The 72,089-nt window shown below is 43.0% G+C and overlaps 1 protein-coding gene and 1 long non-coding RNA gene across 2 annotated transcripts; one reads left to right on the forward strand and one right to left on the reverse strand.

Annotated features, from left to right (window-relative positions):
* Positions 1–18,800: 18,800 nt before the first annotated feature.
* On the forward strand, positions 18,801–50,120 carry SDAD1 (SDA1 domain containing 1). Its single transcript, XM_063458683.1, has 22 exons — positions 18,801–19,051; positions 21,519–21,623; positions 25,719–25,817; positions 27,621–27,731; positions 28,978–29,049; positions 29,140–29,240; positions 34,067–34,124; positions 37,449–37,523; positions 37,830–37,934; positions 38,083–38,152; positions 38,949–39,052; positions 39,805–39,862; positions 40,886–40,944; positions 41,062–41,138; positions 41,354–41,451; positions 41,971–42,047; positions 42,172–42,304; positions 42,396–42,487; positions 43,513–43,706; positions 44,621–44,705; positions 48,798–48,959; positions 49,649–50,120. Exons 1-22 carry the CDS (start codon positions 18,962–18,964, stop codon positions 49,697–49,699), a joined length of 2,076 nt encoding a protein of 691 aa, XP_063314753.1. The 5' UTR covers positions 18,801–18,961; the 3' UTR covers positions 49,700–50,120.
* Positions 43,589–45,377, reverse strand: LOC134614661 (uncharacterized). The gene is made up of 3 exons (XR_010091261.1): positions 44,880–45,377; positions 44,584–44,837; positions 43,589–43,657 (listed from the first exon to the last, which is right to left on the reverse strand). It is a non-coding gene; the product is annotated as an uncharacterized LOC134614661 (long non-coding RNA).
* Positions 50,121–72,089: the final 21,969 nt, after the last annotated feature.

The following is a 72,089-nucleotide window of genomic DNA, read 5'->3' on the forward strand; positions in this document are numbered from 1 at the left end:
TTTTTACCTTTACCTGGGAGGAGTGGACAGTACTGATCCCTGGTGGTTCGATAGGGAAGCCCTGGCGGTTCTAGTGGTGAAAGTGAACTCTGGCCTGCAGCTCAGATTTGGAGCATTGGCATGGTAACCGCGGCAACGCTCCGTGCTCGTGAGAGGAGAACCAGGTGGAGTTGCAGGTTAGAGCTCCCCCGGGTTCTCTCTCCCTCCCTCCCCTGCCGGCTGCAGCATTACAGTGCAAGCGGGCCGGTGACGGAGATCTCTGATCTCCCCTCTGGTCCTGCAGTCATATGATCATAACACCGGGAAAATATCTTGTGGCGCCCGTGTGTGCCCGGCACACAGTTTGGGAACAGCTGGACTATACAATGACTGATTTCACAAGTGAAGGATACCATGTAGGCTTTGTCTGTCTACTTTGGTCCTTCTCTCATTGCATCGCAAGCAAGTTGTGTCATTTTGATAACCAAACTATAAAAGTTCAGCTTAATTTATTAGTATCCCACGTCTGCTCTTTTGACCTAAATTATTCAGTAATGTTCTTAACGTGCCACAAATTATAATAAAAAAAAAAAAAAATTTAAAATTAATTTTACATTGTTAATACAAACATTAATAACAAACACACGGACACCCGTGAACAAATGTGAAAATATGTAAAATATATAAATACACAAAAAACTTAACTTATAGGCACACGACTTCCCAAGGTTATCTCCCAGCTGATAACCATATAACAAGGTATGTATGATAGATAGGATATTTTGGGATTCTGTAAGTGTACCTATAATAGAGGACAAAACATAGTGCAAATATTGCTTTAAAATTAAAATGAAGCTTCCAATGATTAGAATGCACTCACATATTCCAGGACAAATAAAGCGTGTTATAGGTGCCTCCCCTTGGTGGAAGAAAAAGGGGGGTATGTTCCTTTAAAAGCTCCCTCCTCGAGTGATAGCCAATGGGGTATCCGGGTCAGCTAGGAGATTCACAGACAGCAGATGATGACCTTGCTGATGCAGCTGGACATCTAACGATCTACTGGAGCACTTTTGACCGTGTGCAGCGCTGCGGGTATAAATGTACTGACTGCACTGGAGCAAGGGTTGTTTACTGCACTGGCTGCACAGCTCCTGCGCATGCACTGTACTGGTCCCAAGAGCTGTCTAGCTTGCAGCACGCGCACAGAGTGATCCCAGAGGTCCACCACTCCAACTTTTCTCCTGATGATCTGGACAGGGAGCCCTGTTCCTCTCTCCTGGGTAGATTAGAGTAAGCAGCCCTAGATCCCACTCTACCAGTTAGACAGACTAGCAGGGTTTGGGTGTGGATAACATGAATGTGTAACAAACATTCATGTTATCCACACCCAAACCCTGCTAGTCTGTCTAACTGGTAGAGTGGGATCTAGGGCTGCTTACTCTAATCTACCCAGGAGAGAGGAACAGGGCTCCCTGTCCAGATCATCAGGAGAAAAGTTGGAGTGGTGGACCTCTGGGATCACTCTGTGCGCGTGCTGCAAGCTAGACAGCTCTTGGGACCAGTACAGTGCATGCGCAGGAGCTGTGCAGCCAGTGCAGTAAACAACCCTTGCTCCAGTGCAGTCAGTACATTTATACCCGCAGCGCTGCACACGGTCAAAAGTGCTCCAGTAGATCGTTAGATGTCCAGCTGCATCAGCAAGGTCATCATCTGCTGTCTGTGAATCTCCTAGCTGACCCGGATACCCCATTGGCTATCACTCGAGGAGGGAGCTTTTAAAGGAACATACCCCCCTTTTTCTTCCACCAAGGGGAGGCACCTATAACACGCTTTATTTGTCCTGGAATATGTGAGTGCATTCTAATCATTGGAAGCTTCATTTTAATTTTAAAGCAATATTTGCACTATGTTTTGTCCTCTATTATAGGTACACTTACAGAATCCCAAAATATCATATCTATCATTAATACAAACATTGTATGTAAATCCCATGGGTATACACACAGATAAGTCTTTTATATAGAAATTTATTTGGTGACAGGTTGCAATCTAAATTGTGGCTTGTTTGGAGCCAGAATTGCAAAATCCAGATATCGTTAAATACTCTAAACATTGTCTGCATTTAGCAGTCCAAATGGTCCTGTAAGAAACTGGATTGTTTTGCCATTTGAGTTAGGGGTCCTTTGGACTTTTGTAAAATCCCTGTGTTTATGATCAGTGGTCAATTTGCTAAATAATTGAGTAAACTCCAGTTTAAGTCACCTAAAAGCTCAACAATATTCACTAGCTTAGCCATGTGGCAAATAGTTAAAAAGCCCTCATCTTCCACACACTCTATCCCCCACTTGAGGTGGTAGTACTAGTAAAATAAGGGGGTATTGTCCACTCTCTTGTATTGTGCGCCCCCACCCCATGAGGTCCCCTTCACATTGTGGCAACTAGGCATTTGTAGGATATTTATTTGGTTAGTGTGACTTCAGAAATAGTAGTGTGATAATTTAAAGGTATACTCCAAACAAAATTGTATACTTTTTATATTTTAATTTCCTAACTAATTGATGCATTTTTTCTTTATTTCATTTACCACACAAAAAAAATTAAATACATGTCACAATACATAATTTTATCTATAAGAGACTTCTGTCAGAGCAATTTACACCTGTGAAAAACACAGTTGTAATGATACCGGAGAAACTGACGGAAGCCAAGCACAGAGAGATGGACACAGGTTTCTTCAGGAAGGAAGAGATTCTTTATTGGATCACCGATCGGGACTCAGAGGGACTAGCGTCACCAAAATACAGCAAAGTCTGAGTCCTGAATACATAGAGTACATTCCTTATATAGCACTGTAGCTCCTCCCACAATTAACTACACCCACACATACCCTTAACCTATTTAATGAATAGAGTCTAAACTCATCCATCCGGTCTAACCACGTGGCTCATCTGATACAAAGGAGAGGGACGCGTAATTCCAGTTCTTACATTCCTGCACCTGGTCAGTACAGTGATGACAGTATCTTAGCTACGTGTTATTAACTAACTGATACTACAAACACATATACATACATATGCCTTGTGGCAATCTTAGCCTGCTAAACTTGTATTTTACTGGAATTACATCACATTCCCCCCTTTGATGCCTCTGATATTTCACAATTACTTGAGGCATCACTTAACCTTGGTTTGCATATACCTCAGGTTACCATGAACCAGACCAGACTTATCTTATGATGTGAATCTTCAACATTCATCTTCTTGCATTGGTTCTCCCTGATCTAGAGCCTTATACTTATATATCGCCATTATCTGTGCAGCAGCCTTCCTCTCTGCTATACTTCCTATCAGGCTTTGCACAGACCTAACTACTAAGGGTATAAGACACGGTAGGAGTAGACACAACAGTAAAATCAGTAGGACTCCACCTACCACTGCCTTAAGCCCTCCAAACCACTCATACCAGCTACCAAACCAACTACTTGGATTGTACCCTTTCCATACCTGAGTAGGCACATGCGCTAGTTTAACCATATGGCTAGTAAGCTCAGCTATTGCTTGCCCTTCGTCATCTATTTGAAGACAGCAATTACTTAGGTTAAACTTCCCACATACACCTCCCTCTACTGCCAAAAGGTAATCCAAGGCTAATCTATTTTGGTAGACTGCTGTCCTCATCCTGGTGTTATGCTTCGCTAGAAGATTGAGCGCTTGTGATGTCTCATTTGTGATAATCTCAACCACCGCCTGTAATCTTATAATACGGTTGAGCATATAAATAGGGGTTCTATAACCAAAGGTACCATCCTCAGCCCACGTGGCTGGCCCATAGTAATCTATAATACGCTGGGGAGGCCATTCATCATCTTCCCAGGCGCCTATCTCTATGGGTCCCCTTTTCTTCCTATGATTCACATCATACACTTTAACACCTAAAGTCTCACCTGTTTCAATCGGTAACAAGAAGAAGGATGGTTTGAGCATACCCAACACACATGCCCCTTCCCAGTCCTGTGGCAGCTCCGAATAGGCTTTCTTACCACAGATCCAGTACAAATTTGCTGGGGCTCTCCAAGTAGATGTGATGGATAGATCAAACCACACATCCTTTAAATTGGCATATCTAGCAAACGGGTTAGATGGTTCTGAGACATTTGAAGCCGACCACCAAGTTGTATTCTTTGTATCATCATCATAAGCTTTTTGCCCTAGACAAGTTAATTCTCCTACAGAAGTATTATACATTATTCCTTTCCTTGCTATGCAAACATAACCTATGATGGAGGTCTTTAATCTCCACTCAGATTTACCTCTAACACTCATATGATAATCGGCTTGTGTAGATATTAATTGGTCAACTGCCTCAGAACCGGACATTACCTCCTTTGCTTCCCAAGGCCATTGGTCTCCCATGTTAGTACCTCCACACACATAGCAGTTGGTAACATTAAGACTACCGGCAATACTTTCAGCTAAATCGATGAACAGGTTTTTAGCATTATGGGGGATCTTATTATCTATACTCATCTCTTCGTAAAAGGAATGGTATACTTGATGAGTCTGGGAGGATACCGTATCAGTCTCTATTCCTATAAACAATAATGTCCCAGGATCTAAACCCGTCCCGTATATTTGAAACCCAAATAAATTTCCATACTTATCTAAGAACTTGTCGGGGTTATTAATGAGTATATGGACTGGGTTGCATTCCATAGACTTACAATAAGGGCTAGTCGGCAACTTAGTCACTATCATGTCTTTGTCTACTGTCTGTCCCCAAGTTGCCCACCCCACACAAGACCAATATGGGCAAAAGTTATAATCTCTATTTGGGCATCTAGGACTTACATATTTATTTTTGCTACTGGGACAAATATATTTATCGTTAGACCCATACGTCCTCTCCCATTTAAGATCCCCACATACATTCCACGGCTTTCTACCACTCGATATCGCTTTACACGCATCAAATAGCAGAACACCCGAAGAATGTACGGATTCTAACACCGTTTTATTAATTAGGGTCCCCTGAGGATCTCCATTCCTGAGAGTCAACCAAATTGTACGAGGCTGATACTCCGGACTGAAGCACTTAGGTTCTCCTACTCCTAAATGGCACACACTATAATCTATATTTAAGTATCTACATCTCGATACATCTCCTTTACATTCGTATTGTGAATGCCAAATTAGGGTTTGGGAAATATGGTTACCTGTTCTCGTAGTCTTAATGCATACCTCACAGCTAGGAGTGTCGGTACCTCTACCTTCCTGAATATAAAAACACATATAAATAAACACAATCAAAAGCACATCTTTCGCCGTCATCCTCAGTCTTCGTCCGTGCGATGGAACCTCAGCTTCCAGGATGTGAGGGCTGCAGGGAATGGAGTTCTGCTCGTCTTCACAGGTGTCCCTTCGAGACTTTCCTGGCTTATACACTATGTGATGGTAAGCGGACAGGCTTTATTATGGCCTTCTCACTCACACCTGTAACAATAAGATTTGTAATCCACAATAATTCCTCGTTACTCCGACTGAGTAGTGCGTTTTAACCGGATCTTGCAGGGATTCTCTGGATCTGCTGTAACTTGCCAAGAATCGACTGCTGCTGGTTTAACCCTGGAGTGATGTATCCACGGAGTCACTTCTGCTACTTTTATTGCTGTAGGGGTAGACAAAAGAACAACATAAGGACCTCTCCACTTGGGCCCTAACGGTACATTATTCCACTCTTTAATCCACACTTGATCTCCTGGATGATAACTATGAACAGGGGGATAAATATTCACAGGTAATCTATCTTGTACCCATTTCTGTACCTCCTCCATAGTCTTACCCAACTCTACAACCTGCTGCCGAGTAATTCCTTCTCCCAACTGACTCAAGTCCCCCCTTAAGTTACCAAGTACGGGAGGTGGTCGCCCATACATGATTTCAAAAGGAGAGAGGCCCATCCTTCTGGTAGGGGTACTGCGGATTCGCAATAAGGCTATAGGTAAGAGAACGTTCCACTTAAGTTGGGTTTCCTGACACATTTTAGCCAACTGGTTCTTTATAGTTCTATTCATTCTCTCTACCTTACCAGAACTCTGGGGTCTATATGCAGTATGAAGCCTCCACTTTATACCAAGCATATGAGTCAGTTGTTGTAGGCACTGATGAACAAAAGCTGGACCATTGTCCGATCCTATAGAACAGGGTAGTCCATATCGGGGTATTATTTCTCGTAGCAGGAATCTCACAACTTCTCCTGCTTTCTCTGTACGAGTAGGACATGCTTCTACCCAGCCTGAATAGGTGCACACAATTACCAGCAGGTAACGATGTCCACCCGACTTAGGCATCACTGTAAAGTCTATTTGTAGATCGGACATGGGGAGTCCCCCCATAAACTGAACTCCTGGTGGCTTTACTGGTCCTTGTCTTGCATTATTCTTAGCACACGTTACACATCTGCGTACAATGGCCTGAGTCAAGTTGGACAATCTTGGTATGTAGAAATGTTTTCTAAGAGATTCTTCAGTACTGTCTCTCCCAGAATGTGTCCCGTTGTGATAATTTTGGACAATTTCTACCGCTAGCGATGCTGGTATAACTATTCTTCCATCTTCTAGCTGATACCACTTGTTCTCCAGATACTTTCCCGGTTCAGTCTTTAACCACTCCTCTTCTTGAGCTGTATAAACTGGAGTCCATTGGGACAGTGGAGTTGGTATAAGAGCAGCTATATGCCCTACATACTCCTGTCTTCCTGATTCAGCAGCACGCTTAGCTGCACTATCTGCCATCCGATTTCCCTTGGTTACATCACCATCTCCTCTCAGATGCGCTCGACAATGTATGATACCGACTTCTTTCGGCTCCCACACTGCTTCCAATAGTTGTAGGATTTCAGCTGCGTACTTGATTTCTTTGCCTTCTGAATTCAGTAGTCCTCTTTCTTTATACAAAGCTCCGTGGGCATGAGTGGTTAAAAACGCATACTTAGAGTCCGTATAGATATTTACTCTTAAACCTTCAGCCAATTGTAACGCTCGTGTTAGTGCTATTAATTCTGCCTTTTGTGCTGATGTTCCTTTCGCCAGTGGCCGAGCTTCTATCACCTTGTCTATTGTTGTCACTGCATATCCTGCATAGCGGATCCCTTCTTTCACATAACTACTGCCGTCGGTGTAATATTGAACATCGGGGTTCTGGATGGGAAAATCACGAAGATCTGGTCTACTTGAGAATACTTCATCCATTACTTCCAAACAATCATGTTGACTTTCAGTAGGTTGTGGCAAAAGGGTAGCTGGATTTAAGGTGTTTACAGTCTCTAAATGCACTCTTGGGTTTTCACACAACATTGCTTGATACTTGGTCATACGGCTATTACTAAACCAATGATTTCCTTTGTAATCCAACAACGTCTGTACTGCATGTGGGACTCGTACATAAAGTTCTTGACCCAGAGTGAGTTTATCGGCTTCAGCTACTAGCAGGGCGGCTGCAGCTACGGCTCTTAGACAAGGTGGAAGTCCGCTGGCCACTGCATCCAGTTGCTTAGACATGTAGGCAACAGGTCTTTGCCATGATCCCAAGTACTGTGTCAATACTCCCACAGCCATTCTTCTTTGCTCGTGTACATATAAGTAGAATGGTCGTGTGTGATCAGGTAGACCTAATGCTGGGGCACTCATCAAAGCCTTCTTCACATCTTCAAATGCCGTTTGCTGTTCTTGGGTCCATAAGAAGGGGTCGTGCTCTGTACCTTTGATAGCTGCGTACAGAGGTTTTGCTAGTATCGCATAACTGGGAATCCATATCCTACAGAAGCCTGCTGCCCCCAAGAATTCTCGCACTTGTCTTCTATTCTTGGGTATTGGTATTTGGCAGACAGCTTCTTTTCTCTCTGGCCCCATAATTCTTTGACCTTCAGAGATATGGAATCCTAGATACTTGACAGTTGGCAAACACAACTGAGCCTTCTTTCTAGACACCTTGTATCCTGCCTTCCAGAGAATGTGTAGTAGATCGTGCGTTGCTTGCTGACAGATTTCTTTTGTAACTGCTGCTATCAACAAGTCATCTACATATTGTAACAATACACACTCTCCTGGGATGGACTCGAAATCCAATAGATCTTGACTTAGGGCTGAACCAAATAGGGTAGGTGAATTTTTAAACCCTTGGGGCAGTCTTGTCCAAGTCATTTGGCGTTTTGAGCCCGTTACAGCGTTCTCCCATTGGAAAGCGAAAATACATTGACTTTCTGCGGCAATTCGGAGGCAAAAGAAGGCATCTTTGAGATCTAAGACTGTGAAGTAAGTAGCCCCGCCCGGAATTAAAGCAAGCAGGTTATATGGATTGGGTACAACTGGATGTATACTAACAACCGCATCATTGACTGCTCTTAAGTCCTGCACAGGTCGATACTCATCTGTGCCGGGCTTTTGAACAGGCAGCAATGGGGTGTTCCAGGGGGAAGTACAGAATTTTAGGATACCATACCGTATGAACTTATCCAGATAGGATTGGATGTTCTTCTTAGCCTTCTGCGGAATGTGATATTGTCTTAGGCTCACTGGATAAACCCCATGTTTCAGTTCAATTTTTATTGGTGGAATATTGCGGGCCAGTCCTGGTGGGTTGTTCTCTGCCCAAACTCCTGGTATGTTAAACAATGTCTCATCACTCCTAGGGTTTTGGCTAGTCAACACTGTATAAAGTCGCCACTCTTCTTCCTTTGGTACGGATAAAGTCATAATACCTGAAGGTCCATTAAACTTTAAAGATGTTGTTCCATCTGGTAGGAACGTAATCTGCGCTTGTAATTTGGATAGCATATCACGTCCCAGCAATTGGACTGGACATTCAGGCATATAAAGGAATTGGTGTTTTACTACGTGGCCTCCCAATGTACAGAGTCGACTTTTAAGAACCGGTCTTTCAGCACTTCTTCCAGTTGCTCCTATCACAGTAATAGTCCTTCCAGATGGAGGAGCAACTAGATTAGTCACCACTGAATGTTCAGCACCAGTGTCGATCATGAACGCACTCCTTTTCCCCCCTATTGATACATCGACCATAGGCTCCGCTCGACCAAGGGGGATGGAGCCCGGTCGGTATCAATAGTCCTCCATGACCGTGTCAGCCAATCCTACGAAGTCCCTACCTTCTCTATCGCGGGACCTTTGCGCTGCTGGAATATACCTATCTTCCCTCACACTTCCTCTGTTCCCATTACTCCCTCTATAACCATTACTCCCTCCGGGACCTCCTCTACCTCTCGCTCTGCCTCTAAAGTTTCCGTAGCCTGCCCTGGGTTGGTCTCTCTCGTACTGCTCTCTTTGCGGACATTCGTTCCTCCAATGCCCTTCTTCCTTGCAATACGCACACTGATCCCTACTCAAAGGCTCCCTACTCCATCTATTATTGCCTCTATCTGGGCCCCGTTTATCTACGCCTGCGATCGCTACCGCTAGCATATCAGCCTTTTTACGCATCTTGCGCTCCTCCTCTTTCTTGCTTTCTGTTTCCCTATTCATATAGACCTTATTAGCTACCTCCATTAGTTGGGAGATTGACATACCTGCAAACCCTTCTAACTTTTGTAGCTTGCGCTTAATATCTCCGTAAGCTTGGCTGACAAAGGCGGAGTTAACCATTCGGGAATTGTCTGCGTCTTCCGGATTAAAGGGGGTGTACAAGCGGTACGCCTCCAATAATCGGTCATAAAAGACACTGGGCGCTTCATCGCTTTTCTGGATCACCTCAACTGTCTGCGACATGTTAATGGCTTTCTTTCCTCCGGCTTTCATGCCAGCAATTATAGCGTCTCTATAGGCTCTGAGTTGAACCATATCAGCACCATTTACGTTCCAATCGGGATCAGTGTTGGGATAATGTGTTGCGGCCCATGCTGCTGGATTAGCTTGGTTCAAAGCACGGGCTCTATCCTCTAATGCTTTAATGGCTGCTTGATTTATTCTTGTCCTTTCCTCATTGTTAAATAAAGTCATTAATAACTGCTGGCAATCAGCCCATGTCGGATTATGCGTCTGTACTATTGAGGTGAACAGATCAGTCATGGCTTGTGGTTTCTCAGTATACGAGGAATTGTGGGTCTTCCAGTTTAAAAGGTCGGTAGTGGTGAAAGGGACATATACGAAGACAGGGTCAGCTTGTGCCATTTGACCTGCGGCATTAATATAGGCTGACCCGGGATTCAGACGAAGAGGCATCTGATAGTGTCTCAATTGTTGGGCACCGGTCAACTGTCGGGTCTGTATGGGGCTACGTGGAGGGGCGTCAGTCATGGGTTCCGGTCGGGGAGAGATAGGGTATGGGGATGTGGGAGGTTGGTTTTGGGAAAAGGTGGTAAATAGAACACTTCGGGCCGAGCTAGATGAAGCTTGACCGGAAGTCTGAAGTGGCGCCAAATCAGGATATTCGTTTCTAATGGGGGTGGGTTCTGGTTCCGGAAGGGGAGATTTAGTACGAGGGGGGGTGGATCCTGTACTGGAGGAGGAAGCGGAAGTGGATGAGGGTAATGAGGGAAGGGTTACAGGACTTCCTGTATTTGCGTCACTTCCTCTTACCGGAAAGTAAGGGGGCGGCAAAGGGATCTCGGACTCAGGGGGCGTGTCCAAAATGGGCCTAACACCAGCCCTAGTGGACGAACAAGTCCTAGCTACCATGAGGCGACACTGTTCCTCGTGGCATGTCCGGAGCCATTTTGGCGAGTCATTTACGGCCTGTCTCCAACAATCAATATAAGGAAACTGGCCGTAAAGTTCAGGCCTACCTGATACAGCCACGTGTAAGCGCTGTACCAGAGTTGGATCCAAACTGCCACGTGGCGGCCATGCCGCAACCAAAGTAGGCCACTCCCTAGTGCACAAAGTGACCAAACGTACAGGGGACATCTTAACCCCAAAATCACAAACTTTGAATCCCTTTTTAAAATTCTTAACCATACATCCTAAGGGATCCGGAATCGTTGACTGCGACGCACCCATATTTAACAGTGGAACGTCGTCGACAACGATTACTATACACGCGTACTATTCAACAGTCACACCCGTTTCCTCTGGCAACAGCACCACGTGGTACGGTTACCAAGTGAAACGTACACAATAACAATAAACACTCAGGGAATTCCCGTACACACACAGCTGCTACACCAGTCACTATATAATCAATATTATGCCCTTTGGCGTAACTACACAGTCACCCACGCTATAATTCTCTATATACGAATTACCCGTCTATAACACACCCCAGTAACATCGTCTTTTACAAATAGCGGTTACAGTACGGTTAGCATAGGTCAAAGCACAAGTTAAGGTCACAATACAATTATTAGTGGTTATGGTGTTAAACATGCAATGGACGACAATGATTAGTACTTATTATATAATGTCAGTAAATATACAGGGTTATGGTACCGTGCACTATAATACAGCAACACACTATTAACACTCTCGCTAGACGGCTGAGCTCGCGCTATCTAACAAGATATACACTTTACTAAAACAATCGTTTAACACATTTACAATTCCCAACTAAACTATTGGCCAGTACCTTGAATGGACTACCTAAAACTATATACACCCGTTTTGGTTAGCCACACTGCCCAATCACCACATATATAGCGAGCTAGAGAACCGAATTTACACAGGCGCCTCTTAGTCGCACTATACAACGAGCTAGAGAACCGAATTTACACAGGCGCCTCTTAGTCGTACTATCAAAAGTCTAGTGGGTTCCAAATTTACACGCCTTCCCACTTAGCCCAGATAGGATGAGAACTAGCGAACCGAATTTACACAGGCGCCGCTTAGTCTCCCGGTCCCTCCGACCTAGCGAACGTAATATACACCCTAGAACGCTAGTCTAGACAAGACACCGGTGTCCGGCTAGGGCTATCTTACACCTGGACCCCGCCTGACTAACCAAATCAAACGGTCTGACTAAAGAGCGTTCGATCGAGCGGTGCGCCTTCGCTCCTTCCCTCCGACAGAGGGGGCAGATACAGATTCAAAAACCCCTTTGGGCCTACCGCACAATCGGTATACCCCTAGCGGGTCCTGCCGTCTAAAACAGCAGTTGTCTTACCTCCTCGTTCCTGAACCTGAGTTCACACTCATCGACGGGGACACCCCAGCACTTCTCACGTAGAGGCCGATGATCTCCTGGACAACAGACCAGTGGCGCCGAGACGAAGGGAGGTCCACGCAGAAGTTCAGGGGTGCAGCCGTAGAGAACGTGGGCAAAGATAGACCGTCTCACGCCTCTGCCTCTCAGCTACCGTTGAACGATGAGCTTCCCGGCCAACGCACCAAATGATACCGGAGAAACTGACGGAAGCCAAGCACAGAGAGATGGACACAGGTTTCTTCAGGAAGGAAGAGATTCTTTATTGGATCACCGATCGGGACTCAGAGGGACTAGCGTCACCAAAATACAGCAAAGTCTGAGTCCTGAATACATAGAGTACATTCCTTATATAGCACTGTAGCTCCTCCCACAATTAACTACACCCACACATACCCTTAACCTATTTAATGAATAGAGTCTAAACTCATCCATCCGGTCTAACCACGTGGCTCATCTGATACAAAGGAGAGGGACGCGTAATTCCAGTTCTTACATTCCTGCACCTGGTCAGTACAGTGATGACAGTATCTTAGCTACGTGTTATTAACTAACTGATACTACAAACACATATACATACATATGCCTTGTGGCAATCTTAGCCTGCTAAACTTGTATTTTACTGGAATTACATCACAGTAAATATCATCTAGAAGTTCAGCAAAGGTTTCTGAGAACTGTTGTTTAGCTAATATTTCCATAAGTAGAAACATGATAACTCGACTACAAATCCATTATTAAAACCACGAGCAGAACGGAGACACACAAAGCTTTAAAATGTGCTACTCAGTCCTTTCCCTCACATAGACAATGACAATTTCCTGATAGGCCAAACTACTTCCTGGTGGAGTAATATGAACTGCTGCACCAAAATAAAAATAAAAATGGATATAGTGTATATTGAAAAGGTTAAAGAGAAGGAAAAAAAAAGGTTATACTGCTAGGTTAGAGAAACAAGGGTGACATCTATTGGTTGCAAATGAGAATTAACATTCTATTTCTTTAAACTATTTTACCTTCTGTCCATTGAACTCAATACAATATCTTAAAGGGACACTCTGGATTCCTAAAGCACTGCAGCTTGTTCAAAAGCATTATGTGTGAAGAGTGTGTCCTATTTTTTTCATTTTGCAGAAAGTGAAGATTTCAATAGAATTTTACATTTTGATAAATTAATCTTGTTACACCCCCTTTGGCTTTCAATCAGACAGCAGGTCTTCCTGGTTTGAATAGCTCAGTGGAGCTAAACTCAAGCAGTAGCAATTGCTCAGAGTACCTGCTTTGCAAAGACTTTTCATTGAGCTGTATTGAAACGTCTGTGATTGGATAGTCACAGGAAGTCTGGGTGGGGTTAGAAGAGGAGGGCAGCAGACCTGCAGAGAACTGCACCTTCTGCAAGTTCTTTTTAGATATACACTCAATGAAAAAAATGCATTATAAAATGCTTGTATGTTTTCATTTTGGGTATATCTACTAAAAGGTGGCTTTTATTTATTTTGTATTTGGGAAGTTGAGTGTCCATTTAACGTGACAATAAATGTTTGTTTTAAAGTTTTTCTATTTTTACAGAAACATATACTAAATATAATATATGCCAATGACAAAAATATTTTAAACAAGGCTCACAAGAAACAAACGTCTTTTCTAGGATGCTGATATAACCAGCCAACATCATTGCCACTGTGATTTTGGTAATTCCACATACAAAGCTGGCCTGCTAATGGACTTAGCACTTGCATTAGTGGCCAGTGAGAAAAATAGAGTAGATTCGCATGCACGGCAGGTAATTCTACCTAGTATTTTGTAACTTTGTGTCATGCTGGACAATAACAAACATAAATATAGAATTGAAATAATATATATTAATATTGATAACACAATAGTGAATGAAAACTGAAGAGTAGAAAAGATAATATTAAAGTGGCTTTGTCATCCACTCCCCCCCATGCCCTCCAAAATTAGTATTTCATAAAAATACAATTATGCAAAGACTCCAGATCCTGAAAGAGCCGCTTTAAATATTATATTTAAACAATAGTGACACGTGCTGGTTGCAAATTAGAATATTATGAATTGAATGCTTTCTTATAAGCACTATACAGTACACAAAGTGATATTAAATGTTTATTTAAAACGTTTGCTACTTTTACAGAAACATACATTAAATAATATATATATACCAGGGCTAAAAAATATCATAAACAATGCTGGTAGGAAACTACCTGGATATTTTAATTTGGGAAATTGTAATGGACCAGATTAACATAGGGGAAATTGAAACCAACAACTCCAGAACCATACTTTGCAATAGGCCCAAACAGCCAAAATATAAATGTTTGTTTTTGTAATTTTCATTTTTTTTTCATATACTTATTTTGAAATAGCCTGCTGCCATTACTGTGGTGCTCCACTCTTATTTAATGGGCTTCATCAGCGAGGTGTATCTGATACCCCTCGTGGCACAGTGAGAACGGGGTCAACATAGAGCCCAAGCAAATGCATTGCAACAAAAACATAGAATATGAGAACACTTTGCACTGTCAAAAGCGTAGATAAACTCAGTAGCTTTCCCTCCGGTTAGTCCCCACTCAGGTCTCAAAAAATAATTTAGCAACATCCTTGTTCTTTGCCCACGAGAAGCACCTGTTTTAGCATTGATAAATCCTCCCTATACTGTTTTACCCTTAGTGTTGGTCACTAATTTCTCATTGCTGATCAGGCTAAAGTCACACAGTGTTAGAATCAGCATTCTGTCCAACCAATCAGAGGTAGCTAGAGGTAGCATTTGACAAAATGTTTTTCTCACTGTAGTAGTATAGGTGGATTGCAATGTGTCAGTGATCTTTTCCAAAATGTATATATTTGTTGATTACTCAGTCACAATTTGTTACTTTCTTTTTTAATCTATCAAGCAATGTACAACTTAATTATTTTTTCAAATGATCCTAGTAGGACTCTAAATTTCAAGCCATAGACTACTAGCCAGTCTTTAAAAATTACTCGCCACTGCAAGCCTGGAGGGTCCATGTCTCACTCATCAGGGGTGAATAACAAATAGTTTGGGCTATATTTTGACTCGCCTATGGCTAATGGAGAGTGGAAATGTTTAACCCTGCTAAGAAGATGCCTTTCACACCAGTAGTCACTGAGAAATTAAAGGGATACTATAGGTATCAAAAAAGCTTTAGCTTAAAGGAACGCTAAAGGGTCAGGAATACAAACATATTTTCTTGACCCTATAGTGTTAAAAACACTATATAGGTCCCCCCCCCCTTTCCAACTTTAAATAGGTTAAAAACTCACCTTTATTCCAGTGCCATGTGGGTTCACTAGAGCTTGCTCCACCTCATTTGCTGAGATCATCAGAATTAATGATCTCAGCCAAACCAATGCTTTCCCATAGGAAAGCATTGACATGCTAATGCTAATCAACATCTCCTCATAGAGATGCATTGACTCAATCAGCGTGGAGACACTGAATGGCAGTGCTGCACATTGAGCAGCACTGACCCAGGAAGCACCTCTAGTTGCTGTCTTAGTGACTGTCACTGAAGGTGTTTCTAGGCAGCAATGCAAACACTGCATTTTCTCTGAAAATGTAGTGTTTACATTAACATGCCTGTAGGGACAGAATATAGACAACAGAACAACTACATTAAACTATAGTTGTTCTGGTGACTATAGTGTCCCTTTTTAATGAAGTAGTTTGGTTGTATAGGTCATGCCCCTCCAGTCTTAATTTTCTGCCATTTATGAGTTATATCACTTTTGTTTCTGTCCATGCAGCCCTAGTCACACCCACCCTAGGTATGACAGATACAGCCTGCACGACACAATGGTTTCATTTTCAGTCAGATGTTAGCTTGCTTTTTATCTCATGTTCTGTAATTGTAACTTTATTCACACACAGGACCCTCTTGCACTGTTCAGAAGGAGCAGGAGATAAGAAAATATAAATGAAACAATGCACAATTAAGGAAGTTTAAAGGAACACTATAGGGTCAGGAACATAAACATATATGCCTGACCCTATAGTGTTAAAACCACGATTTGTCCCCCCCTAACCCCAACTTACCCCTCTAAATATAGCAAAATCTTACCTTTAATCCAGTCTTCTTCTGGCTCTGTCCCTGGCTGACATCACCATAAGTGATTATCTCAGCCAATCACAATGCTGTCACATAGGAAAGCATTGGATTGGCTGAGACTGTCAAGGAGGCAGATCAGGGGCAGAGCCAGCACAAGCCAAACACAGCCCTGGCCAATCAGCATTTCCTCATAGAGATGGATTGCATCAGAGCAGATCTATGAGGAGAGTTCAGTGTCTACATGCAGAGGGTGGCGACATTGAATGGCAGTCCAGGAAGCACCTCTAGCAGCCATCTGAGGAGTGGCCAGTAGAGGTGTCCTTAGGCTCTAATGTAAACACTGCATTTTCTCTGAAAACACAGTGTTTACTGCAAACATATCATAAAGGGAATGATTATACTCTCCAGAACTAATACAATAAGCTGTAGTTGTTCTGGTGACTATAGTGTCCCTTTAAATATTAGATCTTTACAGGGAGTGTTTTGGAAGAAGGGAAGTGTGACTAGAGCTACATAAACAAATCAATTCTCTAAATGGCAGAAAACCGAGCAGCGGGACTGCAGGGGCATGATCTATACACTAAAGCTGTTTCATTGAGTTAGTTCTTTTGGTGCCTGCAGTGACTCTTTAAGAAACACATCATTTTTCATAATCCGAATCACCTATTTCACAATCTAAATTCATACCTTCCAACATTTCCAGTGGCACTTTAATTTTAGGGTTGTGAGTTGGGGTGTGATCAGGGGCAGAGTGTTCTGAGAAATTTGAGGTGACTTACTAATAACAATTTATGCAACTAAATGTAATTTAGAACAATGTTTCCTATTTGCACAGACTGATTTCCAAACACATGTATTGTAGTTCTAAGCCACATTACTTACCTACTTAATTTTATTGCTGTTACACACTCAAACATGCCAACAAGTTAAGAGGAACAAAGGGATGTCGGTTCAAAATAGGGACTGTCCCTTCTAAAAAGGGACAGTTGGGATATATGTTATTTGCATATATGTGAATATTTTACAGGCAGAATACTGAATGTTGACTCAGAAAACAGCCTTCTAAACAGTGCTCTGTATACAATGTGTACAAATTGTACAGGGTGCCAAAGAGCCTCAAAGTAGACCATTTAATTAGCTAATTAAGACATTATTATTATTTTTGTCATTTATATAGTGCCAACAGTTTCCGTAGTGCTTTACAATATTATGAGAGGGGGGATTTAAATATAAATAGGACAATTACAAGACAACTTACGGGAACGATTGATTGAAGAGGGCCCTGCTCAAACAAGCTTACATTCTATAGGAGGTGGGGTGTAAAACACAATAGGGCAGAAATTTGCAATCAAAAAAGGTGGGAGTGAGGCAGAACTGGAGGAGAGAGTAGAGTGCTGCCCTTTAGGAGAGAGCAAGAGACAGGTATGTAAGGTAGAGGTTACTCTGGGAGGCCATAAGCTTTCCTAAAGAGATGGGATTTAAGGCACTTCTTAAAAGATGCACGACTAGGGGAGAGTCTGATGGCGGTAGGCAGGCTATTCCATAGGAAGGGAGCCACCCGCGAGAAGTCCTGCAAACGCGAGTTGGCCGTACGGGTGTAAACAACAGACAGGAGAAGGTCACGGGCAGAGCGGAGAGACCGAGAAGGGACATACCTATGGAACTGTGATGAGATATAAGAGGGGCTAGAATTGTTCAGTGCTTTATAGGTGTGAATAAATACCTTGAATTGACTCCTAAGGAATACAGGAAGCCAATGTAATGACTGGCAGAGGGGAGAGGTGTGAGAGAACTAACTGGAGAGGAAAATCAGTCTGGCAGCAGCGTTCATTACCGACTGTAGCGGAGCAGTACGGTTTTTGGGAAGACCAATCAGGAGAGGGTTACAATAATCCATGCGGGAAATTACTAGAGCATGGACAAGCTCCTTGGTAGCATCTTGTGTAAGAAAGGGGCGGATGCGGGCTATGTTTTTAAGATGGAATCTACAGGATATGGCAGCATACTGGATGTGAGGCTCAAATGTGATGCCAGAATCAAGTATGACGAAAAGACAGCCCGCTTGCAAGGATGGACTTATGTGAATACCACTAACTTGAAGGGAGAGTGAAATAGGAGGATCAGTGTTAATAATAGGAAAGACAAGGAGCTCAGTTTCACAGAGATTGAGTTTCAGAAAGCGGGAGGACATCCAGTCAGAGATGGAAGAAAGGCAAGCAGTGACACGTTGCAGGACAGCAAAATAAGAAGTTACATTAAAATAACTTACATTGCTGAGTCACAACCCATGACAGAATACACTATTTTTTATTATTATTGTTTTAATTGTACTACAGAGCTTGAAATAAAAAATTTACCTTAAACCTTAAACAGAGCATGATATGCCATTATTGTGTCATGCATTAATTCCCTAAACTAAAAGACTGTGACATGACCCGTAGGTTCCATATCAGAATGGTTCATAGTGAAGATCATCATACACTATTCCCAGCCATCAAAGAGCTACTGCAGTACCACCTCCTGCCTGCAGGCGTCAAAATGTATTTGAATTTCCAAAGAAGTTTGTCCTCTGACCGGATACCGTAGTGACGTCACCAGCCGTACCAGATGATCCAATATGGTTGCACCCAGGAGTGTAAACACGTGTATGTTTTAGTGACACTGTTGTACTGAAGCTTGTACAGCAGTCCGACCATACCGGCGGGCATTGCCTGATTTTCGTATGTGAGGCGATTTGTTTTGCTAGCCGTCATGTCCGTCAGAAACAACAACAAGCTGCCCACCAATCTGCCGCAGCTGCAGAACCTCATCAAGAGAGACTCGGAGTCTTACACGGAGGAGGTGAGACCTAGCCCTCCATATATCACCTTTTACACTATATATTGGTATTCCAGGAGTCCTCACTGGAGCTGCCTGCTTCCCTGTGCTTTATAGACACGTGTAGTTTCTGCTAATGGACAGTAAATAAGAAATGCTGCCCCGTGGGTGTGTGACAGTTCCTATTTAATGATTATGGGTTTGTTTAAAAAGCAGAGACTGGTTCTATACATTCATACTTCTTAAGTCCAGTGGCATAGCTTAATGGAAATACATCTCAAACTTTTGGAGTACAAAGATCTGTTCCTAATGTTAGTGTTTTCTTATCTATTTCGATTTAAAGGGACACTATAATATAGACCAGGAATGGCCAAAAGGTAGATCCCCCAGATGTTGCAGAATTACAACTTCCATGATGCTTTGCATGTCTTTAGAATGACAAAGCATCATGGCGGTTGTAGTTTTAAAACCTCTGGAGGTCTACCTTTTGAGCAACCCTGGTATTGACAGTCCCTGCAGGCATTTTCACGCAAACACTTTTTTTCAGAGAAAAGGCAGTGTTTACATTAAAGACTTGGGACACCTCCAGTGGCCACATCTCAGATTGGCACTGGAGGTGCTTCCTGGGGCAGTGCTGTACAGTGTGCAACACTGCTGTTCAGTGTCTCCACACTCTGCATGGTGACACTGAACTTTCCTTGTAGCGATGCATTGATTCAATGCATTTCTATGAGGAGATGCTTAAAGGTCTGGCCAGTGTTTGGCCCTGCTCCCACTTTGCCTCCTTGTCAATCGTAGCCAATCCAATGCTTTCCCCATTGGGGGAAAAAAAACTATTTGTATTTTAACATCCATGGGAAAGCATTGGATTGGCTGACATCGTCAATTCTGATGTCCGCCAAAGAGGCGGATTGGGGGTAGGGTCAGCACTCGCTGCCCTGCGCGGTGCTGGAAAAAAGTGTGTTTTAACCCTTTCTAAGAGGGCTAAGGGGGGCAAACCACCTAAACGATGGTTTTAACACTATAGGGTAAGGTATACATGTTTGTGTTCCTGACCCTATAGTGTTCCTTTAAGAAGTTAAATATTTTAACTCACCTTTAGTCTCCCAGCAAGTCAGTCCCTTCACAGCCACCTCCCCTGGCTAAGATCATTACAGATGATTTTAGCCAATCCAATGCTTTCCCTTAGAGAAGCATTGGCTGGCTTTTGTGCATACATATCTATAGGGAGTATTCAGTGTCGTCATGCAGAGCGTGAAGATGCTGAACACTGGGATTACACCTAGAAGGTCTTCTAGTGGCTGTCTGTATGACAGTCACTAGAGGTCGTCATAAGAAAGCCATGTAAACACTGTTTTTTTTTTTTCTCAGAATAGGCAATGTTTACTTTGCTGAGGCTTCATGGATAGTCTCTTTACAGCAGAATCACTGTGCCATGCTGTTAAACTTGCAGAAAGAACATATTCAGGTTTATTCGTTTGGAATTGACATAGGTATTAAATTTTTTGGGACCAAAAAAGTTGAACTGACAAGATAGTGAATTTGACATTTTCAAGCTCAGTTGTTGTAGGTTTAAATTCTGAATAATTAAAGAGCAACTTACTTCCTGAGTGACGGTGTTAACCCATGACATCTTGGGTGCACTCTTGCAAGCTAGAGCATTTGCAGGGACATTATGTACGAGCACATGCTTATGACAATACTGTAAAAAAATGCTGAACATGTATTATGCATATAGAACTGCTTGGTTTAACTAATCTGCATGCTGTGTGTAGTGTTATACAAAAAATAATCTCTAATGAATAAAAAATTAGTTGGATATTTGGTTGCTCTAAGAATTTAAACGCTACAATCCTCGTAAAGGAATAAAAAATGTACTTAATTTGTCTCCCTCGCGGTACTCTCTCTGCGGCTGATCAAGCCACCTTGTCTGAGATGGTCAATTTTAATGATCTCAGCCAATCCAATGATGCTTTATTCAGATGGTTGGCAATTTCACCAGAGGCACCTCTAGTGGCTCTCAGTGTATAGCCTCTAGAGGCATTTTAACCCCACTTTTTTTTTTTTAAACCCATTCCTCCAGAAGTAGTCTAGGTGTGCATAGTGTTTTTTTTTTTTTAATGTACGATTTTGATATATTGGTGATCAATTCTCTGCTGTGTAGAAGTTAAACCACCTCGTTTATGCAGCTCTTACAACTCCTCTTATCGCTGTGATTCAGCAAGCAAGGTGCCTCTAATATAGGTGACTGCTCAGAAGGAAAGAAACACCAGTCCTGCCAATGGAAGCAGGTGCTAGAGCCCCCTTCCTTGGCCCGGGGCTCAGTCTGCCACTGGATTGCACCCTCTTAATGAGGGGGACCCGGGGAGGACCACCCCCCTCGCCCTCTCTTAGTACACCACTCCCTCCATTGTTTCACCTTTCTTTCATTTGCGATGTTGTACAATTATGTCATCAATTTAAATATGTTCTTATTGTTTCTGTTTTGTAGTTTTTACAACAGTATAATCACTACTTGTCCAATGTCGAGATCTTCAAGCTGCAGCCTGATAAATCCAACAAGGAGTTGTCTACATTGGTCATGTTCATGGCACAGGTGAGTTTCTGCAGAACACAAAAGTTTATATTTATCAAAGTGTTCTGAAAAGTGACTATTACATTCTACTATTATTTTGATGGTGTTTTTAAAAGTGATCTAAAAAGTGAGTGTTTCCTTTGTAAATTCACCCACTTCTTGGAGGAATTTCTATTTCAGAAGATTGCCATATTTAGTGTGGTGGACAAAAGAGAATAGAAACATAACTCTTTTTCTGGTGGAAAAAGTAGCAGAAAAAATAACAAATATAATTTTTTTCCTGGAAAAAAAAGCATATATTGGGGGGCGGGGCCTGACCGCCGACGGGATCAGACGTGTTTCGTCTAAGCTCCTGCAACAAGGCTAATCGGAGGTGCACCGCGGGCACCAAACTACATTGGGGGCTCCGATGACCCCCAGCCACTGGGGAACGCGGTGATACCGCTGAAGACCTCACCCGGCACCGATGGCACAACGACAAGGACCCGGAGCTAGCTGGAGCTTGAGCCGGGATGAGACGGCCGCTCTCCCGGGTCTCTGGCCAGCATCACGCTCCCCCCTCTGGACCGGAGGGGTTATCCCGGTAGCCAAGTCACACCAAGCTGGGCCTACAACAACCGCCCGGGAGTGAAATATTTACCAGGCAACGTTCCTAAGATGGCCGCCGCACACCAGCCATGTGCGCTCACTCAGCACCATCAGACCACCAAGGCCATGCAGGCGGACTACACTAGGCAAAGGTACAGTCCAAGGGCATCAAGCAGGGAGAAATGGGGTGAATACAGAGCGGGAACAAACCCTGTAAAGCAACCCCACAGGGGCCCACACAACCTAGAATTGCCTGCCCCGAGGAGAAAGGCCAGAGGGACTGAAACACCTAGTTACCCTGCCAGAAATAATCTTCCCTACCAGCCCAGACCTAAGCCACCGTAATCACCGTCACAAGCCAACGAAGCTGCACTGGAAGATGCCACTACATCACTGGGGCACAAGAGGCACTTACCAAGTACCGGAGTGGGCTGAAACCCCAGACAAGGAACTCAGAGACTGCACCTCATAATACCTGTGGCACCAGCCTTATTTTGGGATAACAACACACACCTGTCAAACATGCTTTATGACATGCTTAAATAAACTCCCTCGTTTACGCAACGCCTGTTCTTGGACTCCACGACAAGCGTTGGACTTGCAAACTCAGTGGACTACGCCCAAAATTATGCATGGACGGTTAAGTGCACCATACCCACTGCATTTTATCCCACTTTCTCATCTCACCCTCAACTAAAATGAATAATAGAAACTGTTTAGCGTATATTTGCAGGGGGAGTGTGAGGGGAATGTGTGCTAGCCATCTCAGTAACCTGGAACAAGTAGTGTCATAGCATACATAGAAGCCATCTTGTGATAAGGCCGCACTTAATGCCTGTGAAGCGGTGTCATTATCCAGTTGTTCCTCCTTACTTGTATAAGCGCCCTAGCTAAGCAACTGATTCTATATAAGCGATTGTACACGCGTTTTAGTTTTCCATAGAAAAGTCAGGAAATGTTTAGATACTAAAGCAATGTCACTCAATTTAAATATAACTCTTAAGCTACAGTTACTAATTGACAAAGCAACTTATTATGACAGTAGTAGTTACCTAGCCTGTATTACTAATTAAAAAAATGTGCGCTTAATCTAAATGCTGTACAACAGTGAACGACTGTGTGTTTTTAAAGGGACACTATAGCCACCTTAACAACTTTAGCTTAATGAAGCAGTTTTGGTGTATAGAACATGCCCCTGCAGCCTCACTGCTCAATCCTCTGCCATTTAGGAGTTAAATCCCTTTGTTTATGAACCCTAGTCACACCTCCCTGCATGTGACTTGCACAGCCTTCCATAAACACTTCCTGTAAAGAGAGCCCTATTTAGGCTTTCTTTATTGCAGGTTCTGTTTAATTAAGATTTTCTTATCCCCTGCTATGTTAATATCTTGCTAGACCCTGCAAGAGCCTCCTGTATGTGATTAAAGTTCAATTTAGAGATTGAGATACAATTATTTAAGGTAAATTACATCTGTTTGAAAGTGAAACCAGTTTTTTTTTTTTCATGCAGGCTCTGTCAAACATAGCCAGGGGAGGTGTGGCTAGGGATGCATAAACAGAAACAAAGTGATTTAACTCCTAAATGACAGTGAATTGAGCAGTGAAATTGCAGGGGAATGATCTATACACTAAAACTGCTTTATTTTGCTAAAGTAATTTAGGTGACTATAGTGTTCCTTTAAACTGTTTGCAATTGCTGTGGCATGGTTGACATGCAACTGTTATTTCATGCACCGTAAAAATAAAGAATTAAAAAAAAAAGCATATATTAATAAAATGGTGGTTGGGGTACAAAAGAAGCAGCAGATGAAAAAAAAACTCACTGATTTAATAAAATACACCAAACATTTAGATACAAAAGTGTCGGAAACAGAGGGATAGCCAGGATGGGGTGCTTCTGCCAGTAGGACCATATGCTGTCTGTCATTACAAGTTTAAAATAATTTCCTGGCTCACAATGCTTGTTGTGATGCCAGGAGTTGCCATAAATGGGGGTTTTCAGGGGCAGTAATATTTGGAGGTACACCGTTTTTTTTTCAGCACAGATGGTTGTACACTGGGAGCATCATCACTAGAAGCTTTACTTAGCAAAAAGGAGAATTGTGGGGGTACACCCAGAAAATGATTTTCTATATAGGGGTGCTGCTGTAAAGGCCAAAATATACAGCGCACACATAAAAATACAGTTTTAACATTGAGGCTACATAAAATCACCTATCTCTGCAAACAAATATGGTCATTTTGTTCCACCATAGGGGTCTTATTGTGTAAAAGCCCACCACTAAATCACACACAAATGTGTGAGTAAAAATTTACTGCCACAAATTTTCTCCAATTATTTTTGCTAAAACGGCTGCATCAAAACACTCCATATAGAATACTTTGGGGTGTCAACTTCTCAAATATATACACGTTCATGGCAAGAAAATAAATTGAGATATGTGAAAAGGCCCCCAAAAAGAAGAAAAACACATGTCAGAAGTTTGTTAGCACCCCCCCCCCCCCCCCCCCAAACAACCCAACAAACCTATGCATAGGTAGTATCACTGTACTCAGGAAATGTTGCTGAACACATAACAGGAACTTAGAATCCATTCCTAAAGTACAATGTGAGAGAGAAATAACACAAAAAAATGACTACCCAAAAGTTGAACAAAGACTGGTGGTAGAATTAGTGCATGGAAAGTGATAAAATGCCACCATTTGAAATACCCTAGGGTGTCTACTTTTCAGAATATATGGTTTGATGGGCGCAAATTACATTGGCCGGCTTAAAAATTTTCCCAAATAGGACATGGGTGCATGATGACCAGCTTGGGAAAACTAGAAAGGGCACCCTCCAAATAGGGTATTTTTTAAAAAAATTTCATCATATTTTATTTATTTTTTTTATAGTAAATTTATATGATATGATGACAATAATGGTATCTTTAGAAAGACCATTTAATGATGAGAAAACAGTATATAATATGTGTGGGTACAGTAAATGAGTAAGAGAAAAATTACAGCTAAACACAAACACCGCCGAAATGTAAAAACAGCCCTGGTCCTTAACGGTAAGAAAATTGGAAAACTGTCTGGTCACTAAGGGGTTAAGTTGTTATGGGGATGGTTGAGTTCCTTTTAACATGTTTCTCTCATTTAAATAGGAATATTCATATTACAATTTCACTTAACATCACTTTACTGTACAGCAGGGACACGATAGATAATATTATACGAGCTGTATGCCAAATGTTTTCCGTTTTCATACTTGTGCTTTTTGAATATAACAAAACATTTATAAAACCGGGGGGAGGCTGCACTCACCTGAACATACACAAGATCCAGCGCACTCCCCTATCCACTAAACAGCTGTTTAGTGGATAGGTGAGTGTACTGGATCTTGTGTATAACAAAACATTTATGACTATGTTAACAAAGTTTTTAAATGTTAGATTCTGTGTATTTTATTGAATTTTAACATTGTTACATAACCCCAACGCCAGCATACCTACAGTGTAATTGTTGGGTGTTTTTGTGTTTCAGACTGCACATTGTTATCCACGTCATCTTGAAAGCTTTCCCCAGCAGCTGAAATCACTGCTCGTTTCACATCACTCCGTGATGGATTCGGACCTACGAATGGTATTTATATTGCTTTTTGGGCTTTCATTTCACAGGCTAGTATGGACCAATTTGCCACCTATTAATAACATTATGATAATAACTGGGCTCTTTCCAGTGACCACGGCATTTCCCCTCTGTCAGCTGGATTGAAAATGCTGAATTACTCAATGTGTCTAGTAGTTCATTCATCCTGGATGGCATGGATTGGCTGGGAAAGCTGGGTTAACCTTCCTCCAGCACTTTTAAACAATGAATGCTGCCCAGGTTTGGGTAAGATTGATTTGAAAAACGTTGCATAATAAAAAAACAAACTGTCACAGGTCCGGTTGGGAAGGGGAGCAGACCAGAGCAGCAACCTCTATAGGTTGGTACATGGAATGCAAGAAAACCAGCATACACACAAATAAAGGATAAAAATAAGTGTTCTGTTATTTACCAGGAACATAATTGAATCAAATACAAGCTCAGGTAACTCAGTGTAAGATAAGGGAGCAGGGAAGGCAGCTTGCTTTAGCTATTCAGGAAAGCAGCTTGCCCAGGAACTCAGGGAAGCAGAATGTTCTGGGACACTGAGGGTAATAGGAAAAAATGAGCTCTGGGATCCTGAGTGTAACAGGAAAACAGCAAGCTCTGGGACACTGAGGGTAATAGGAAAAAATGAGCTCTGGGATCCTGAGGGTAACAGGAAAAACAGCAAGCTCTGGGACACTGAGGCTAATAGGAAAAGCAGCAAGCTATTGGAAACAGGCTATCGACTCTGGAACACAGAAGCTTAAACAAAAAGGACCAGACCATAAAATTACACAAAATGAATGAACTGGCAAACAAGGGGTAAGACTAGACTAAATAGTGATAAGATAATTGCAAGGCCAGCTGGGAAGATATCTCAGGCTGTGTGCAACAGGCTACAATAACACCATGGAAAGGCAGTGGCACGGTGAGATATTGCACCAGACTGATGAAAGAAAACAGAATCCTGACACAAACAAAAACTCTTGTGATATTTAAGTGTAAATGTTGATACTGCATCTCTTTATACTTTGTATAAATGTGCAATGCTCATTTAGTGTAATCTATTAAAGGAACACTCCAAGCACCATAACACTACAGCTCGCTGTGGTTATGGTGCCTGGAGTGCCCTGATATCCATAAAAATAAGTAGTGCGGTGTGACAACTTGGCTGGGTACCCCAGGCTCCTGTGCTGCATCTGGTCTTCTGCAGAAATATCTGAATGTCTTAAATGAGCTAAGCAGGTCTGTTGAGCAGTACTCATTTCTTGAGACACTCGGATGACTTTCTCATAACAGCAATTTTTAGTTCAATGAAGTTAACTAGATTCTCCTCCTGGAGAATCTGAATGCAGGACTATGACACAAACCAGGTAAGTTGTCAAACCATTTTATAAGAGTTTCACAAGTTACTCTGGGAGGGTGACAAAGCACTTCTGGCACCAGGTTTGGAATACTAGTTTAAGATTTTAACCCCTTAAGGACCAAACTTCAGGAATATAAGGGAATCATGACATGTCATGTGTCCTTAAGGGGTTAAATACCTTCTTACCCTTACAATCTCAGGGGAAATAAAATGAAGCTGTTTTTTTGCAGCTCTGAAAGTCCAGGAATGTGTGGCCAGAGCACATTGAGCAGAGGCAACTGAAACAAAATACTGTGAAGTTGGCAGACAGGCACAAATGTGTTTTGAGAAAATTTTGATAGAGAAAAAAAAAGCAATCAGTTTGATTAAACGAATATGTGATTGCTAGGTACACATTCTGCTGTGATTGCTAGGTACACATTCTTACTGCTGTTTGTATTCTGCAGACTTTGTGCAAAGCTCTGATCTTGTTAAGGAACAAGGATTTAATAAGCCCCTCTACTATTCTGGAGCTGTTCTTTGAACTTCTGAGGTGCCATGACAAACTTCTTAGAAAGGTAAGACACAATGGGTATGGATGAGTTTGTTAGAGTAATACTTTTTGCATTGGGTGCCAGTCCATAAACGTTCAAGTTTTTATTAGGTCAAAGCTGAACACTATGGGGAATTTTGCAGAATAAAATACATAGCATGTAGTATTTATCCCACTATTAGCTGCCATGTATGACTGATCCCACAAGGAAGTGGGTTGAATAACAAATAATGATGGCTGGGGGCATCTCCACATGCTCGTGTTGTTATTTTTCCTTTTTAATGATGGCATCAGGTTATATTAAAACTAGCAATTTCTGAGATTTCTATAGATTTAAAAAAAAAAAAAAATTCTTGGAACAAAACGTTGTTTTTTTTTTTTTGGTTTTGTTTTTTTAAATGTCTGACACTTTGTTAAAGGGACACTATAGTCACCTGAACAACTTTAGCTTAATGAAGCAGTTTTTGTGTATAGAACATGCCCCTGCAGCCTCACTGCTCAATCCTCTGCCATTTAGGAGTTAAATCCCTTTGTTTATGAACCCTATTCACACCTCCCTGCATGTGACTTGCACAGCCTTCCATAAACACTTCCTGTAAAGAGAGCCCTATTAAGGCTTTCCTTATTGCAAGTTCTGTTTAATTAAGATTTTCTTATCCCCTGCTATGTTAATAGCTTACTATACCCTGCAAGAGCCTCCTGTATGTGATTAAAGTTCAATTTAGAGATTGAGATACAATTATTTAAGGTAAATTACATCTGTTTGAAAGGGAAACCAGTTTTTTTTTTTTATGCAGGCTCTGTCAATCATAGCCAGGGGAGGTGTGGCTAGGGCTGCATAAACAGAAACAAAGTGATTTAACTCCTAAATGACAGTGAATTGAGCAGTGAAATTGCAGGGGAATGATCTTTACACTAAAACTGCTTTTTTTAGCTAAAGTAATTTAGGTGACTATAGTGTTCCTTTAATTATGGTCCATATGCTACAGCTGGTTGGAATAATGTCAGAAAAATGAGAAAGAAGACAGAATGTTTTGTATGCTAACATTCTAATGTTTAAAATAAATATATTGTTTTTATGTTGGGATTAAGCTTGGTTAAACATTAGAGACATTATAAAAGAGCTTTGCAGCAGCTGGTGATCTACATTTGGACTCTCTCTGGTGTCCTGGAAAGTGAGCCAAGTGTTCCTGTGTACAATTCAACTGTCTAATGTTGCCTTTGTATTGTACTAACCCAGAGCTATGTTAATATTTTTTTCTCCCTTCTAGACATTATATACTCATATTGTGACAGACATAAAGAATATAAATGCCAAACACAAGAACAACAAGGTTAACACGGTAAGTGTTGTTGGTGTTTGTTTTTTCTCCATGTCTTATAGTGCAGTATAAAGAAATAGCTTTAAGTAACCCATTCTTCTCTTTTGACAGACCTTGCAAAACTTCATGTATACGATGCTGAGAGACAGTAATGTCATAGCAGCAAAGATTTCCCTAGATGTCATGGTTGAACTGTATAGGAGAAATATCTGGTGAGGAGAAATAGCATTGTATTTTAATGTTTTTGAGATATCTTACACTTGTGTTGAATCAATGACCAATGTCCTAAAAAGTGAATGGAAGTGTAACATTCTTCAATATTAACCAGCCCTTGAACTAACAAAGCTGCATTCATGGCACTATAGCTCACTCTGTCTCCACCCTCGATCGCGTCCAACCCCGCCAACATAAATAAAAGGTTAAAAACACTTTATTTACTTGCCTAATCCCAGCGTTGTCCCTCTGCGCTGTGTCGCAGCTCTGCCTCATCTGATGTCCTGCAATGAGTGGGTGTTAATGCGCAGCAAGTGCAGCGCACGCATTAGACCAGGGGTCCTCCAGATGTTGCTGAACTACAACTCCCATGATTCTTTGAATTACATAGCCAGAGAATCATGGTAGTTGTAGTTAAGCAACATCTGGGGTGCCAGAGTTTGAGGACCCCTGCATTAGACCTTCCCATAGGAAAGCATTCAATAAATGTTTTCCTATGGGGAAATAGCCGACGCTGGATGTGTCATCCAAGTAATTATTCCACACTGTTTCACATATTGAATTATTTCATTTTATTACAAATACAGCAATGTCTGACATAATCTTCTACAATACCCAGTCTCTGCGCTTGCTATCTCCCTAATCAGGGTGTGTTCGTCTCCATATATCCCTTTATTACTTTTGGAAGGTGGACATATGTTGGTGAGGCGCCGTTCATATATTCTTTGGTTATCTATCTCAGAGAGGACTGTTTCTATTGAGGGAGTATGACTAGACTTCCACGCTCTCGCAATGACGCGTTGAGCTGTAAGAAGTAGGTGGTAGATGATTTTACTGGTGTGTGGGGGGGGGTCCCTGTGGGAGCAGGAGTAGTAGGTATGTGTGTGGTTCCCATTTTAGTTCTGTGTGAGTGATACTTTTCAATGTGGTGCGTATGGCCCCCCAGAAGGTGGTGATGTTTGGGCACTGCCACCAGATATGTAAGACTGTGCCTATATGTTGGGCGCATCTCGGAGAACCTTGCCGGTACTAGGTACCATCTGTAAACCATTTTTGTGTGTTGTTCTAAGAGGGTGGCTGACTTTATTACTTTTCTAGGGGCGACTGTTATGTCTTTCCATTGAGCTGGGGTGATCTCCCCTCCAAGAGCTGTTGTCCATTGTTTCGCCGGTCCAGGAGTAGTTTGTAGCATATGGAGAGTGGTCTGGTAGACCTAGGTCAGTGTTTGTTAGAACATATCTGTTCCCATGGGGTGAGCATTGATGCTTCTGTGGGGTGCTGGGTGGGTCACGGGGTTCATATTTGCGCAAGAAAGATTGGAGTTGCCTATATGAAAAGTGTGAGGCGGGTGGGATGCCGTGTTCAGTTTGTCATGTGGCGAAGTCTGCAAGTTGTGTCCCTTTATAGAGATGTGCTAGGGTGTGGAGGCAGTGTTCGAGCCACGGTTTGGCGTGGAAAGTTGGTATGCAGTATGTGAGCGCCCATAGGGGTGTGGTTTGTGAGATGATGGGGTGTGCGCATAGTTTGGCACTTTGCGAGTCCCAGGTATGCAGTAGTAGGGACAGCTGTTCGGGTATGTTTGGAATTACTGGTCTGAGAGATTTGGGTTGCCATATGATATGCTTGATCTCGTATGGTTCTAGTAATTGTTTTTCAAGGGTCGCCCATTGGGGGGGGATTTGTCTTGGAAGTGCGGATGCCAGTATTGCCGCTTGGTAATAGGAGCGTACGTCTGGCACTGCCAGGCCCCCTTCTTTCAATGGGGCTTTTAGCAGTTTCAGCGCTACTCTGGGTTTCCCGCCCGCCCAGATGAACTTGGTTATGTCCTTTTGGATCTCTTTGAAGTAGTTTTGGGGGATTTGGAGCGGGAGAGTCCTAAATACATATTGCAGCCTTGGGAGTATTGACATCTTGAGTGCAACTATTCTCTCTGTCCACGTGAGAAAGAGAGAGACCCAGGTCTTTATAGTTGCCTTACATTAATTCCAGACTTTGATATAGTTTCTGGGTATGAGATCCGAAGGTTTTCTAGTGAAAAGAATTCCCAGGTATTTTATGTAATCCTTTCTCGTTTGTAGTAGGCATTCGTTAGGCCATCTGCCCCTGGTGCTTTGCCCCTGGCAGTGCCGCTATTGCCTCTATTACTTCTTGCAGGTCTATAGGTTGGAGCAGCTGAGCTACTTGGGCTTGTGTGATTTGGGGGAGGTTTGTGGTTCTCCAATATTTATCAATGTCTTCTACGTTAGCTGGATGTCTGGCGCCTGAGGATTTCAAGTTGTATAGCTTGGAGTAAAACTCCGCAAATTCTTGGCTTATGTCCGCAGGGGTAACTTTTGGAGCCATCCTCTCCTATGATATAGGCAATTTTTGAGCTGGCGTATTTGGCTCGCAGTCTATTGGCCAGGTATTTACTAGCTTTTCCGCTAATATGATAAACGTTGGCTTTGAGTTTATGTAACATTGTTTTGTTTTTTTCCGTGTTCAAGTCTTTTAGGTGGGTATATAGTGCTTGGAGTTGGGCCGCTAGCTGGGTTGTGGGTTGTAGTTTATTCTGCTTAGAAATTCTGGCTATGCGTTTATGGCATACCAGTAGGTTGGATTGGTGGTGTTTTTTCAGATATGAGGATCTCCTTATAAACAGGCCCCTTACCCACCGCCTTATGTGCTAACCAAACCGTGTTGTACGTTCCTTCCCCTTCAGCATTTTTGTCGAAGTGTGTGTAGTGCTTCCTTAATTTCTTTAGTAAAGGTTGCATCCATTAGCAGGGAATCATTTATTTTCCACGAGCCTTTTCCTTTAAATTGGAAGGCGTCAAGGAGGTTAAGATAGATTGGGCCATGGTCAGACCATGTGATGTCCCCTATTGTACAGTCGGTCAATTGGGCCAAGAGTTGTCTGTCTAAGAGGAAGGCGTCTATACGAGTGTAGGTGTTGTGAGCCCTTGAGTGAAAGGAATAGTCTCTTTCTCCTGGGTGTAGCGTTCTCCAGGCATCATATAGATCGAGTTTGTCTAACACTTTAGTGAGTGCTTTACTTGTGGCTTTCAACCTCTTTTTGCTATTTCCTTTGAGGGTGGCTGTCATATCTAGAAGGGGGGATTGAATGCAGTTGAGATCCTTGTATAGGATTACATGACCCAGTTTTCTCAGTTTTGTGCATTACTTTTAGGAGAAACTGTATAGGGTTATCGTTGGGGAGGTAGACCGCTACCAGCATGGGTGGGGTGTTGTTAAACTGCCCCGCTAGGATGATATATCTGCCCTCTGGGTCGATGTTGTGTGTTTGCAATGTAAAGGCCACATCTCTATGGATTAGGATGGATACTCCTTTGGCTTTGGAATTTGCTAGAGTGGTATTGTGTGGGAAAAGTTTTCGTGAATATGACTGGGGTGCGACCTTTTTTAAAATGGGTTTCTTGAATGCAGGCAATGTCTGCTTTGCTCGTGGTTAGGTCCTTGAGCAATAGTCTACGTTTTCCTGGGGTATTTAACCCTTTAACGTTATGGGACACTAATTTCATAGTGGACTATACGGTGCGTTAGATCTTCATTATTTTTGTACCTATTTAACCCTATATGGGTCAGGGTTTGTTTGTGGTTCATGCTGATATGCGGTTGTACTTGCAAATGTAATGGAACAATTTGTTTACGTTTGTGTAGGTGACACTTCGTAGAGGGTGGTAGGATCTGGTGTGGGGTCGGACCAGATAGGGGGGGGGGGGGTCTAAGAAACAGGTGGGCAACGGGCCCTAATTGGCTCCTTACTGTGGAGCCACAGAGCGTCGAGTGGTTCTCGACTGCAAGGTGCGGGGGGTGGGGTGATGAGCCCTGCCATAGGCAGGTATGTCATCTGTGGCATCATCGGTGGTGGATGGAGCAATTTGCCACTGTGATGGTAAGAGTCTCAGGCGTGGTGTACGGCCTTGAATAGCGGTATATTTTATTGATGTGTTATCATTACCCTGTCCCAGAGGGTACTGGTGTCCCCCCGGGCCCTCACTTTTACTCCTGTGGAGTGGATACCCTCCCAGTGGGAGACAGGCCCCGATGCCTGCACGTGCTGAAGAATGCTTCCCAAATGTGGGTCTTATGATAGGAGCAGTGGTATACACTGGCAGCAATGTAACCCGAGTGGCCCGGGTCATTAGAAAGGGCCCCTCCCGGGTTGTGCCTCTCCTGGGGTGGTGCAGTGGGGGGACTAAGGTCCTGCGCCTTGGGTCTCCCTGTGGTGTCATACAGGTGAGTTCCGACATTGACGGTCTCTCACAGAAGAGGTAAGTGTGTTGAGGAGCCCTATAACAGATAACGTTAGCTTGTGCCTTTCTCGGGTCGATTACCGTTTGGGTGTTCAGCGGACCTATGTCCATCTAGGGAAACCTTAAGCAAATCAAATAATATTGCACAAAACATGGTAGAATCTTAGCTTAACTCAGGTGTCTTAACAGCGGACACTCGCAACTTGTAATTAAATTAATTCCCAGAGTGGCTTTAAAGGATACTGAGAGTATGCCTCCGTGTGGAGGGTTTTAGCTTACGGTACAGCGTTCATGTGAGGGTCCATTCCGGAGAAATTCTGGGGACCTTTGCTGGGTTCTTCTGATTCTCTGGTACTGGAAAGCCCCACTCCCTGAGTTTTGCGAGTCCCGCATCCAGTGTAGAGATTGCGTGCAGGCCCCCCCGATGGTGGACCAGCAGCTTGGCAGAATATCCCCATCTATAGATTATCTTGTTATCTCTTAGGGTGGTAGTGATTGGGGCTAGCGTTTTTAAAGTACTTTTTCATGTATTGCCTTAATTTTACAAGTATTTTTTTTGTTTGTTCTAGGAATGATGCCAAAACGGTCAATGTAATTACAACAGCCTGCTTCTCTAAAGTTACAAAGGTATTAATTTAAACAAATAAATGTTCAATGTGTTTTACTGCTTTAGTATCATTTCAAATGCCGGATGTTTTGTAACTTGCAAAGGGTGCTTTAACAGGGATCTGCCTCATTAGATACCTCCAAAAATGCTCCAGAACTGCTGAACGCTGTTGGAGAAAGTCTCACTGTGCATCTGACTTTCTCCACTATAAATCTATACTGCACTCAAACAGCTTGGCTCTTTCCTCTGCAAAAGTAAATTACTTCAATACTCTCATAACCACACTCTCCCGTGAACCCAAAACAACTATTTCACACATTTAACTCTCTTCTTCGCCCTATTGTTCCTCCTCCACCTACTAACTTGACCGCCTCAGACTTTGCAACTCACTTCACTGACAAGATCTCTACAATCAGGGTAGAAATCTCTCATCTTTCTTCTTTCCCTTACAATACTTCCCCTAACCTCACTCCCTCTGTTCTATGTTCATTCGTACCCGCTACAGCGGAAGAGGTTTCTGCTCTGCTCTGCTCCAGTCCACCTGCCCCACCACCTGCTCCCTAGATCCAATTCCCTTGCATCTCATCCATACTGTCTTCTTCTCTTTCTCTACCTCTCACTAAAATTCTCAATCTCTCTCTTTCTCCTCTGGCATATTTCCATGGCCCTTCAAACATGCAACTGTAACCCCAATTCTAAAGAAGCTCAACCTTGACCCTAACTCCCTGTCCAATTACCGTCCTATCTCGCTACTGCCTTTTGCATCCAAGATCCTTGAAAGAGTTGTGTATGCAAGATTGACAGACTTCCTCAAGTCCAACTCCCTGCTAGACCCACTTCAGTCTGGTTTCCATGCTAAGCACTCTGGGGAAACGGTACTGACCAAAGTATCCAATGATCTACTCGCTGCAAAATCTCATGGTCACTACTCTATCCTAATTCTCCTTGACCTTTCTGCAGCTTTTGACACTGTTGATCATCAACAGCTTCTTCTCATCCTCCGCAATATCGATCTACAAGATATTGCCCTCTCCCTGTGCTCTTCTTCTTCTCCCCAACTCCTCTCTGTTGGTGTCCCCCAAGGTGCAGTCCTTGGTCCCCTACGGTTCTCTATCTATACTGCCTCCCTTGGTAAACTCATTAGCTCTTTTGGCTTCCAATATCATTTCTATGCGGATGACACGCAAATCTATCTGTCCTCTCCTGATCTCTCCCTGTCCCTCTTGACTAGTGTCTCTGACTGCCTCTCTGCTATTTCTAACTGGATGGATGCCCACTTCCTTAAACTCAACTTGACCAAAACTGAAATTCTGGTCTTTCCTCCCCCTAGTGTTGCTACTCCTGTGTCTGTCTACTTCCAAGTCAACGGTGCTACAATCAGCTCCATCACGCAGGCTTGCTGCCTAGGTGTTCTCTTTGACTCCGACCTCTCCTTCATGCCTCATGTTCAGTCTATCGCCAAATCCTGCCGCTTCCATCTCAGAAACATTGCGTTCATCCGACCCTACTTAATGCCAGATGCGACTAAGGTGCTGGTCCATTCCACTGTCCTTTCTCGCCTTGACTACTGTAATCCGCTTCTCAGTGGTCTTACGTGCTCCCAACTTGCACCGTTACAGTCCATAATGAATGCGGCGGCGAGGCTCATCTTCCTGTCCACCAACACCTCCCACTACTCACCCTTCTGTCAGTCCCTACATTGGTTTCCTGTAAGATATAGGGCTCAATTTAAAATTCTGGTTTTAGCTTTCAAATCTCTACATATTGCTTCTCCCACCTATCTATCCTCCTTAATACATAAGTATGTCCCGTCTAGGCCCTTACGCTCTGCTGAAGACTTACATCTGTCTTCTGTCTGTACTCCTACCTCTGATGCTCGCTTTCAAGACTTCTCAAGGGCTGCACCATTCCTGTAGAACTCACTTCCCTCCTCCGTTAGATGCTCACCCAGTCTCCACGCCGTCAAAAAAATCATTAAAAACCCACTTCTTCATAAAAGCGTATCAATTAAAACTGTTAAGAGCTCCCAACTGATTCTTCTCTTGCAACTGTCATTAGTCTAATACTATCCTTACCTTTTGTGTAACTTTACCCCACTCCCTCGAGCATGTAAGCTCTTTGAGCAGGGCCCTCAACCCCTCTGTTCCTGTGTGTCCAACATGTCTGGTTACAACTACATGTTTGTTTATCCACCCACTGTAACGCACTATGTAAATAATAACATAATAATAATTAATGTCTGATAGCATAGTGGTGCTCGGTGGAAAGTTGCTATACTTCTCTAAGCCTATCTATCCTCCCTGCACCATCATATTTTTATTCGCGGTCATTAGCCCCTTGCAGCTTCCATCTACCAGAAGCTACAACATCTCACTGTTGTACTCTTGCATGCACAATAGTATAAAGTGGGACATTGTGGTGTTTTGTTTTTGTTTTGAAACTTTACATATAATATGCATTATATTGTCCACAGGCTCAGATAACATAGCAACAACAACATAACATGGACCTCGATATATTCATTTTGAATAAGGTTTTCAAGTGATTACCATATGTTGAATAACTAATTTGAAACCTCTTTCTATCAAATCGTTATCATTTCAAAAGTTTATCCAAAAATATTAAATCGTGGCCATAGGTCACAGTTTCAATTGATTTTATAAAGGAAACACTTCTGTATGATGATTAGTCTACTCTGTAAAAAGCTGTGCTGGAGAATAAAATACTCCAGTAGCATTTACTGAGGTGAGTTAAAAGGCCCTGATCCCAACAGAAAGGTCGCTGTTTCTCTTTAATGTTTCATTTTTGTCTTCCGTTTTATTTTAAACATTATTTTTTAATGGTTGACACCTTTATTTACAAAGATTATTTTATAATTGCTCAAGATCTTTCATGTAATTTTTTTAACATGTTGTTTTGGAATGATTATGGAGAGACTATTTTTATTTTATTTTATTTTTTATTATTATTTTTTTTAAAGGGTTACTCCAAAACCATGATTTGAAGTGGTCATGGTGCATTGATTCTGTATGTGCAGTGTTTTGCTTTGAAGAGCTGCCCGTATATACAAATTAACCCCTCTGCTGCTGGAGGTATAACTGCACATCTGCCAGCATCACAGGGACGTAACTAGCCGGGACGAACTAGAGTTCTATCCTACCCTCAGTCCAGCCACCCTGACCTCCTTCAGAAAAATATCGGACTGAGGGAGGACTTGGCCCGAGTGTTGGAGAGATTTCTACCAATCTATGGAAAGGATATCATTCCAATAAATGTTGGATATAAGCAAGAAAAGCATTTTTGGCCTGGTCAGAAATCATGTAAATGTAACTTTTCCTCCTCAGATTCTTGTTGCGGCACTAAAATTTTTTCTTGGAAAAGATGAGGATGAGAAAAAAGACAGCGATTCCGATTCAGAGGTCAGAATTTTCTCTACAGTCTTTCTATAAAGATTAAGTTCTATTGATGTAAACTCTTACACATCTATCTAGCATGCTTTCTACCACTTGTGAAGAACAATACATTGTAAGAATATAACATAACATTTTGAATATGACATTTAGTTGATACAACAACTAGAATAACAACAAAATGGAAACTATTAAGCTCAGCAATGTGAATTTATTTTACGAGGGATATTGGTATAAGATTCCAGTTGTCACTGTGTTAATATACATATAGCTGAACATTAACTAGAGGTCTCTCTATAACCGATCTTATTAAAGAATGAAGATGGCCCCACGGCTAGAGACCTAATATTGAGATACTCTACTGGGAAAAAAAATACAAAGAGTAAGAAGAAGCTGGAGAAGGCAATGAAAGTATTGAAGGTAAGCCTCGAATGCAGACGCATCATTTAGATGCACTCTTTACTGAGGAAGGAAAAATAAACAGTTCTGCAATGTCCAAAAAGGCATTGATACATTATCAGCTCAGGCTTGTTCAATTTACAAACATGCGATTTGTCATATTTCACAGAAACATAAAAAGAAGAAAAAGCCAGAGATCTTTAACTTCTCAGCCATTCATTTGGTACATGATCCCCAAGGTAAGCTTTGCATTGATTGGATTAAATGTACAACTCTAAAACCCCTGGTATGCAGCGGCAGTGTGAAATCTGCTTTCTGTACCATGTATAAAGCAATGTAATATTGTTATACAAAGATTGCTGGAATCCCAGATCTAATCCACAACATATGCTATAACTCCGGTAATCAATGGCTGTCCTTCTGCAAATGTCTGGAAACAAAATAAGGCTTGTATGTTCTGGAAAAATAAATTGGCCAATCTATATCATATATTATATTCTTAGTTTCCTGGTCACTAGCCCCCTGTTAAGTGCAATCTCGGTTTATATCTCATGCACATAGTACAGATACTAATAGAACACTCAAGACAAGACTTCTCTAACGATGCATACATTAAATGGATGCACTTTTAAAGCAACCTGTGTATTTTATTTGAAGGTATGCTCATCTTTTTTTTTTTTTGCAATCAAGGTTTAAGTCTTAACATTTGGTACTGATCTAACCTTATCACAGCAATTTATAGATTGACAGCCAACAGTCTAATTATTGTGGTGGTTGTTCCCCTCAATCTATGTTCTCTTCCACTTAACCTCCTGTAGTCCATGCTACTATTAGTTGAGCTGGTTTCTTTGCCCAGCCCTGTTAATGATCACTGTTGGGATGTCAGAAACCTGTCTTTAATCCAAATTGATTACAGGTCAGTAAATTTATTTTGTGTATAACAATCTTTGTAGGGCATATAAATTCGCTTTTATAGGCATTCAGTCTTAGAACGGTTACATTGGACCAACTGCCTCATATTGTTTCTTGTTTCAGATTTCTCTGAGAAGCTGTTGAAGCAGCTGGAATCCTCAAAGGAAAGATTTGAAGTGAAAATGATGCACATGGACCTGATTTCCAGACTGGTTGGGATCCATGAGGTAAATACTTTACCTCCATTTAAAACTATTTCCAGTTTTAGCCTGCGTTGGGGTGGACCAGAAGAAGGAGCTCTTCTTTTAAGGGAGAGGGATTTTACTGTGTGCTGCCACTGAGAATTAAAATATCTGTTCCGTTTGTCCCCATGTTATGTATTTTGATCATTTTGTTCTTGCAACTTTGGAAAACCTCTTACTATAGCAACTATAATAGTATTCCAGTTTATTAATGGAAACTGCTAACTGCTAATCATTTTGGCATTTGCTATTTTATACTAAATATTTCATAGATTAAAGGAACACTTCAGGCATTCAAATTGCAGCAGTGCATGTGATATAAATTTTTTTATATTTATATTTATTGTTTGATACCAAATACAAACGGTGCAAAGCAAGTAAGATACAGTGGGGTGTTTATTTTTATTTTTTCCTTTTGTTCTTTAGAAACAAATGGAACAAAAAAAATTAGAACTGCTTACACAAGCAAATGTGAATAGCTTATTTTATATTTTCCAAGTGATCATGATGTTATGATGTTTGACTGCTAAAGTATTAATCTCTTTGCATGATATGCGGTCTGACTAAAAGCAAATCATAGCGATTTGAAAACCATATTGCAAAATATAGGCAAACTTTTTTTTTTTATCTGGAAAATATACTCTACTCTGCTCACAGCACAAGCGCATGATTATGTAGTTTGTTTGCTTTTCTTTATTCGTTTATTTAACTGATCTATTTACTTTTCTTTATTACAGCTTTTTCTCTTTAACTTTTATCCATTCATACAAAGATTTCTCCAGCCTCATCAAAGGGGTAAGCCATTTTAATGCCAGCAAACCACTGATTGCATTTTTTTTTTTTGTGTCAATCTTTGTTTATTAGTAGTAGGCGATTAAGAAATTAGAATAGCATTTAAACAACACGTTAAGGTACATAAGTTCGAGTGAATATCTTCAGGCTGCTCTCCTCGTCTAAGCATACACATCGGGGGTTAGGTGGCTGGGTACTTTTGTGCATTGGTGAATGGACTTTATTTTGCATGACCCCTAGTTATCTAATTTGCTGAGTTACACTGCGCCTCATTTGGAGGGTATGGGAAGTATAGAGGTGTTACAATCCCATATTTCAGCCTCTGTACCCTTGTCCTACATCCCAGGGATCCCCGTGCCTTTTCCCTGTGTTTGTTTGTAGCGTGTGTTGGGTCATGTGGGTAACCAGTCTTTTTCCGTAGAGACTCGTCTGTTCTCTCTGCCTATTGTCGGTCATATGTCATATACCGATAGGGGGTGTTGTGGGTCTGTCTAACCTGCTTGTGAATGGCGTGTTTGCCTCCAGTCCGCGTACCCGAAGGAAGAGTCCCCAATATGAGTCAGAGGTGGGGAAAATAGTGGTATGAAGGGGGTGAGGGGGTGAGGAACAGGCTGAATTGGAATGTCTCTTGAGTTGCCCCCATCCATCACGTCGCGAGCACGCCGCAGGGCCTTTACTCCTCCTTTTGGTTTCCAGGTTCGTCCCTGTTGCACAGGTAGTACGTCCACGTCCTCCAGATCTCCCCGTGTTTCTCCAGCCTTCAACTCACCGTCCTCTATTTCAGCTTCCACTTGCCTGATCTCCTTCCACTGATTGCATTTGAAGTGCCATGTTTCAAGGGCAAATGCTTTATGTACTGTGCAGTATATGAAATGGTGTGGAAATCACAAATAATGTGTAACAAAAAAAAATAAAAATCTAAATATAGGTAGATGGGTGGAAGAAGTATAGAGAAACATACGGGTGAGAATGTGGGGACAGCAGTTTTCCCCAGTTCTGTACTAACCACTGTCTATTGCTTTTTAGAGGTAACAAAGATTCTTTTGTTTGCTGCTCAAGCCACTCATCAGTTAGTGCCTCCAGAGGTGAGTACAAATCCTTTCCACATCTCCTACAATATATAAAAAAAAACATCCCTGCACAGCTCCACACACACAACAGAATAGAGTTTCTAAAGAAAAACAACTTTGTTTTCTCCCCAGGTTGCACAGTCTGTGCTGATGACAATTGCTAATAACTTTGTTACAGACCGAAACTCAGGAGAGGTTATGACTGTTGGGTAAGATTGTACACGGGCCACAATATAAAGATACATTATTTATATTAATATACAGTCCATACTACTGCTTTTTTTGTATGGCTAATGGTAAGCCATTTCCATATCTCTAAAACATGTATTTTCCATTTTAACTTGTGCTGGTATTTCTCAGAATATTTTTCCCTTCTATTAGTTTTTTATAAATGTTTATTTTAATTTGGGGTTTCCTTTTGCAGGTTAAATGCCATCAAAGAATTGACTGCTCGATGTCCATTAGCGATGACAGAAGATTTGCTTCAAGATCTCGCACAGTACAAGACACACAAAGATAAAAGTGAGTTGTAGTTTGACAGAACAGTTCATACAGGAAGTAACTAAAGCAGTGGTTTCCAAACCTGTCCTCAAGGCACGACTACCAGCCTAGGATTTAGGGATTACCCAGTTGTGTCTAAGGTGCTTTTAAAAAGGGGGGGGGAAGTTTTGGCCCCAGAGAGCTATAGGAAGTTCCTGCTTAGGAACTTCCAACTCTCCAGCAATAGTAGCCAGGTAAGTAGTTAAACCATTCAAAAACCGTTGACTGCTTAAACAGGACAATCCTGGCACCATAATCTCTATAACAATCTTTAATCTTCATGTTTCTTGGAGTGTTCCTAAGGGTTTCAGAAGATTTTCTAAAACACTTTTTACAAATTATTATTTTTACTGTGTTTGAAGACTGTGTTTTGTACCTCTTTCACTGCTTTAAATTGTTTAATGTTCATAATATTTAAGCAATGCCTCAAACTAATAGTTTTCTACTTGCATATAATCCTGATTTAAAAGGAAACCTGTATAATTTTGTGTCTCCAATTAGATGTCTCCATGTCTGCCAGGTCATTGATACAGCTCTTCAGATCATTAAATCCTAACATGTTGCAGAAGAAATTCCGGGTAGGTCATGGTAAACACTATTCTAAAATCGATGTTAAGGCACATTGCAGACGTGCTTATCCTGGAAAGGTAATTAAATTTAGGACATGCTTTTAGCAATAAACTATATTGTTAATACTTATAGGGTAAACCAACAGAGGCCTCCACTGAAGCACGAATTCATGCGTATGGAGAGTTGGTTGCAAAAGACTATATTCCAGGGGCAGAAGTTCTGGAAGTCGAAAAAGAAGAAAATAAAAATGAAGGCGAAGATGATGGTAAATTAATACCTTGAAAAAAATATATTTTTATGCATCCACAGTACAGGTAATGGCAAAAAAAATAAAAAAATGAAATTTATTTTTATAGATGGCTGGGAGAGTGCAAGTCTTAGTGATGATGATGAGGATGGAGAATGGATAGATGTTCATCATTCCTCAGATGAAGAACATCAGGAAGTTGTAAGTAGTGGGCCAATACAGTATTTATGCTTGTGTTTGGTGTATTTTTATTTTCTCTGAGGATTTTCAGATTGATTCTGGGATGGACACTTCCCTTCACACACTCACTCTTTCTCTCTCTCTCTCTCTCTCTCTGAATTTGCCTATAAAAGATTTTCATGGAGAACTCCTATTGAAAGTTCTCATTTTTTTGCTTTTCAATACAGGAAATGTGATATTCCTGGGATCCTAAAACCTCCTAGGATAGGGGTTGGAAAATGTTTAACCCCTTAAGGACCAAGCTTCTGGAATAAAAGGGAATCGTGACATGTCACACATGTCATGTGTCCTTAAGGGGTTACAATACATTTGCCCAGCTTTTACATTGTGGCATTACTCCTGGGTAGCTCTTTACCTATTGGCTTAGAGGAAAGTAAGAAATCAGGTGTAAATAAGAAATTACTCCAGTCTTTTTTTTTTCCCGTCCTCAGCAGGTCAGGAATACCTATTTAGGTATTTCAGTTCATCTTGCTGCTTTTTCATGCAGCATTTTGTTACATTCAGCCTCTTCTCAGAATCCCCAGGGAACAACTCTGTGCATGTTGACCTTCTGGGGACTAGTCGTAGTTACTGCAGACTTTATCTGGTAGCAACACTGGGTTAGTTATACAGCTGTTGTGATGTGAGTAGCAGCATGCTATCACATGTCTCCCTACTCCTGAGCGCTTTTTTCAAGGCTAACATATACCTATCCTTGTTATGTGCAGCTGTTGCTTATGCCTTTTCTCTTTCTTCCATCTTCTGGTAGTCTAGAGTTGTGTGGCTAAGCTCCTCTTAGCTTCAATGTTTAATGCTAGTACACTGCTGGCTGGAGTAATGGGGCTGCTGCCTTGCTAGGGAAGCTCTCCCTTCCTCTTCCCTCTTGTTCTCTCTGTTTGTATAATTTTTTTTTTATGACTAATTGCGGTGTAACTACTTTATAATTGAAAAACATTTTCTGATGTCAGCATTTCTTAAAGAAATAACATTAGCAATTTAACTCAAAGGCAGAGAAAATCCAAGCAATGCCAGAGGAGGAAAGGAAAGTCAAGGCTTCCGCAGTCAGTGGAAGCAGATTTCTCACCCAGGAAGAGTTTAAGAAGATCCGGATCGCTCAAATGGCCAAAGAAATTAATGCAGCTCCAGGAAAATCTGAAAAAAGGAAAAACATTGAAATTGACAGTAGTGATGATGAACGCAAGTATGTGTATTCTCTTAACCACAAGTACATTGCAATCTACAGGTTAAGATGCAGGCATCACATTTGTATCCTTACTCCGTGTGCTTTACACGTATTGGTGTATAGGGTAGCGTTTACAGATTATGCAATGGCTTAAAGAACATTTTAGAAATTGTTTAGGAGATTAGAAGTGGTTTCATACTGCTGGAAACTCCTGCTTTATAAATTAATGTTTTATTGTGTTAGCCTGTTAACTAAAAAAATTTAGCGGAAGCATCTAAACATTGCAAAGTAGAGGATTGAAGGCAGCATAGTGTCTCTAATAAGTCTATTCACTTAAAGGGACTCTATAGGCACCCAAACCATTTCATCTCAATAAAGGTTGTCTGGGTGCAGTGCCCCTGAAGTTTTAGTCATGCAATGTAGAAAATAGCCATTTTAGGGATAAGGCTAAACACACCTCTAGTGGCTGTCTTCTTGACTGCCACTAGAGGCGCTTCCACTGTGAGAACAGTCAAATTCTCTTCTTATACTCAACCACCTCTGATGCTTCTCATAGTTAACATTTGTCATCAACGGTGTCTTGATGCTGTAAGCAATATAAGTAAAAGCATAGTGCCGTTATATATATTTTTTAAAGAAATGGGGAACTTCTAGTCCTGAAGAAAAGATTATTTCCGAACAATAGTTTTAACAGCGGATCATAGTGCATGATATGCCAAGATTGCTAAATTTAGGCCAGAGTTACAATGCTGGGAATATAGACCATGATTGTAATGTTTCATTAGATTACAGACAAAAGCAAGTTTCAAGCATATTTGTAAACTTAATTGAACGCTCCTTGGTTACCTAGCAAACTATTTCTCTGTAAATTGTATCTGATGTTTGAATTGCAAACCTTTCTTCCATTATTCCTTTTCTTGCTTCAATTCCAGGGGTGAGCTACTTTCCCTTCGAGATATTGAGCACCTGCATAAGAAACCAAAAACTGACAAAGAAACAAGACTTGCGACAGTCCTGGTATGGTCTATATAAACGAAGATCTTTTACATGATGCATCACTATTTCTAAACTATTTCATGTCATCCATATGTTTGCCCTTAGCAGCTAGTTTTGGTAGAATAATGTATGATTGGTAGATTCCAGAAACACCTGGAGCTTGAACCAAAAGGAAAAGTCAATGACCCCCTACACTAACAGATAAGGTAATGGGTATGTCATCACATAGTCCTGCCTTTCTATGTTGTGTTCCATTCCCTCTCTACCTCTATACAGTGTATTGCTGATGCTCTCTAGGATCTTGATGGAAGCATAGCTGGAAAAAGTAAACAGCCAGGTATTACATGTGATCCAGATTTGTGAGGGACTGGATTTTTTGGCACTTGTATTCTGAATGTGGGGCCGCTTTGGATCCGCAAATCAAATCTCTTCTTTCTGGTAGTGTGGTTGATATGTCAAGAAAGGTGCAGGGAAGCAGCGCCTGTAGTATTGTTCTCGGATCCAAGGAAGTATGTGAAATAAGCAGAGAGAACGTAATATAGTGTAGTATGTTATAATTTCTGTTTAGATATGAAAGAAACAAATTGCACTTACAATTTTCTGGAGCTTATGTTCAGCTCCAGATTTATGCGCGTGGACGGAACAATCCCCGTCTGTGGATATGGAGTTGGGTCCTTGTGCTTGTTAGCAGATGTTGTTATACCGCAATCTGGCAGTCAGATGTCCTCAGTATACAGGAGAAGAAATTAAAACAAAATATAGTGCTCCAAGAGAAAATTCTTCAGCTGGAATCAGTGAATTTAAACTAGGGTTGTGAGAAGAATGAGGCGCAGACAAATTGATGATTAGACGTTGTTTATTAGAGGTGCTATTGGTAACCACTCTAATAGTATTTGCCCGCCAAGTGGAAAAAGGAGGGTGCAGAAAGGGACCAATCATAAAACCTCATGTGGGCTCCTTCTGTAGCAATTCATCAACTGCAGTTGGGTCGTTTGTGGCTGAAAGTAAGTTGGTGCATTCTAGAGTGCCTGTGGGGTGTTCTATGAGCCCTGTATGAAAACCATTGGAGAAATCAGAAATCGAAATGTGCAACAACCTGCAGACTTTGTAGCCCAGGAATACGACTGGTTTGCCTAGCTTATCTTTTTGGCCCCTGTCCTGACTGATGGAGGGGATTTTGGAGGGATCTGTTTTGCAGAGACACAAGTTGGAGGAGTGAGTGGTGGAGGAACATGCTGCACAAGATGGGGACCTCAGGCCGGCAAAATGCCTGCAGAACAACTGTGTCCAACTGACTCCAATCAATACGGTTACTAAACTGGGTCAGAGCTGCTACTGCTTTAGGCGAAACCCAAAGCCGAGAATGAATTTGGGGATGGAATTTTTATTTTTTTTATTTTATATTATTGAGATGAGGATCCCTGGTTTTGAGGACCAGGTTGTATTAGTAACGGCACTACCCTGGGTGTATGCGGGTGCATGTGTGGAGGCTAGAACGTCAGATGCGCTGCTAGTAGTAGGGATGATGTCCCTCTCTATATAGAACTGGCCCGCTAGCTAGTGCCGGTGACAAAGAACTTAACTACCCTGTGACGTTTGAATCCCTGCTAGTTGCCAAGTGGTGATGAGAGGCTGTACCTATGATTTGGCCCGTGGGGGATAGTGGCCACGAATCGTTGTGGTGGGGTGTTTGCCTCTTGGTGACCGTAAAGAGTTAAAAGCGTATAGCCGTGACATGTGACCCCTAAAAATCCCTGAAGGGGATATAGGGTAGATTTATCTAAATGTAGGGGCCTTGTGGAGATACCTCAGTGAGAAGTGGGGAATAGGCCTTGCGTGAACATGAGTAAGTAATACAATAAGGCCAGCTCCTAACGCTTTGCAGCCAGTTCTCTATCCCTAGCAGGCTTGTCTTGTAACCAATAACATAATTGTGACCGCACGTACCTAAGTAAACTGCAACACGAAACAGAGGGAGGAAAGAGCTGGAGGGAAGATACCCATCTGAAAATAAAGATCAATGATTACACTGGGATAATTGATATATAGGTTTAATGTTTGTGTATAAAAAACAGAACGTACCCTTACAGGTCTGATGTGAGCTTACTTAAGACCAGAGAGGGGTCTGTCTAGTGCACCTTTAAATAATAGAATATACGTATGGGTAAAAGAGGTAGGTATAAGAGGGGAGAGGAGATCTATAAAGAGAAATTTAATAAAATACCTGATAGGTGTAGGAATATGACTTCAGAATCCTAAATTTGCCTGATGGTGTTATAGTGAAAGCTGGCAAAATATAGGAGTTGAACAAAATGAACATAAGGAAACAAATACCTGACACAATGTTTGCAGGAAGAACACCGTTGTTTTCCTAAACGTCCAAGCGGCAGTCATAACAAGTGGGATGTAGTTGCCCATTTCTCACAGGACAGGTAGCATTGAAAAGGTTAAAACAACAAAATGCAGTCCACACCCCCAGGCTCATCACCTCCTAGCCTTATAAAGGGCAACTCGACCCTGAGCTCCCCAGTATTTACCTGTCCTCGAGAGAGACAGGTCAGGTAGCAGAGTTCTGCCTTCCCTTGGCAGAAATGGTGAAGTTATTCACCTTTATTTTGTGTTCTGTATAGACGTGGTGAGGGGGCTGCGGCTCCTGGAGGGTTCCGTCTTGCGTTTGAAGGGTGCTTAGTCAGTGCTCTGGTCCTTCAATTATCAGGTTATGTGAACACTGTGAATTCCTGTGTTTTACTCTGGGAGGCTCCATATGTGGACAACACACTGGGGTGTTGTTGCATTACACTTATGAATCGCAGAGTGCTATGCAAGTGCACAAAGCGATCTCGGCACCTGGTGAGAACTCTTGAATCTGGAGCCTAATGCAGGATAATTAAACCCAGCAGTAACGATCTGGCCACCGGGTGTGTTTCAGATTACTTACCAGTATGCTCTCACCAGCCCTCCAGCACACCAGAGGCTTATTAGGGTGAGACCAAGTAGCTTTCATCTTAATAATCTTTCCTTGCTAAATAAGCCTACGGCCTTACCAGTCTGAAAGTGCCTGATCTTGTGAGATCTTAGAAGCCATCCAGACTCTGACCTGGTTAGTAACTGTATGGGAGACCAACTAGGAACCTCAGGTGCCAATAGGAATGTAAATAATTGATATAGTACCTGAAGCTTAATATAACAAGAGAGCAAAGTGAGCACCGCATAGGGGAAATTAGACATAAATATGTATTTTTTACGTTTTATTTTTACCACCAGTGTAACATAGACTATGATTATGTAATCTAGAGAAAATACAATATGTATAACACACACACACAGAGCGCTATACAGTGAAAGGCTCCAGAAGGAGGTAGTAAATGGAAAACCGCGAAAGGCAAGTGTTTAACCGCACCACATAACTACTAAAAAATGTGCCAGAAGGAACCGAACAGAAAAGCCTGCGCGAATGGGGAGGTCCTCAGTGCATTCTGAACGAACAGTGAAAATTTATACCAAAGCTTATGGTACAAGACACATGCAAACGTTGAAAATTATGAAAACAGGCTTATCACAAACGGCTGAGTGAAAGTGGGCTAGGGAGGCTACGTTTTTAACCGAATGGAAGCAGTAATTTAAACAAATGGGACAAAGACAGTGAACGTAAGAATTTAAAACAAACGGATGTTCAGAAAAACGAATGGGCATTCTGTATGGCACTACGAAACATGCGAACGTAAGCAAGTACGGGGAGTTATGAAAGTTAAACATACGAACGGCCCTTGTGTATGAAAATGCAAAGGGAGCCCATCCCTGCGATTGGCAAGCCCGAACGTGTACATACGCAAGTGCGCCGTGGCCAGAAGCCGGTGTCTGTGAAACAGGAGCCGGGTCAGAGATATGGAGACACTGCAGGCCGCTTGTCGTAGCAACATCCCTTGAATCAGGCAAAGGTATATAGGGAAAACTCCTCCCACAAATTCAGGCCTAGAGCCTTTTACATATATATTTTGTGTAGGTGAGTGAAACCTTTTATACATTATTTTACTTGCATGTTTTATACATTTGACGTACATGTTTTATTTCTATTGATTTACTTGGTATAACACTGTAATTAATCTATGACAGGCTGGCAGAACAGACCGAAAAGAATTTGTAAGGAAAAGGACAAAAATGAATCCTCATGCCAGTTCCACCAACAAGGAAAAGAAGAAGAATAAAAACTTTATGATGATGCGATACAGCCAGAATGTTCGAACCAAAGGCAAGCGTTCATTCAGAGACAAGCAGGTAATGCATACAAAACATTTGGGACCAGTCCAGTAAATTAGACCTGTTGGTAAGCAATAGAAACTTGAGTTGAAGGTACAACCACTTAGATTTTTTCCATAGTTCCATAAATAACAGCGTACAGGATTATTGAGTTTGGCTTAGGCTAGTACTCCATCCAATGAAGAGTAACATACATTTATGACTAATGGTGGCAAATTATCTCTTTTACCAGCTTATGTTTACATAAAAGATATCAGGAAGGTGGCCCTTGTCCAGTGTTTGTACTGGTTACTGTCTTTTGTTCTTGCACTCCAGTGACCTATATTTACTGCTGTTATTATGTGTGGGGGGGGGGGGGAGACTTTTTGTTTGCGGAAAAAAAAGTAAATATATATATATATATGTTTGTTTTTTGTTACATATTCAGGCAGCAGATGTGCCTGCACTAGATGTATGGGAGGAGAACAGTATAATTAGTTTCCCTAGTGCCAATTCTTAATGTATTCTTACAGGAAGTGTGTCCTGTGTATTTCAGATAAAGGTAATCCGTTTTTAGGGGAGTGGAAACCATTACAGGTTATGATCAGAGTATACAGTGCAGCCATGCCTTTAAAGCACCATATTTAAAATGTTTTGAATTTGTTTTTTGCCAGCTGAATTCAAACACTATATGATATTTAGCTCCCATCTTATTTTTTCTTTTTCAGATTGCTTTGCGAGATGCTCTTTTGAAGAAAAAGAAAAGGCTCATGAAATAAATGCAGAAGGCGTATATCAGAGGCTTTATTGATCTACATACAAAGAAACTGCAATATACACCATAGTGTGTATATATCAGAACAAATACAATTCCTGCAGAATTTTGACGTGGAATCAAATTGAATCCTATGTTTTTGTGCAAAAATGTAAATTCATTTTGAAATCCTGACAAGACAAGTCAGAGTTAAGTGTATAACCCTTTTGGTGAAAGCCGAATGAAAAATGTACACTGCAGACAGATTATAATGCTAGTATGTAATCTCATACATTTTTTAAATATTCAGAATTCAATTCTCACCCTCTGAACTATCAGAAAAAGATACTTTCTAATCTGACTGAATGTTGTAAAAAGGATCACTGTTCTTGATAACAGAACATTACATATCGCTTTATTCAAATAAAACATTTTGTAATATTTCATTTCTTGTCTTCTCTGTATACATTTAATGTCTAGTTTTAACTTCTCCTCGTTATGTACTTTCTCAACGCTGACTGCTAGGTTCAAAGGACAAAGCTGACCTCAATGATTCAAAGGTAACGGAGATGGAGGCACCCAGTTGCAGGATAGAAAAGTGGGCATTTCTACATGTATTTTTTTTATTTATTTTTTATAGAGACAGCATCATTTAATTTAAACTTGGGTTCACCAATAGGGTGATCCCTCTTCCATTCTCTACATCCTGTAGTATTAACAGTGGTACCTGTAAACAAGTTTAGGAAACATTCCCAGTACTCATCAGGGACATGTAAGGGTACAGTTCCTAGATGAGGTCTGGCACTACCACATACATAACAGGTTGACCTGTTATTGGTTTGGCATTATATCCATTCCAGCCATAGGTTTGTATCTGTATACACGCTATGGTATCTTCAAACGTGGGATCTGCTATGGCCATCATCTCACCAAGGGTTTGAATGTGGGGCTTTAGAGGATTAACAAGGGTTTGTCTAGTGGTGAGGCTTTCCCATTCTTTGGAGTTCCACATATCTTTTAAGTGGAATTTTCCTCGATTACCTCCAATACCTCCTCTTAAAAAGGTACTGAGAATATAAATACCTTGATCTCCGGGACTGGGGTTTTCAATATTTTAGGTAAATTTCATGGAGTGCCCAGTTTGCCCTGTAGGGGTACATGTACCTGGCTTTGTTAGGGTCATTCTAGTCAAGAGGGACTTCCCATTCTTATCCTTTTTATCTAATGCATTCTGTGGCTTATAACCCCAATCTGTCCCGGTGTTCCATTCACCTGAGCCCCAATAATCATAATTGTTTCCCCTCTTTGAGCAATATTTTGCTCATGTTATCGGTTAACATTCTCCCAGGACAGAAAAATTTCCACATTATGGCATTCCCAAGCAATCATGTGGTCTACAAGAAACAGAAACTCAGAAAAAACAACACTTAATACTTTTGCAGACAGATATATAGAAAATGGATGTTTAAGACAAAATGGAACTTGGGCTTATAGCAAATATATTATTGCACAACCAGGACCTTGCGTCCTAAATCTTAACCATTTCCCTATTCCAAAGGTCCAGTCAAAACCAGTCATATCCTCACGCAGTTCCTCAAAACATGGGAATCCATCCTTGGCACATTCAACATATATCAAAAACACACATAGTACACATCCCTGGGTCAGCTAACACTTCCTCTCTCTCTGACTAACTCTACAAAAATAAAAATAGTTCAATAGTTCAGCATAGTTCAGAAAAATAGAATAAGTCTTTCACAGAGTATAAAGAAGTCAGTTTAGACACCAGACATTTTGTTCCATAAAATGGCTAAAGGTAGCAATATGGCTGACAACAAGACAGTGTCAGCTTCCACATAGTTCTTTTGTTTGCTGGATTTTCACCACAATGCTCTGTGCAACACCCCAATGGTTGAAAGGGTTATTACAGAACCAGCGGTATTAGACAGCACTGTACCTTCAGGACTTTCCAAGTTCTTGCGTGCAAAGTTTATGTTCTCATAAATAAGTATCTAAGTTTCTTCGGCCTGCATGGATAATGACCAAACAGATGTAATTGCAAAATACTTATTGCATGGTCAGCCAGAGAGATTGGTGTGTAGTCCCAGAAATCAGGCGGCACAAACACTTCAGGACGGTCTCTACAATCATACAAACACAAGGATCAATACAACATTAATTAATTAATTACCTAGGCTAAAACTTAAATTAGAGATTAAGGTTAAACCCTTAATTTGTGTAACATGTACTTCTCTTATATTTGATTATATTTTATGCAATCTGTCTTCTATGAAGTTTTACATAATACCCCTTTGGAATGCCTTTGTACGGATGAGAGAAGCACTCACTCTTATAGAAATGCTTGTTAGGATGAATATTAAAACACTAACATATACATATGGGGATAATTCCCAATAAAACTCTGTTCCTAAACTTGAACCTTGATTTGATATTCAAAATTAATTACTTTAATAATCCCGAATAATTCAATACTCTTGGATAGTGATGTACCGAACTGTCCGCCGGCGAACTTAGCGTGTTCGCGTTCGCCGCGGCGGGTGGACACATGCGCAGTTCGATCCGCCCCCTATTCGTCATCATTGGGCAAACTTTGACCCTGTGCCTCTCGGTCAGCAGACACATTCCAGCCAATCAGCAGCACTCCCTCCCTTCCACACCCTCCAACCTCCCTCCCAGCATCCATTTTCGATTCATTCTGAAGCTGCATGCTTAGTGAGAGGAGGGAAAGTTTAGCTGCTGCTGATTAGATAGGGAAATTGATAGCTAGGTTAGGGTATTCAGTGTCCACTACAATCCTGAAGGACAGCTGTAAGGACAGCACCCCAAAAAGCCCTTTTTAGGGCTAGAACATCAGGCTGCTTTTTTTTTTCCCCCTGTGTAATGTAATTGCAGGTGCCTGCCTGCCTGCCAGCTTCTGTGTGAGGTTCACATTGGATACTGTGCCTACATGCCCAGTGCCACCACTCATCTGTTTTTACAATAGGTTAAGCTTTAGATTTAAAAGAAATATTTTGTTTTCACTGTAATAGAAGAGCAGTAGCCTGCCTGCCAGCTTCTGTGTCAGGCTGGATGCCTTGCCCATTTGCACAGTCAGTGCCACCACTCATCTGTTTTTACAATAGCTTAAGCTTTAGATTAAAAAATATATATTTCTTTTCACTGTAATAGAAGAGCAGTTGCCTGCCTGCCAGCTTCTGTGTGAGTTTCACATTGGATACTGTGCCCACTTGCCCAGTGCCACCACTCATATCTGTTTTTACAATAGGTTAAGCTTTAGATTTAAAAGAAATAAATTTTTTTCACTGTAATAGAAGAGCAGTTGCCTGCCTGCCAGCTTCTGTGTGAGGTTCACAGTGGATACTGTGCCCACTTGCCCAGTGCCACCACTCATATCTGTTTTTACAATAGCTTAAGCTTTAGATTTAAAATAAATAATTTTTTTTCACTGTAATAGAAGAGCAGTTAGTTGTCTGCAAGCGTCTGGGTATCAGGCCTCCTTCAGCGTGTGCTCTGCAGACCTTTGCCAGCGTGCTTTGACAGTTGCCAATCATATCTGGTGTCTCTTTAGCGTGCTTTTACAAAGAAAAAAGGTTTCCAGTGTAAGCTAATAGCAGCCAGTCAGTGTCCTTCAAGCGGCTCTGTCAGGCCTTCCTTCAGCGTGTGCCCTGCACAACCCTGCCAGCGTGCTTTGACAGTTGCCAATCATATCTGGTGTCTCTTTAGCGTGCTTTTACAAAGAAAAAAGGTTTCCAGTGTAAGCCAATAGCAGCCAGTCAGTGTCCTTCAAGCGGCTCTGTCAGGCCTTCCTTCAGCGTGTGCCCTGCACAACCCTGCCAGCGTACTTTGACAGTTGCCACTCATATCTGGTGTCTCTATAGCGTGCTTTTACATAGAAAAAAGGTTTCCAGTGTAAGCTAATAGCAGCCAGTCAGTGTCCTTCAAGCGGCTCTGTCAGGCCTTCCTTCAGCGTGTGCTCTCCAGAACTGTTCCAGTGCACATTGCCAATCATATCTGGTGTCTCTATAGCGTGCTTTTAAAACCAAAATTTTTTTTCACTGTTATAGATTGAATAGCAGTTACTTGTCTTCAAGCGGGTATGTCAGGCCTACAGTGTGTGCTCTGCAGAACTGTTCAAGTGCACATTGCCAATCATATCTGGTGTCTCTATAGCGTGCTTTTACAAAGAAAAAAGGTTTCTAGTGTAAGCTAATAGCAGCCAGTCAGTGTCCTTCAAGCGGCTCTGTCAGTCCTTCCTTCAGCGTGTGCTCTCCAGAACTGTTCCAGTGCACATTGCCAATCATATCTGGTGTCTCTATAGCGTGCTTTTAAAACCAAAATTTGTTTTTCACTGTTATAGATTGAATAGCAGTTACTTGTCTTCAAGCGGGTGTGTCAGGCCTACAGTGTGTGCACTGCAGAACTGTTACAGTTCACATTGCCAATCATATCTGGTCTCACAGTAGCTTGCACGCATAGTACCACTAATCCCCCAAAAAATGACAGGCAGAGGCAGGCCACCCCGCAGGGGCCGTCGTTGTCGTGGTGCTGTGATTCCCTTTTGCCCTAGAATAATGCCCAGTTTTCAGAAGCCACGTACCCTGAACTTGAAAAGTTCTGAGGACATAGTTGACTGGCTAACACAGGACACCCAATCTTGTACAGCCTCCGCTCGGAACCTTGACGCACCATCCTCCTCCAGCTTAGCTTCAGGCACCTCTCAAGATACCACTCACCCGCCTGCCGCCACCACCAAAACTAGCACTGCAGCCGCTTTACTTGGTATGTCAGAGGAGTTATTCACACACCCGTTTGAAGAAATGAGTGATGCGCAACCATTATTGCTAGAGGATGTAGATAACAGGGATATGTCTCAGGCAGGCAGCATTAAACACATGGAGGTACGGTGTTTTCTGAGTTGTCAGATACAAGCGAAGCGGTTGATGATGACGATGCGTCCATGGATGTCACGTGGGTGCCCGCTCGGCAAGAAGAAGAACAGGGCGAAAGTTCAGATGGGGAGACAGAGAGGAGGAGGAGGAGACGACGAGTTGGAAGCAGGGGGGGGGTCATCGCAAGGAGCTAGTGGCACAGTCAGACAGCATGCATCGGCACCCGGGGTCAGCCCGACAGCACGCCAATCAACGCATGCTGTGTCCACCACCAGAATGCCGTCATTGCAGAGCTCAGCAGTGTGGCATTTTTTTTGTGTGTCTGCCTCTGACAACAGCGATGCCATTTGCAACCTGTGCCAAAGGAAACTGAGTCGTGGGAGGTCCAACACCCACCTAGGTACAACTGCTTTGCGTAGGCACATGATCTCACATCACAAACGCCTATGGGATCAACACATGAGTATAAGCAGCACACCTACTCTAAGCCGCCATCCTCCTCCTGGTCCAGCATCTTCAGCCACGTCAACCACTGCTGTCCTCCTTGCCCCCTCTCAACCATCCGCCACTCCGTCTCCCGCCTTGAGCAGTTCCCGCTCATCTGCCCACAGTCATGTGTCTGTTAAGGACATGTTTGAGCGTAAGAAGCCAATGTCACCAAGTCACCCCCTTGCCCAGCGTCTGACAGCTGGCTTGTCCGAACTATTAGCCCGCCAGCTTTTACCATGCAATCTGGTTGAGTCTGAGGCGTTCAAAAATTTGTAGCTATTGGGACACCGCAGTGGAAGGTACCCGGCCGGAATTTCTTTTCACAAAAGGCAATCCCCAACTTGTACTCGATTGAGCAAAAGGAAGTCATGGCATGTCTGGCACACAGTGTTGGGGCAAGGGTCCATCTGACCACTGATACCTGGTCTGCAAAGCATGGTCAGGGCAGGTATATCACCTACACTGCGCATTGGGTAAACCTGCTGACGGCTGACAATCAAGGAATGCGTGGCATTGCAGAGGAGTTGGTGACACCACCACGAATTGCAGGCAGTCCTGCTGCCACCTCCTCTACTCCTCCTACTCCATCCTCTTCCATAACCTCCTCGGCTGAGTCCTCTTGTGCTGCTGCGTCTTGCTCCACATCAACGGCACCCCCCCAGCTCCCCAGGTACTATTCCACATCCCGCATACGGCAGTGTCACGCCGTCTTGGGTTTGACTTGCTTGAAAGCAGAGAGTCACACCGGACAAGCACTCCTGTCCGCCCTGAACGCACAGGTGGAAAAGTGGCTGACTCCGCAGCAACTGGATATCGGCAAAGTGGTGTGTGACAACGGAAAAAATTTGATAGCGGCATTGAAGTTGGGCAAGTTGACACATGTGCCGTGCATGGCACATGTGTGTAATCTGATCGTACAACGCTTTGTGCATAACTACACAGGCTTACAGGACGTCCTGAAGCAGGCCAGGAAGGTGTGTGGCCATTTCAGGCGTTCCTACACGGCCATGGCTCACTTTGCCGATATCCAGCGGCGAAACAACATGCCAGTGAGGCGTTTGATTTGCGACAGCCCTACACGTTGGAATTCAACACTCCTAATGTTCGACCGCCTGCTCCAACAAGAAAAAGCTGTTAATGAATATTTGTATGACCGGGGTGCTAGGACAGCCTCTGGGGAGCTGGGAATTTTTTTGCCACGTTACTGGACGCTCATGCGCAATGCCTGTAGGCTCATGCGTCCTTTTGAGGAGGTGACAAACCTAGTCAGTCGCAACGAAGGCACCATCAGCGACATCATACCATTTGTTTTCTTCCTGGAGCGTGCCCTGCGAAGAGTGCTGGATCAGGCTGTAGATGAGCGTGAAGAGGAAGAGGAAGAGTTGTGGTCACCATCACCACCAGAAACAGCCTTATCAGCATCGCTTGCTGGACCTGCGGCAACGCTGGAAGAGGATTGTGAGGAAGAGGAGTCAGAGGAGGAATGTAGCTTTGAGGAGGAGGAGGAGGAGCAAGACCAAACACAACAGGCATCCCAGGGTGCTCGTTGTCACCTATCTGGTACCCGTTGTACGTGGCTGGGGGGAAGAACATACCTTCAATGACATCAGTGAGGAGGAGGAACGGGAAATGAGTAGCTCGCCATCCTACCTTGTGCAAATGGGGTATTTCATGCTGTCCTGCCTGTTGAGGGACCCTCGTATAAAAAGGCTGAAGGAGAACGACCTGTACTGGGTGTCCACGCTACTAGACCCCCGGTATAAGCAGAAAGTGGCGGAAATGTTACTGAATTACAACAAGTCGGAAAGGATGCAGCAGTTCCAAAATCAATTAAAAAGTATGCTTTACACAGCGTATAAGGGTGATGTCACAGCACAACGGGAATCTAACAGGGGGAGAGGTGGAAGTCATCCTCCTCCTCCCACGACCACGCCGGCAAGGACAGGACGCTTTAAAGACGTGTTGTTGATGGAGGACATGCGGACCTTTTTAAGTCCTACGGCATCGCCACAGCCCTTCGGGATCCACCCTCAGAGAGCGACTCGACCGACAGGTAGCAGACTACCTCGCCTTAACTGCAGATATCGACACTCTGAGGAGCGATGAACCCCTTGACTACTGGGTGTGCAGGATTGACCTGTGGCCTGAGCTATCCCAATTTGCGATAGAACTTCTGGCCTGCCCCGCTTCAAGTGTCCTGTCAGAAAGGACCTTCAGTGCAGCAGGAGGTATTGTCACTGAGAAGAGAAGTCGCCTAGGTCAAAAAAGTCTAGATTACCTCACCTTTATTAAGATGAATGAGGGATGGATCCCGAAGGGACTGACACTGGGCGATACATTCGATTAAAAAAGGCCTGATGAGATGAGCTGCCTTGGGCTAAAAATGGTCCACACGCTGCTGTATTTTTTTATTTTTTTTTTAAATTCTTTATTTTTGTGGTGCTTTGCATGACAGTAAAACAGTACATTGCAAGTCAGAATTTCCAGTATATAGCATTAACATATTTATCTTGCATCTTGTGACACTGCACCAATTATATAATTTTATAAAATACAAGCAATAACTTGGATCCGGGTCATTAACCGCTTAACCTGTGTTATTTGTGTGTTTGAGTCGTATATTCGGTGCTGGTATCCGCGTTCCGTGTGTGAAGTAGTTATGGAGTATGTGGTGCCTCCATGGTTATGACACTTGGGTGTGCCTTTATGTGTCGGTATGGTGTCCCATGGGCATATTGATGGGTGTGTACTAGTGAGTGACTTCTGAAGCGTGTGGGCTGTCCAGTGCAGCCTCCTGTCGTGAGTGTGGTCTCTGCCTCACGTGATCGAAACTCCTAACCTAGGGAGTCGCGGGGGGGGGGGGGTGGTCATGGTAAGAGTGTAGCAGTCACTCCATTAAGCGTTTGTGGTATGTCCCCGTCTTAGGTGTACCAGTCGTGCGAGAGTGGGTCCCGTTGAGCCTGTGGTGTCAGTCAAGTACGGTCCATGTCAGGGTTAGGCCTGTCGATTGTTGTACGTGTGTCAGTCTTCTAGTAGGGATCGCAACAACATAAACAATAAACCGTTTAAACGTCCTTTTGTAACTCAGGTATGGTGTGAAGTTAGATAGGTTTCTCCTGACCTATGCTTTTGTATGCAATTCTTGACTCGTTTTAGACTTCACAAACCCTCGAGCTTAAAGCTCTACACCCACTAAGAGTGCAGGACAAACCCTAATCTTTGCAGAATAATGTACGTTGCCATATGGACACTTTGACGGTAGGTAATGGGTCGTATACAACCTGTACCTTTACTATGCTGCCCTCTTAAAGGCCGGCTACTGTTCAGTATTCTAGATTAGTCATCTATATAAGGTAAGCATTTAATGGGCTTTAGCAATATATACATTTTGTCAGACCATTTAATCTTGCTTTTGTAGCTTGAAAGTAGTGAGGTGTGTTTATTAAATTTTAGTGCCCCTATTCAGCCTTAGGAGGGTAATGTCCCCTAGTCATGGGACACTGAGCTTGGCTTTAACCTCTATCAGATGTTTGGAGACCTTACAAACTGACAGCCACCGGCTCAAAAACAGGGTTCAGGAGAAAGAACAAGGTAATAAACAATTGTGATTTTCGCATTGAGTGTACGAACTGTAGGAATTATGGTAACGTTTCCAAAACGGCACTTGGATACCAAAATTGGGCTCACAAAAAAAAAAATATATATATATATATATTGTTGCCCCCAAGAACAATGGGGTACTATAAGAAATGTTAAACGTTCAATGAAAATAACTTTGCAGTCTTTAGACCTGAGGTAAAGGTGAGCGCTGGGAAGGTGTCCCTACTGTGCCTCATTGTCAGCCAGTCCCTTGAGGCTGTCTTGGGTCCGAGGACCGAAGGCTTCTGTTCCGCGGTACAAACGTTGCGGTGCGCTCTGGGTCCCAATTGGTAGTAGAGGGTCTTGAGGGTGAGTTGGCGGTCGGTGGGTCCAGTCCCAAGGCCTGTATTATTGTGGGTGCCTCTTCCATGGAGGCAAGTGTGAGTTGGGATCCGTTCTGTGGTATCACCAGGGATCCGTGTGCCCCCCATCGATAGGTGATGTCTGCTGCCATCAGTCTGTTGGTGAGGGAGCTGAAGGTTTTGCGCCACATGAGGGTAGACTTTGTAAGATCCTGGAAAAAGGTTAGGCTAGCGCCCTCAAATATCAGGGGTGTTTTACCTTTTAATGCAGACATGACCTGAATCTTGTCGTGTACATTTGGGCACCTGAGTATCACATCTCTGGGTGTGTTTGAGCGTACCTTTGAGGACGTAGGCAGGTGGTAGATCTCCTCAGTGACCATCTTCTTGACCGTGGTGTGAGGCAGAATAGTGTCCAGAAGGCGCCTTGTGTAGTGCGGTAGTTCATCTGGCAAGATGGCTGCCGGGATGCCTCTAATTTTTATATTAGTGCGCCGATGGCGTTCCTCCATGGTTGTCTGCTGTGCCATTATGGCTCTTTGTTGCGCCTGAAGGTGGTGCATTGATTCTTGCAGCTCAGCTAGGTGAGTTTGCATGTCTGTAATGTGTTTTTCATTAGAGTGTACCCTGTTTATAGTGGCAGTGATGTCCTTTTTGATGGGGGCCAGTTCTGCCGCAAGGATTTTATGGAAGTCCGAAAATAGGATTTTTAAATCATGCCTGGATGTTGGGGTCATGTCTGCTGGAGGGTCTAGTTGGTGTTGTGGCCCTATGTGGGCTTCTGAGGTTGTTTCTGCCTCCGGTTGATCCGTGTGTTGGTAGTGGGGCGCCGTATGCGGCGTGTCCGCGGGAGTAGTTTTAGCCAGAGCAGGCCTTTGAAGCATGGTCCCTATGTCCCGGTTTTGTTTTATGGCTTGTGGGCGCTGTGAGCGGCGGCCCATGGCTGGTGTGTGTGCCGGATGGTCTGACCTTTGGAGGGAGGCTTCGTCCCACGCTTGTCGCGCTCCGTAGCCGCCGAGTAGTTTCTCCAGGTCTGGGATTGTGAGCGTGGGGTAGGCCCCAACCTTCCGTCTCCACTTCTGCTGGGTGGAAGCCGCAAAGAAGGGCACCGATCGGCTCGGGAGTAGGTAGGGAGTCCAGCTGGGGGCTGGAGTGTCAGGGTCTTACCTGAGTAGGGAGTCTGTAGCGCAGATATGTTGCTCACCCTTGCAGATAGCCACAGGCCGAGGTGGTCAGGTAAGAATTCACCTGGCCTGTGGGTCTGTGCACGGGGGCTGTGCAGGATGCAGTACCAAATACGCAGGACAGGCAAGGACAGAACCAGCAGGATAGTCGAGGGATAGCCGAGGTCAAAGGATGCCAGAGGTCAGGAACAACGAGGAGTAGCCCAAGTCAAGGGATGCCAGAGGTCAGAATAAACGTAGTCACAAGCCGAGGTCAAATAAACGAAGCAGATAAACTGGAACACTGTTACGACACAGCAACACTAGATCAAAGACTTGACACTGAGCACAGGAAGAGGCTGGGTTTAAATACCCTGCTGATGACCGATGAGAGTCAGGTGAGACACAGCCAAGTCAAGGTGCAGCCCCCGGTGTATAAGCCATGCCAGGATGAACAGGACCGGACTCAGTAGTCTCTGTGTAAAGCTGCTGTGGCTCAGAGGTAGAAATCAGGACTAGGACTGATAAGTTCCCCGGTTCAAGTCCCCTGTTGGGAACTCCAGGAGCGACCACGTCTGGCTGTCTGTCTAACAGGTGAGTACCCTGACAGTACCTCCCCCTTTAAAAACGACCTCTGGGCGTAAGTAGGTTCCTCATTGAAATAATCCGCCTCTCCAGAGTCACTCTCAGAATCCATCGAGTCCCCATAGTGAAAGTCCTCAGTATGGAATCCCTTATTAGCTCGGGATTTCCCAGTACCAGCTTCTGGTACGGCTGACGATCTGTCTAGGTTCTGGGTAGGGGTGGCAAGAACTTCCACAACTTCGGCAGGAACAGTGCTCGTAGCTAGCAGTGCTTTTTCGAACACTTCTAGGTCTTTTTTACAGACCGTAGTGCCATTAGAAGCAATGACACAATCCATAGGTAAATCCTTTTCAAGTGGGCAGGAAGTAGTGGTGGTACTACAGGAAGTAACTTTGGTAGTAGATGCAGACGACTCTGGAGCAGGAGGTATAGCATTTTCCATGGAAGCCAAGCCTGGGCAGGAATAACGGCTCCCTTGTAGCTCTTTAGGCTGATATGCGGTGTACACTGGACGAAGGATATTATTACCCAGTCGGAGAGCTGGAGGTCTAGGAGGGCGAACAGGACAAAGCGTGATGAAGTGTCCTCCTTCTCCACAGTAAAAACACAGACCATGGCTTCTCCTTCGGTCCCTCTCCCTAGGTGTGACTTTGCAGTGGACACGTCCAATTTGCATAGGTTCCTCAGGGTCAAGTGGAACACAGGATACCTCTGGAGTTTTCCTGGGAACTGGGTCATAAGAGGGCATCACTGGGGTGTGGTGATAGTACTCGGTTCCTTGGTAACGTAGACTCCGCGATTTTTTAGTAGGTGGAGCTGGCTTGGGCTTAGTGGTCCTGCACTGTGAGTCCATAGCAATAATAAAGGATTCCCAGCTGACAAGGACATGACTCTTCCTCTGCAACATTTGGTAAGACCAAACTTTGATGCGTCCAGACAACAGGTTGATAGCCGCTCTGACCCTGATGAAATCCGTGGCGTAAGTTCGAGGCTTTAAAGAAAACAATACCTCGCAATCCATCCTGAATGACTGAAAGGACGTGTAGTTACCATCAAATCTGTCGGGCATGATGACAAAGGGTTCCGGAGCTGGATGTACTGCGCCTTTAAGAGAAAAAATTTCTTGCTGCAACTCCGAAACAGTCTGGGCCAGGCTGGACACTTGCTGGAGTGAGGATGAGCACATTTCTGCGGACTCCATATTGGTCAAGTCTTTTGTCAGGGTCTTACCTGAGTAGGGAGTCTGTAGCGCAGATATGTTGCTCACCCTTGCAGATAGCCACAGGCCGAGGTGGTCAGGTAAGAATTCACCTGGCCTGTGGGTCTGTGCACGGGGGCTGTGCAGGATGCAGTACCAAATACGCAGGACAGGCAAGGACAGAACCAGCAGGATAGTCGAGGGATAGCCGAGGTCAAAGGATGCCAGAGGTCAGGAACAACGAGGAGTAACCGAAGTCAAGGGATGCCAGAGGTCAGAATAAACGTAGTCACAAGCCGAGGTCAAATAAACGAAGCAGATAAACTGGAACACTGGTACGACACAGCAACACTAGATCAAAGACTTGACACTGAGCACAGGAAGAGGCTGGGTTTAAATACCCTGCTGATGACCGATGAGAGTCAGGTGAGACACAGCCAAGTCAAGGTGCAGCCCCCGGTGTATAAGCCATGCCAGGATGAACAGGACCGGACTCAGTAAAGCTGCTGTGGCTCAGAGGTAGAAATCAGGACTAGGACTGATAAGTTCCCCTGTTCAAGTCCCCTGTTGGGAACTCCAGGAGCGACCACGTCTGGCTGTCTGTCTAACAGGTGAGTACCCTGACATGGAGGAGGTTGGATCGGCTGAGGGTGTTGGGATTTTTAATAGATTGTGCCCGTTTACTGGGGAGCTTGTCAAGATGGCGTCCGTTTAGCTCGCTGGTTAAGCTCCGCCCCCCACGCTGCTGTATTTTAGCTCTGAATAACGTTTGACTTGCGTGACTTATCCGCCACCAACTAGGGTTCAAGCCGCCATGTTTTAGGGCACTTTCTGCTTGTGAAACAAACATCAATTTTTCTGTCCGCTGCTACAGCAGCGGCTGCAACAATACCAAATTTTTCAGGCATGTGTACATGCCTAATTTTTAGGCCCACTGGTGCAGCACTGTGGCTTCAAAAACCAAACCAAAAAAAAATCCTCCACGATGGCACCAATATACCAGTGGTCTAAGCATTTTCCCACCTTGGCCTAAAAAGGGGAGGTGATTCAACAATTAAAAATCGCTGCCATTTACACGTCCACTGATAGGAGACGCGGAAGGTATTAAACTGATATGAACAATACTAAACTCACCACTCCTATCTGGTGGCACATTAGCTTGCCCGCGCAGTGCCCCAAATGTCAAGTAAGAGGACCGACCAAGCATCTTCTTCCATCTCCCTGTTACATAAATCAATGCCATATCCATAGAAATTGTACATAATATCCAGGAGAGTTTTACAGGGCCAAATCTTGTCGCCTGTTGAAAGAGGTGACCTTGCTCGGGTCCCAGGTGTGCGGTTCCTAAAATGGCTGCCATATACACGTCCACTGATAGGAGACGCGGAAGGTATTAAACTGATATGAACATTTACTAAACTCACCACTCCGAGTGCTGTTATTTATTTAATTTTTTTGTGGTGAGGCTTTACAGGACAGAGTGCTTCTCCACGGGACATGTTAACTCACGGGCAGCTGGCTCATCAAGGAACCAGAGCAGCTTGAACGAGGTGACCTTGCTCGGGTCCCAGGTGTGCGGTTCCTAAAATGGCTGCCATATACACGTCCACTGATAGGAGACGCGGAAGGTATTAAACTGATATGAACTCCACTCCTATCAGTAGGCCCGTCCCATTGTGATTTATGCCCCCCACCCACCGCGCAGGGATGGGGGCCGGGGGGGAGGAAAGTGATTTATGGCCCGCGCGGTGGGGGCCGAGGGGGGGAGGACAGTAGGTCCCCCCCATTGTGATTTATGGCCCCCACCCACTGCGCAGGGGTTGGGGAGGACAGTAGCTCCCCCCAGTGTGTATCATGGGCTTTGAGGACAGGTGTCAATCCATACCTGCCAAGTGACCCTATGTAGGGGGAACAGTCCCTATTCTGCTCTGTGTCAGTGTGTATCATGGTCTCTGTGGACGGGGAACAGTCTCTATTCTGCTCTGTGTCAGTGTGTATCATGGTCTCTGTGGACGGGGAACAGTCTCTATTCTGCTCTGTGTCAGTGTGTATCATGGTCTCTGTGGACAGGGAACAGTCTCTATTCTGCTCTGTGTCAGTGTGTATCAGGGGTTTTGAGGGCAGGTGTCAATCCATACCTGCCAAGTGACCCTATGTAAGGGGAACAGTCTCTACTCTGCTCTGTGTCAGTGTGTATCATGGTCTCTGTGGACGGGGAACAGTCTCTATTCTGCTCTGTGTCAGTGTGTATCATGGTCTCTGTGGACAGGGAACAGTCTCTATTCTGCTCTGTGTCAGTGTGTATCAGGGGCTTTGAGGACAGGTGTCAATCCATACCTGCCAAGTGACCCTATGTAGGGGGAACAGTCTCTATTCTGCTCTGTGTCAGTGTGTATCATGGTCTCTGTGGACGGGGAACAGTCTCTATTCTGCTCTGTGTCAGTGTGTATCATGGTCTCTGTGGACAGGGAACAGTCTCTATTCTGCTCTGTGTCAGTGTGTATCATGGTCTCTGTGGACAGGGAACAGTCTCTATTCTGCTCTGTGTCAGTGTGTATCAGGGGCTTTGAGGACAGGTGTCAATCCATATCTGCCAAGTGACCCTATGTAGGGGGAACAGTCCCTATTCTGCTCTGTGTCAGTGTGTATCAGGGGTTTTGAGGACAGGTGTCAATCCATATCTGCCAAGTGACCCTATGTAGGAGGAACAGTCCCTATTCTGCTCTGTGTCAGTGTGTATCAGGGGTTTTGAGGACAGGTGTCAATCCATATCTGCCAAGTGACCGTATGTAGGGGGAACAGTCCCTATTATGCTCTGTGTCAGTGTGTATCAGGGATCATTAGGATAGGTGTCAATCAATATCTGCCAAGTGACCCTATGTAGGGGGAACAGTCCCTATTCTGCTCTGTGTGAGGAGGAGGAACGGGAAATGAGTAGCTCGGCATCCAACCTTGTGCAAATGGGGTCTTTCATGCTGTCGTGCCTGTTGAGGGACCCTCGTATAAAAAGGCTGAAGGAGAACAACCTGTGCTGGGTGTCCACGCTACTAGACCCCCGGTCTCTATTCTGCTCTGTGTCAGTGTGTATCAGGGGTTTTGAGGACAGGTGTCAATCCATATCTGCCAAGTGACCCTATGTAGGAGGAACAGTCCCTATTCTGCTCTGTGTCAGTGTGTATCAGGGGTTTTGAGGACAGGTGTCAATCCATATCTGCCAAGTGACCCTATGTAGGGGGAACAGTCTCTATTCTGCTCTGTGTCAGTGTGTATCATGTATCAGGGATCATTAGGATAGGTGTCAATCCATATCTGCCAAGTGACCCTATTTTGGGGGAACAGTCCCTATTCTGCTCTGTGTCAGTGTGTATCAGGGATTTGACTATCTTTATTCAGATTCAAAAATTACAATTCCAGGAAAAATGTAACAAACATTTACAAGAACATGTTATGCACATCATAGAAACAACGTGAACCTCTTTAAAGCCACAAACTTAAGACAAAAAATACGGGTTTGAAAGAATATTCTGAATCCTTACATGTTTACTTTATCGTTTGTTTGATTTTTGTGAACCATATATAAACTACAAGCAGCGTGAAAACTATAAAAACTCAAGTGGCCATGCTGATCAAATTAAATAGTATGCTTTACACAGCGTATAAGGGTGATGTCACAGCACAACGGGAATCTAACAGGGGAAGAGGTGAAAGTCATCCTCCCCCTCCCACGACCCTGCCATATCTGCCAAGTGACCCTATGTAGGGGTAACAGTCTCTATTCTGCTCTGTGTCAGTGTGTATCATGGTCTCTGAGGACGGGGAACAGTCTCTATTCTGCTCTGTGTCAGTGTGTATCAGGGGCTTTGAGGACAGGTGTCAATGTTAGGTGATTTCTGCCCTTTATGGATTAAAAGCAGACTCTGCATCAACTGTGTAATTTTCCATGGGAGTTTTGCCATGGATCCCCCTCCGGCATGCCACAGTCCAGGTGTTAGTCCCCTTGAAACAACTTTTCCATCACTTTTGTGGCCAGAAAGAGTCCCTGTTGGTTTTAAAATTCGCCTTCCCATTGAAGTCAATGGCGGTTCGCGCGGTTCGTCGGTTCGCAAACATTTGCGGAAGTTCGCGTTTGCGAACCGAAAATTTCGGGTTCGCGACAACACTACTCTTGGATTAACACCTAAAACTATATAAAATATTAAAAACATGAACCATGTGTGTATTAGGCTGGGGTTGTTGGGTGTGGGTATAGGTTGGAAGCTGTGGTTGGTATTGAGGAATCTGTGGGGGTGTGTTTGGGCACTCATTTTTCCAGTGACCCTGCTATCCACAATTAGAACAGTGTTCCACCAATGCTGAAGTTGCTACCTCTACAAAAGTTAGACCCTTTGACCAAATCCTCTACCTCTGCCTTTATTCCATATGCAGGTCGGGATTACCTAACTCACACCCCCTCTTTGTGTACCACACAGACATAATATTAATAAGCTTTTAAAGGTTTAATGGATAGTTAAATTGTGTATATAAAGCAAGGTTGTCTAGGGGTATATATATCAACAATGAAAGCTTAGCCTTCATATAGGGCTTGCAATACTGACAGTCTGTGTCATGAGTGTAATGCAGACATGCAGTTAGGTACTTTTCCATTGTTATAATATATTGAAAACACTAAGACCTTGCAAAAAATTTTAAAACGCATATTGCTTCCTCTACCTGGTGCCGTGCAAGGATGTAGTTGGGACATATTTCAAATTGAGTATCAAAAGTCTAACCACAAAACTAATGTTATACGCTTATCAAGAAAACAAGTTTAACCCGTGCGTACTTTGGATAGCCTCTTTGCATAATTTGGCACCTAGTGAGATTAATTTATTATTTAATAATCCTCTTCTGGATCTGCAAAATGCTTTCAATTTACCCATACAAATATAATACAGTAGTTTAGGAGATTAAAATTACCTCACTTCAGAAATTTCAGAAATTGTCTAATCTCTATTAAAAATACCATGTTATTATTACCCCATAATCAATGAGGCATACTAGATGAATCTTACTTTGACACAAACAATGCAATATACTTTAAAAGTAGAGTTAACTCTGAGCTGGACAATACTCCCCTATTAGAACTCCTTTATGAGGGAGAGACATCTTGTCCATTCAATCCTTTTTATGAGTAAAAGAATGACTTTCAGGATTAATCAATTTGCAAATGGAAACGTAGATCCACGATTTGAACAGCAGAAGTTTGCGGGGCCCCTTTCACGTGGGATGTAACAAGCGCTTTTCTTGCTCCAGGAGCGATAGCAAACAATTGTTTCATTCTAGCCGGCTGGACAGCATTTCACCTTTTGTAAAAACAATAAATGCTTACGTTAATGATATGCAAATCACTCTGCTAGTTAAACTCCTACACAATGGACAATAAAATACATAAACCACATAACACACCAATTCATTTCAAACCATTTAACTCATACTCAGCATCCAATGTAATATTACACTTCATCTCACAAAACAGACGTAGTAGAAACACATAATGGATACCCAGCAGATATGCCAATACAGAAAACACATTCATGGGCATGCAACTACACACTCTGTGTCCCTCCTAGGAAACACGGATAGACACAATATAAAAGCAGTCTTAAACTGATACCTCCAAATCTCCATTCCCATATAGCTATATCAGATCACAACACAGAGCCTCTCTGAGCTGATAGTACTCCAACTCTATTCAGCAGCTAATAAAACAGTTAATTGCTAGGTTATTTGGCTGGCATTCTTATCAGTATCACTAGACTGAGACAAACTGATTCAAATATAATTTTATGGCAGGACAGGAGGCTTCATATTTGCTTTACCTTCTTTACTGAAACCTCCAGCAGCAAAGAAACAGTTAACAGAACTTTTCAAAACAACCAATCAGAACAAAGCAACAGTAGTATAAAACCCCTAAGCAGGCTCTTCCACTTCCTCTTTCTTTGCTGCTGCCTCCAGGTGAGCACTCACCAACTCAGAGTTGTCTCTGCTCTGGGTTGTTTTTTTCTCCTACATGCTGCTTGCTTATTTGAACAGTCTGTTTAATCAGTCTATTTAATAGGTTTTGTTTAAGCAGCCTAATTGCTGGATTTATTTAGACAGGTTCTTGCTAAATTTATTTTAACAGTTTGTCTGCTGTGTTTATCTAGCCAGCCTGTTGCTGGGTTAGCTGGGCAGTTTACTCTGTGTTATTTCCTATACCACTCCATGCTATGTAGCTGCTGTACCACTTGTTAACATCTGTTGCTGTGTTTAAGCTACTTATATGATAGATTCTGGATACTGCTCACTGACTTATTGTTATTCTGGGTTACTTTATGCAGTTTTTTCTCACTCTGCTGTATGGGGACTGGATGTCCCTGCTCTGATGCTTTGACTGTGCCTGTACTCTGTTTCCCCTCCCTGGGTCCCCCTGCTGGGCTCTGTCGCCCATACCCTTTCTCCCTTATTCCCCACCTGCTCCCCGCGGCCCCTGGCCGCTTGCTGAGCAACTTTTTCAGCCGTGGCAGTGCCGCGCGAGCACCACGCGGTAGGCCGCGCTAGTCCTTTTGTGGCCGCGGCGACCATTTTTTTCGGAGCCGCATGGGCTCCGTGCGTCGCAAACAGCCCGGTTTCACCCACCGAGCTGCCCTGCTGCCTGCTGGCCATGTGGCCAGCCTTCCCTCTCTCTATATAAGGGGAGATAGCCCAATATTTCAGCTATCCCCCTGCTTACTGTGCATGTCTCACATGCTGCATATGTAACAGATCCTGGATAGCAGGATCTGACCCAGGCACTCTCACAGCTCACACTGCAGCTTACTATGATGTCTGATGCAATGTGACTAGGTTCTCTATCTTAGCAGTAGACTTGCCACACTTTTTTCTACTAAGGAGAATCTTAGATTTACAGGGGTATGTTACTGCTCAAATAAATATCTTTGTTTAAATATCTTTGTTTAACAAGACTATGCCACATGTGATTTATGCTAATCAAGCCCTTCTCTCAACAAAAATTATATGGTCTGTTTTCAGCACCTAGCTCCCCTGCCAAGGTTTTGCTGCCCTTCCTGCAAGGGGCTTAAAATTTTCCACTATACATACACTTCAAAGTGTATCCTAATATTATACCTAAGTGGTCTGTCGATGTGAATCAGCTTCTAGCTGTATGGACCCTTCTACCCCTCAGGGGGCCTAACCGGCCCCACATGGAGCCCTGTTATTACTAGGGGTGCCCCCCCTCCCCGTCCATATTTCTGGGGGTCTACCCGCTACTGGATCATAATAATGGATGTGTGACACCATTGTGGGCTGGGTGACCCCCTCCCTCTGGCAACATGCCTACCAATGAGTACCCTGCTGGCTCTGCGGTGTCCTGTAGGATTAATGCTGAGGGTGACCGCCTCCTGCTTCCTACACTAATGCTCTGGCAATGTCCTGTTATTATCATGCCGAGAGGGAACCCCTCCTACAGTCTGCACTGCTGGATCTGCAGCGTCCGGGTATACCCGTAAAAGAGGGTACCCCTCTCAACAGTTCCTCCAGTTTGTGCAAGACCTAAATATCAATAATCTCAACCTGAGATTCACTGCTGAGATTGGCACTCCCTCATTAAGCTTCTTGGACCTTGTTGTATCCCCAGATCAAAAGGGTGGAATAAAAACAAACCTGTTTAGGAAGAGCACAGCAACTAATAGCTTACTGAATTGGGAAAGTCACCACCCTACTCACCAGAAAAAGGGGATCCCAATTGGCCAATACCTGCGCTTAAGACGCAATTGCTCGAATATAGATGATTTTAAGATAAAAGCAAAAGAATTGCGTCAGATGTTCAGGTCCAAGGGATACCCCAACAAGTGCCTAAAGAGGGCTTACCATAGGGCACTGATAACAGAACAGGAAAGTCTCCTTAGGGAACAAACAATCTCACCCTCTAGTTCAAAGGAAACAGAGCAGAAACAATTAAGATGTATCGGCACATTTGATGCCGGTTGGGATCAGGTCAAGACAATTATGAACCGTTTCTGGCCTCTTTTGAAACAGGATACACAGCTGAAAGATGCCCTCCCGGCATATGCCTCTTTAACAGCTAGAAGAGGTAGGAACCTAAAAGACATGTTAGTACACAGCCATTTTCAAGCAAAGGAATTTCCAACACATTGGCTGTCGAACAATATCACCTATAGATGTGGAAGGTGTAAAGCCTGTAACCATATAAGTACAAGCTCTAAAACCTTTAGCGATAGCACTCGTACAGAAAACTTTGAATCTTCATCTTTTTTCAATTGCAATTCAAAAGGGGTGATTTACCTCATTACATGCCAATGCCAACTCATGTATGTAGGGAAAACCTTCAGACCCCTTAAGAAAAGGATTCTTGAACATATTAACTCAGTTAAGACCACAAGGAACATTGAAACTCCTGTGTCCAGACACGTTAAAACAGCCCACAATGGGGACCCCAATGTCCTCAAATTTATGGGCATTGAATTGATTAAACCAGACCAGAGAAAAGGCAACTGGGATCAACGTCTGAGAAGACGCGAATGCTATTGGATATACCGCCTAAAAACATTGTCCCCCAGGGCACTTAACGAAGGCTTTTCATACTCTCCTTTCATCTAATAAGTCTCTAAAAATAACATCCTTTAGAACCTTGATTAATATAGTTATCGCTATACCATAGGGAGTCCAATTACTTAAGAACATGTATACTCCTTAACGTATAGGTATACAACTTTTTAATCACTATAGCACCACATCTTGAAGGAATTTTGATTATTTGTCCCCCCCTCCCCCTCCCATATCCCCCCTCTCTCTCCTCACTCCCTTTGACCCCATCTCTCATGAATTCCGCTCACCTTAAGACGAAAGACAAAATATCAATAAATCCATATATTTGTGGATTCAACCCTAACATCGTTCCTTTATGTTAGGACATAATATGCAGATATTCTTTCTTCGTTCTAACAAAAACGGTGAGTCTATACCTCCAAAAAGACAATAAGAATCTACACCCCTCAAAAGATACTAAATAATAGAATATATACCTTCATAACAATTGAGACAACACATTGTGAATTTACACATCCATTTGAAGATCTCATCTGTATATGTTCACAGTTACCAGTTAAGTACATTATAAATTGGGTGTAGACTCTTATCATCGATTCATACAAATCGAATCTAACAGCAAGACAGACAACTAATGTCCTGCTAACCAAGAGAGATTTACAATGTCCCTTTACCTACTATGGAGTTTATATTTAATTTCCTAACGTTCTCCATAATCGTGGCAGTCAGGGAATTGAGCGAGATACCTTGGCTGCCAATCACTCTGACGTGGCGGCTCACTCCGCCCACAGTCATCACACGTGATCGCATAGCGACACGTCATCAATGACGTGACCGATCTCAACACAACTGATTGGCTAGCCCACATTTAAATACTGGGGGGAGATCGGGCGGTAATTTCTATCCCCTGACGAAGGAGTATCATACTCCGAAACGCACGTCGGGTTCCTTTCGGTGGATCCCTCACCCACTGAGCACTCACTGAGCACTATGCACGAGGGAATCCTTGTTTGACCACTTCTATTATTTTTTCCTTTTTTTCGTTAAATTTACGTTTGTTCATTTGAACTTATAAGCTGGACTAGTGTAGCAACGGCAGTTTAAGGGGACAGTGTACAGGGCTCACTAAGGATAGAACACCCACGAAGGTGTTGGGGGGAATCTATAGGAGATTAGAACTAGAGGTTTATTGGGTACTGTAACCCTCACTCTACTATTGAGACCTGTACATATATCCTATTACCCTATTATACTTTTAAGCTATCCTACAGCTAATGTACAACGGACACTTTGTGTCCTTTCCAATACTGTGCTACTCTGTCTCCCTCTATCTACCTGTCCAACCTCTGTAAGATTCACAGTATCTAACTCATTTTTTCCTCCTTTGTTTTCCCATGTGGACTACCCAATAGGAATATCTATATACTACAGCATCTTTTATGCTTTAATTCCTATTTTTGGGCGTTCTGATATATCCACTAGGGATTCTCTAGTTGGCTTTATAAGCATTCCTGAGACACTGCTAAATTGTATCTTCTCT

This window comes from Pelobates fuscus, chromosome 6 (assembly GCF_036172605.1).
Source record: "Pelobates fuscus isolate aPelFus1 chromosome 6, aPelFus1.pri, whole genome shotgun sequence".
In the NCBI taxonomy this organism is placed as follows: domain Eukaryota; kingdom Metazoa; phylum Chordata; class Amphibia; order Anura; family Pelobatidae; genus Pelobates; species Pelobates fuscus.

Excerpts from the sequence above, each read along its gene's own strand:
- SDAD1 (XM_063458683.1), top strand. The coding sequence starts at position 18,962 with ATGTCCGTCAGAAACAACAACAAGCTGCCCACCAATCTGCCGCAGCTG. Across the intron at positions 21,624-25,718 it reads TGGTCATGTTCATGGCACAG|ACTGCACATTGTTATCCACG; the intron begins GTGAGTTTCTGC and ends TTTGTGTTTCAG. Across the intron at positions 39,053-39,804 it reads GACTGGTTGGGATCCATGAG|CTTTTTCTCTTTAACTTTTA; the intron begins GTAAATACTTTA and ends TCTTTATTACAG.